Genomic DNA, 72,089 nt, shown 5'->3' on the forward strand with positions numbered 1-72,089 from the left:
ACTTGGTAGTATTACCCAACACTCAGAGTACAAGTACAGCTACATATTCTTTTGTGAACAAAGCTACTGAACTACAAAAGTCAGTAAAAACTAAGCTGGAAAAATCTAATTCAAAATATAAAGAAGATGCTGATAAACACAAGCGATTGAAGATTTTCAAAGAAGGTGAATTAGTTATGATCCATTTGCGAAAGGAACGATTTCCAGTGGGGACTTACAACAAAACCAAGATGAAAAAATATGGTCCTTTCAAGGTTTTAAAGAAGATCAGTGACAATGCGTATGTTATTGATTTACCAAGTGACTGGAATATTTCAAACACATTTAATGTGCAAGAGATTTTCACTTTTCATGGTGATAATGACCCATTGATTTGCACAGACAACTCGAGGACGAGTTTCATTCAATAAGGGGGTATTGATACAGGGCATATACATGCTCCAAAAGATTCCGCATAGAAGCTTCGCTTCTAAGTTTACTTAGTTATGTCTTTCCTAATTTTAGGACTCTTTTAGATTTCCTTTTTGTTTTACGTTTCCTAGTTTAGTTATTTGCTTAAGCTTATATAAAGGCTAGTCTTATTCTTGTGTAGAACACAACTTATTAATCGATTATTATTATCAAACTATCTTCTTCTTCATATACTTTTCTTTGTTTCTTCTTCTTCTTAACCAATTCTCCTCTTTCTTTGCCTTAGCAATCTCTGCATTGCTTTCTTTCTCTTATACCACATCAAAAAGTCTCCTTCCTATGGCGGTTATGGTGATATACGGGTTCGTGGATTTATAGAACGGGTATATGAAAGAATCGGAGAATTTTGTTGGTTGATCCATAAAACCCGAACCGGTTTATCCTATAGTCCAGCAGGAAAGATGTTTTAACCGTTGGTCCAAAAAAGTTTGAATATAAAAATTTACTTTATTGTCCATCACATGAACATGTGTATCATAAAACTACGGTGTTCATTCACGAAACCTACTTTGTTTTTCAAAACAAAAAAAAAACGAAAAATTACTTCTAAATCCAAATCGAAAACTTGAATACTGAAAATCAAAAACTGAAATCAAATTAGAAAAAAGAAAACCACAATTGGAAACAAATTTGTTTTATCAATAATTACCTAAAACTAAAAATTTAAAACCAAATTAGGACACCGAAACAAAACCTCTCTGAGATCTAGTGAAAAAGAAGATATTTGTTAGTCGCTAGAAACATTACATATCAATATGTATGATCTTGTACATATCGATATGCACTGAAAGAAAATATGTATTGACGAAAAAACTATTTGATCCCACAATACATATTTATCCAACAGTACATATTGATATGTATTGAAGAAAATAAGTACTAAAGGAAAAAGTGTATGATTCAATAGTACATATTAATCCAGCAATACATATTGATATGTACGCAAAGAAAATATGTACCGAAGAAAAAAAAATATATAATCCAACAGTACATATTGATATGTAGTGGAGAAAAATGTGTAATGAAGGAAAAATGTATGATCCCACAGTACATATTGATATGTACTGTATGACTATACAAAATCTACAAAAAATAAATAACGATTTTAAGAAAAATAAATGTAAACCAAATAAACATAGCATCATATCAATTAAACCATATCGTTTGAAGAGACAACTTTCGTCTTCTAATAATGAGAATCAGATCCAAATGAAAAAGAAGATTAAACAATATAAATAAAAACCCAAAATTAATGAACTTATCTCGTTTTTCTTCTTCTTCTTTATGGATATGATCTTCTCGATCTTCTTCTTCGCTTTATTATCTTCTTCACCATCACTTAATTGTTATAGAACATACCTGGATCTGATGGAGATGAATCTGATTACAGAGCAATAAAACGATCTTCAAACGAAAACCCTAAAAACACCAGCAGAAAAGAAAAACGGATCCTAAATTTTGGAAGATATAGCTGATTGAAGTAGTTTTTCTGGTTTTTATTCATCAATCTTCATCGCTAGACCTCTCCCCGTTAGAAAAGGAACTGAAAGCATAAAAATAGATCTGATTAGAAGGCGTTTAATGTTTCGTTAGAGAAAGGGTACTTCTGGATTTTTTTAAAAGTACATAGTAGCATTCGCACATGCATTGGACTAGTGAAGCAATAAAAGATATGGGTGGACTACACACTAACGGGTTTCTCTCAACTGGATTAACCAGTAATTCCTAGAAGAATACATGTTGGTTGAGCAAGTCTTCTAGTTCAAAAGAGTTCTAAATCAAAATTATTCTCTCGTAGAATTTAAGGAGTACTTTTGGAATATCAAATTTAATGGATGACCAATTCCACAGGAGTACGAGTCTCTGAAAATTTTGTTGACACGTTTGGAATTTTTTTTTTATATTTTGTTTGAAAAGGTATTTCTCGTAGAGTTCAAGGAGGAATTTTGGAATATCAAATTTAATGGATGACCAATTCCATAGGAGTACGAGTCTCTAAATATTTTATTGACACGTTTGGAAATTTTTTCATATTTCGTTTGAAAAGGTATTCAAATGTTAGACTATACATAACTGGTACAACAGTTGCCACAGCCGAAGGGATAATCGAAGAAGAATTTGAATATGGGGTTTGTCTGCGACTACTTTCGCTCCGTTTCAGAAAAAAAAAATATTTTCGTCCCGTTTCATAAAAAGTGATACTTTCACCTCGTTTTAGAAAAACTGATACTTTCTCCCCTTTTCGGGAAAAGTGATACTTTCGCTCCATTTCAGAAGATACTTTTTCTGAAACGGAGCGAAACTATCATTTTTCCTGAAACGGGGCGAAAGTATCACTCTACCCGAAACAGAGTGAAAGTATCATTTTTTATGAAACGGAATGTGAAAATATCACTTTTTTCTAAAACGAAAAAATAATCGATCCATACACCAAAATATGGTTGCATGATGTGTTATGCATCCTTTGTGGTGGTTTGCATAACGGCTATGCATTCAATTTTCGAGAATTGTGCCTATAGTGAAAGTATCACTTTTCTTGAAACGTAAGGAGTACGTTGTTTTATTAGTTTCAACGGAAAATTAGTTGATGCATAAACCAAAATATGGCTACATAAAGTATTATTTATCCTTTGTGGTGGTTTGCATAATGAATATACATTTAATTTTCAAAAATTGTGCCTAAAATGATAAATACCTCTGAATCTTTTCGTAAAAACTCTAAATTTAATATTGTTATTTGTACTCATTGCGTAGTTTATAACCTTTTCAATGAGGTAAAATTTGTAAAAATCGAAGGCACGTACTTTTAGATATGTTATATTAAAGTTCTATTTCCAATTATACCCCTAAAAATAGGATACACAAGGAGTCATAGTAATTGGACTAAAAGGGAGAGATAATTGTGTCAAGTGAAAATACGACCACCAAAATTCTTACACCAAATCTAATCGTGTCAATTGATCACTTACAATTTACAAAAAAATGGCCATATAAAGGTCCCCCCTCGCTTCGCTCGGTCGGCCTAAGTAAGATCTGAGAGGAGGATTTGTTCAATCCAAGATAGAACATTTACTGAACTATTGTACTCTTCCTTTTGTTCTGAACGCATAAAAAATTTAGCTAAAGAATGAGCCATATTATTATCATCTCGGTTTACACAAGTAAAATTATCTATTAGAACATTGATGAACCAAAGTCGTTTCCTAAGATGCACAAACATGTTAACTTGCATTGAGGTTATTGATAGACACATTTTTGTGTCTAATTTGATCTCAATATTATATATTGTTGACACTCGATTTTGTACTAATTTTGTTATTTTATGTATTTGTAGGTATTTTTCGGAAATAAATATTTTTGAAAAAAATCGGCTCGAAAAATTATGCGGAGCATCCCAGAGGACATTTGTTATTCGGACTCTCATTTTGGTTAAGGGGAAACCCAATTACTAAGGGGCATCTCAGTTGGGCATTTGCTATTTGCACTCCAGAGACGGATAGGGGGCAGTCTTCTTCAAAATTCAAATTTTGATTTTTGGCGGGGAAACTGTTCACAGTTTAGGAGATTTTCGATCGAAGAAATGAAGCAGTTATACGTGGATTCAATGGCTTAATTTTGGCATGGAGATGTGATATGGCATAGAGAACATGTTTTGAGCATCAAGTTTGATCAAATTTGGCTAGAATTCCTGGTTCGATTCATCAAACCAAAATAGAGCAACACGTACTGTAAGCAAGAATAATTGGAGTTAGAGCGTGCATGGGGGAGTTCTGCTAGCTCAGGAAGAGTGTTGAGGCGTGGAGAAGGCAATTGGGAGCGTGCAGGGAGAGAGTTGACGTGAAAATCTTCTAAAAATGGTAACTATCGTTTATTTTTGGACAACGGGTTTAATGAGAATTATGTCGAGTTATGGCGAGATTAAACGCGCCTGTTGGGTATAAAAGGACCCCTTGGGTTTAGTAGAGAAACTGTCGAGAGTTTGGGGAGGTTTGGAGGCGAGCAGAGAGGCGCAGGAGGAGTTGCAGAGAAGTTACCTGCTGCTGCTACTGCCATTAACACGCCTGAAGAACACGAAGAACGGACTCGCAGTAGCAGTCGTTCTTCAACAGTGAAATCGACTGTCGGTTGTGGGTCTTAGTTCTTCAACGACAACAGCACCTCAGCTCTGTCGTTGATTCTGGACGCCTTCTGTGAGTCGCAGAGTTCTGTTTTACATCAATTTCTTGTATTTCTCTTCATTGTAAAACACTTTTGAGCATCAATGAAATATTTTGAGAGCATTTTTACTATGATTAGTTAAACCCCAACATTGGGGCGACGGAGGAGGCCGAGCTTCATAAATGGGTAATTTTATTAATTCTTTTTAAGACTTTTGCATTAAAAATTAAGTGAAATATGATTTGATTAAATTGGGTGTTATTTGATTAGATGGGTCATGCTTAGCTTAGGTGATTTGATGTTCCATGCTAAACATTTACAACCAATGTTTTGAGAATCGACTTTGGCAAAATAAGAGTCCATATATGTTTTGAGCTATTATTGTTGAGAATAAATCATTAAGCCTTATGTTATGAAGATTGGACGAATCATTAGTCCCAGTACCTCTCTACCAATTTGTCAATATTTGTATATATATTTATTTTCTAAAAAATTATCCTTCACAAGTACGAGAGTTTGAACCTCATTACTACAACCACGGAAAATCTTTAATCAAAATGGCGCCGCCGACGCGGATTTGTGCTTAGGTAGAATTTTTAGGTTTTTTTTTTTATTATTTGTTCCTTTTTACTTTGTCTTTTTGTCTTTGATTTACAGGTTCGAAGTGGAGCACTAAGGACTTGGAGAGGAAAAAGCTTAAAGCGAAAAGCGAAAAGAGAAGAAAAAAGGACAATTTTAGGATTTAATTTTTAATTTTTAATTTTTTTTAGAGTGTGTGAGGAAAACTGTAATTTTTTTTTTTTATTTATTTTGGACTTTGGACTTTAAACAATTGGACTTTATTTTTTTAACCCTACGGAAGGGTATTATTAATAAAAAAAAATTATTATATAAACTGTGTGCAGGGAAGGACGACGATTACTATATCGTCTCGGCCCCTCGGGTTCGCACACCGCATAGGAGTCGTGGCCCGAGTCGACGACAACGGTTCATCGCCCGTCTGGTACGGGAGGTAAGTCCAATCGAAACACCCGCGAATCTCCTGCAAGCGGGTTACTGTCTGCCTTAAGGTGATAATTGTTTGAGGACGAACCAGACTGTCTTTATTTTCTTAGTAAAGGGCAAGGCCTGGCCTAAACAAGATAAGGGTTCGGATTTCATCACCGTTCTCTTCTTGCCCGCCTTAGGAAAACGAAACCGAACGCGAACCTAAGCTTAAAATTTGGAATAGAACGAGACCGATAGGGTAACGAGCTTAATAGGAAACTCGTTCGAAAAATATTGGTTGCTCTTTAAGCACACTCCAAAGTTCATGATGGTTTCTGTGAGTTGAATGCGTGACTTCGCCGCCTTGTGATAGCGGTGAGGCCTTGGGTATCAAAGCTATACTAAGCTTCCCTCGCCTCTATTCAACTTACTTTGACTCGGATTGATTCCAGAGGGGTTTGCTCAAATTGCAACGATTTCCCTTTCGAAAGATAGAAGATGGTCTAGAAACAATCTAAGTGGAGCCATCATGCTTTTTGTTTGCTAGAAATCTTTAGGTTTTTTTTGGTGGAGTCGAGTCGGCCTTGTTTGTGATTGTGTAAAATTCCCTTGCAATTAAGAATCTCGAACTGGTATGATAGAAGCCAATACAATGAGTATCGACCTGAATTTGAATATGGACATCATCAATTTTATGACCATGGTGGGAATAGTAGTTGGGAACGCCAACCTTTTCAAGGTTATGGTTCATACCATAGTGAGCTCAATTACTATCCACACACGAATTGGTCTTACGAGCAAGAAAATCAGGAATATTATAGTACTAGTCATGCGTTTTTGGAAAATTACTTAAAAACTAGTCCTGATTATGACATTTCTAAACATGTTCAATCTCTAGAAGAAACCTACCAACAAATTCGAAGGGAGTATGAACGTGCAGTTAGTTCAAGAGAAGAGAGTACACAACGGTCTAAGATATTCAATGAGACTTGTGAAAGTATAAGTGTTACACTCAGTGAAATTCAAGCACGTTTAGAGGCATAAAATGAACAGTTAGCTAATGCTGCTCGAAATAATCTAAATTTCCAAAATAGTGCTTCCAATCTTACCCTTGATGTAAATAGTGAATATTTGCCTAATTTAGAGGACGAGGTTAGAATAAAAGACACTACTTATTTAGATAAGGTTCAATCATTTTCGTACTATGATGATGAGGATAACAGTAATGAAGAATCTGAAATATGTAGGCATAGTGATCAGGAGTCTAGTAATCCAATTGAGTTGTATAATGATTATATTATTTCTAGTTCAAATCCAAATAATTTTTATGATTATTCACCTATTCAAAAGGACGAGGATTTGATTAGGGATACCACCGTTTTAGACGACGTAGTATTTCCTGTTTACGAAGCCGATAGTGGTTTAGAGGAACGGGTTCATTTCGAAAATACTGTTTTAGAGTCTAGCGACTTAGAAACAATAGTCTTGGAAGAAGAAGATAGACCCGTAGAGATGAGTAAAGATGCACTACCTGATAATAACTTAGAAGAATCTCTTGAATATTTTAAGGACTCTGAAGATAAGGAAATTCAAGAAATAATTAGAGGTCTATCTAGAGACACTGAAAACTCTAAGTTTGGGGGTGATTATCACTTCCCTAGTGCCTTACCTTTAACTCTCAGAAAGTCCCCACACTTAGGACTTGATATCTCTGCCTCGACCATTTTACAAGATTATCTTCATACACGTTTTCCCGAACCTAATGATGTCCAAAAAGGAGTTCAGTCGTTAGAAACCCATCCTCTGGTTGATATGGTTTTCCCAGGCTATGATCCCCAGATTGACTTTGTTTTCCCACCAAATAGTTTTCTTCCAACTGTGGGAACGTTTATGTGTCGAATATTAAGTTGTGAGACTAAACCTAAATGCTTTAGGAAATTAGAATCGACACATTTGCTTAAGAGTGACCACTACTCTCATTGTGGTCAACTATGTAAGTCATATCTGATTGACTTAGAGGATCCGCAATTATTTAGGTTATTACTTCGTGATTCTAAGTTCGTATTTGAGTTTTTACAGACTCTAAGACCTAGTGATTCGGATCCCATCTATGAAGAAACGCAGCTAATGAAAATATTCTATTTAGACCCTTTCATAGAACCTGAACCTGAACCGCAATTAGTGATAGTTTTCAGGAAACTAGGTAAGGGCATGCTATTCTTGTCCATTTTCTTGGTTCACTGCAGTTTCCTTTGGTCAGCTCTATTTGGTTTTGAAGACCCACAGTTATTTCGACTGTTACTTTATGGTTAGAGTTGACTAATCCTTTCCTAAGTCTGGCTGAAGACTTTAAACTTAGCACTTCTTGGGAGGTAACCCAATCTCACGCAACACGGTAATATCTTTCCTTAACTCTTTCGCTTCAAATGGTAACAGTTTCTCCTTGTTCATGCTTTTAGTTTCATCTTTAGAACATTGAGGACAATGTTAGATTTAAGTTTGGGGGTATGGGAGAAACTTTTTAGTTGCAATAAATAAACTCCAGAGCCTAGAAATTTATGCGTATTTAGGATAGCACTAACCAATCTAAGTGGATGGAAACATTTTTGTTTTAGGAGTTGAGGAACCAATCTGACTAGATGGAAACATCTATAGAGTCTATTCATAAAAGCACAGAGCTCAGGTGTTAGAAATAACATGATAGTTTCGCCATATCTTGTCGAGTCCTTTTCACTTTCTATTTTTAGTTTTCTTTTGTTTCAAGTGATTTGGTGTGGCACACGATTCAAGTTGTTACCTTTGCTAGGGTGAAATAGAGTGACTGAGTTACCTTTAAAAAAAAAAAAAAAAAAAAAAAGAGACCGGACCAGTTAGACCAATCGGAATAAGTATTAACACTTGGATAACAATATGCGTGTGTTCTCCCTGTTTCCGTCGCCTAAGCAAGCGTGGAATGCAGGACCCGTGGGAACTATCGTGTAATCTGCTGACAAGAAGCATGCGCTTGGATCAAAAAGATCTATTCATGCCGTTAAGTTAAAAAAAAATGGTTATGTGCAGTCAACTGCTGGTTCCCTTGTATTTGCCAGTTTGATGATCTAGATTTAAGTTATTGACTACTGGTTCCCTTGTATATGCCAGTGTGTTAATATTAGTCAGACCGGTATCTCAGTCATTTAGGTTAGGTTCATCTTGACAGAGGCCTTCAGACAGATATGGGAAACACCGTTCACTTTTCAACCATCTACCTTTTTCTTTTTCCATCTTCTTAATCTTTTCATGTGATTAGTCTGACTCCGAGTATGATGTCCATCGTGAAACTATCTTAGTAGAGCTCTGTCACTTATATGAATTTTAGTATGCTTGAGTGCAAACTCGTGTACAGCAATTGGAATTTCGCATCAGGGTTCTTCCTCTTAGAGTCAATAATTGTATGCCAACCAAGGAGGTTCTTTAGTGCTTTCCAAGGTTCTGCGTAGATAGCTAGGGTATGGAGTATTGGTTTTTGTGGGTACACCTCTGATAAACCCACCCGAGATTAACTCAGTCACTTTTCAAGAATAAATTTTGCTCGAGGACTAGCAAATAATAAGTTTGGGGGTATTTGATAGACACATTTTTGTGTCTAATTTGATCTCAATATTATATATTGTTGGCACTCGATTTTGTACTAATTTTGTTATTTTATGTATTTGTAGGTATTTTTCGGAAATAAATATTTTTGAAAAAAATCGGCTCGAAAAATTATGCGGAGCATCCCCAGAGGACATTTGTTATTCGGACTCTCATTTTGGTTAAGGGGCAACCCAATTACTAAGGGGCATCTCAGTTGGGCATTTGCTATTTGCACTCCAGAGACGGATAGGGGGCAGTCTTCTTCAAAATTCAAATTTTGATTTTTGGCGGGAAAATTGTTCACAGTTCAGGAGATTTTCGATCGAAGAAATGAAACAGTTATACGTCGATTCAATGGCTGAATTTTGGCATAGAGATGTGATATGGCATATAGAACATGTTTTGAGCATCAGGTTTGATCAAATTTGGCTAGAATTCCTGGTTCGATTCATCAAACCAAAACAGAGCAACACGCACTGTAAGCAAGAATAATTGGAGTTAGAGCGTGCATGGGGGGGTTATGCTAGCTCAGGAAGAGTGCTGAGGCGTGGAGAAGGCAATTGGGAGCGTGCAGGGAGAGAGTTGACTTGAAAATCTTCTAAAAATGGTAACTATCGTTTATTTTTGGACAACGGGTTTAATGAGAATTATGTCGAGTTATGGAGAGATTAAACGCGCCTGTTGGGTATAAAAGGACCCCTTGGGTTTAGTAGAGAAACTGTCGAGAGTTTGGGGAGGTTTGGAGGCGAGCAGAGAGGCGCAGGAGGAGTTGCAGAGAAGTTACCTGCTGCTGCTACTGCCATTAACACGCCTGAAGAACACGAAGAACGGACTCGCAGTAGCAGTCGTTCTTCAACAGTGAAATCGACTGTCGGTTGTGGGTCTTAGTTCTTCAACGACAACAGCACCTCAGCTCTGTCGTTGATTCTGGACGCCTTCTGTGGGTCGCAGAGTTCTGTTTTACATCAATTTCTTGTATTTCTCTTCATTGTAAAACACTTTTGAGCATCAACGAAATATTTTGAGAGCATTTTTACTATGATTAGTTAAACCCCAACACTGGGGCGACGGAGGAGGCCGAGCTTCATAAATGGGTAATTTTATTAATTCTTTTTAAGACTTTTGCATTAAAAATTAAGTGAAATATGATTTGATTAAATTGGGTGTTATTTGATTAGATGGGTCATGCTTAGCTTAGGTGATTTGATGTTCCCTGCTAAAAATTTACAACCAATGTTTTGAGAATCGACTTTGGCAAAATAAGAGTCCATATATGTTTTGAGCTATTATTGTTGAGAATAAATCATTAAGCCTTATGTTATGAAGATTGGCCGAATCATTAGTCCCAGTACCTCTCTACCAATTTGTCAATATTTGTATATATATTTATTTTCTAAAAAATTATCCTTCACAAGTCCGAGAGTTTGAACCTCATTACTACAACCACGGAAAATCTTTAATCAGTTATTTTCATGTTTTGAAGTTGTAGAAAATTCTTAGCTCACGTGAATTCTATGAAGAGAATTACTGCCAATGATAGACGCATTTATGTGTCTAATATAGCCCAATTGTATATATTGTTAGTACCCATTTTTGTACTTATTATGTTATTTTATTTATTTGTAGGTGTTTTTAGAAGAATAAGGTTTTGCGGCGAAATTGGCTGAAAATGCGGCGTTTGAACCTCCGTTGATAGAGTACCGGAATCACCTCAGAAATACCCCGGAGGAACCCCGAAAATGTCCCAGAAAACTCACTATACGGACCCTCAATTTTGGATAAAGGGTAACCTAATTACTAAGGGGTGACCCATTTCCAGGCAGCTGCTAAAGGGACATCGGAGTTGGATAGGGGGCATCTCTTCCTCACATTTCAAATGAAGTTTTGGCGGGAAAGTGAGTTTGTTAACTGGAAGTTTTTGATCGGAATTTTTGAAGGAGCTATAGTGCGATTAAAGGGCTGGAAATGTTTGGGCTTACTCTATGGACTTATAGGAAGCTAACAGGGGTGATTTTAAGGGCCAGAAGTGGCTGGAATGACCGGGAGAAGAAATCAAAGTCCAAACAGGACACGTATGTTGCTGTTCACGTTCAAATATTTTGTGAGAAATTTTTGGGAGACTTTCACGCTGGATATACATGTATTTGGTCCTGTTCAAGTCCTAAGAATAGTTTGGTTGCTATTTCATAGCTAACAGCACGCGTAGAGAGTCACAGGAGAGATTTTCTCTCAACTGCATGCGGAGAAGAATAAAAAGAATGGTCGCTGTTAGTAGAGATTTTTGGGGGATTTGAGGGCTATATAAGAGTGGGTTTACGTCGTAGAAAGGTTTAGAAAGTTTTAGAAGAGGTTTGGGGTCGAGCAGAGACCAGAGAGAGGCTAGAGGAGCGAAGAACGGGAGCTGCAGGAAGGAGGAGTTCTGCTGCTGCTGCTGCCATTAAAGAGCACGAAGAACACGAAGAAAAGACTCCAGAAGACAGTCGTTTATCAACAGTGACAACGACTTGCCTCTGTGGGTCTTAAAACAACATCGTCAACATCAGCAGTGAGTATCGTTATTTACAGCAGTGGTGTCTTATCGTTCTTCTTTGGACGCTTAAAGAGGGTCGTAGTTTTTCTGTATTATATTTATCACTCTTTTAATCATATTTTGAGCATCAAATATTTATTTTTAGAACATGATTATTATGAGTAGCTAAAACCCAATCCCAGGGGTGATGGAGGAAGCCATTCTTCCAAAAGTTATGTAGTAAAATTCATTTAAATTTATTTATGCAATCCTTTTATGATTAATTGCACCGAATGAAAATTGAATAAATGATTGTTATTAATTAATTGTGTTTTCTCTTGATGAAATATGCTTGGTTTATTGCTTTTGATATTTCATGCTTGCGATTAACAATGGATGTTTTGAAAATCTGATTTAGGCAATGATTAGAATCACAATTGTTTTTGATTTGAATTATAACGTCTAGAATTGCATGATAATATATTATTGAATCACATGAATTTTGGTGAATGGTGAAATCCTAACCCCTGGTCTTTCCATAATATTTACATCACCTTTGAATTTAATTTGTTTTATCTTTAATTTTTTATTAAGTCTAAAAATTGTTTTCTTTTCAAGTCCGAGCAACGAACATCGTATTTACCGCATTGAAACTACTACAACAGCCAAAGAAACTTCAAACTTTCAATAAAATAACTAGACTTTTCAACCAAAGGAATTAACTAAGAAATCACAACTCACAAATATGTAGAAACTTCGCCTTAATAATCAAAGAATAATGAATGAGCCCAGAGATATACAATTGTGGGTTAGGTCATTAAGATTTTAGGTCGATGAGCTCACGGTTGAGTTTTTTGGAACAATAAGAGGGAATTCAAGTACTAAATATTTGTAGGTTCGCGAATTCAAGGAATTAGGTTCACGAACTCAAATGAAAATAAGTTACAAGAGCATTCAACTTATTAGGTTCGCGAACAAAAATGCTCAAAAGTTGCGGTATTTGTTTCTCTTGAACTAGGATCTCGAACTCAAATGACATTAAAACTCAGGCTAAGTTTTTTTCATTAGGTTAGCAAGCTCACCCTTTTATGTTCGCAAACTCAAATGTTAAAAACATCTCAGAGAAAATTCTTTTCAGTAGGTTCGCAAACTCACCGTATTAAATCCGCGAAACTCAAGTGACTTATTAACTTTATTTTTGAGATCTATAAACTATAGGTTCACAAACTCAATTTTATGTCATTAACAAGAGTAAATTTCTAGTAGATTCATATGAGGTGATATCATAAAGATTTTAAGACATTGATGTAACAGAAATCCCCTCATCAAGTTTTAATTTAGAATTCTTTGATATTTTATTTTGCTTTAACTGGATCATTCTCAGGTTCTTCAATAACCATTTTAGATTCAAGTCTTATGGGTTGGATCGCACCAAATACAAATTGTTAGATATTTTCGTGTTTGCCTCCTCTGATACCAGTTGAAATGACGAGGGTACCAAGTGCACCACAATCTTTTCAATATCAACCTATATGTTGTATGATCTAATACAGATAGAGACTGTCAAGAAGATAGTAACCACAAGGTATACACTTAGTATATTGTACAAGTCCGGAACCGAACCTAACTGTAGGGATCAAACCAAGTGTTTTTATTAACTTACAAGTGAAAATACTTTATTATAACTAAACAATAATTATAATGCGGAAAGTAAAGTAAAAGCACACAACAAGACTTTCTTAACAAGGAAACCGCAAATGCAGAGAAACCCAGAGACCTAGTCTAGTTTTGAATACTCTCAGAATCAAGTCGCTATACAAAGACCACTACCAACTTCGTATAGTTTAGACCAAGTAATATACCCCTAGTTACCTAGTTTCCCTAGGATCCCTGTGACTAAAACCAATCTAGACAACACGCGTGAATCTAAAGATAGAGTCCACTATCTTAAGTTGCTTCACCAACCATGAAGACTTCTTGCACTCAACTCCTTTGGATCGCCTTCCGAAACAGTAAATGACTAATCTTTTTTTTGATAACTAATATTTCAATCTCACGAAGTAAATCAAAGATTTATGTGGAGTTAGGCTCTCCCGTTCAATCTAATAAGCTCCTTTGTTCAGTTAGATTAGCAAATATCTAGATTATCAAGATAACCAGATCTAAGTTTACAAACTATCAGATTCGGATACTGAAGAATACCACCAAATGATATATAGTTTTCCGATCTATTCGACTAGAAATCAATTGTTTATCAAAGATAAACAATACTTAGTCGGATCCCATCCGATCAAGTGTGTGCACGAAGTAAATCACAATGATTAGAAACCTGTAAGAAATCTTTTTGTCTTTAAATCTTCAATATCTTCAAAGTACCTGCACAAAAAAACTTGATTCCCTTGTGATCGATCACACACATAACAGAGTCTATTAACAATGAACAATCACGGGCCTATTGTCAGATCTAAAAACAGATATGAACTACCGTTAATCCTTGATCTAGTTTAAGTAACCTTATATCAGAAGAGAAAGTTCTTAGAATAAACAAACTAAGTGCAATCAAGATTTAACAATTGTTAGTCAATCAAATCAATAATCAAAAACTAAAATAACAATGTGAATTCTAGTTTCCCACCAACGGTACTATCTAGCAGCTTCTTGATCCCATAGAAGTATATAAATTAGCGGACGTAAGAGGTTTCTCCTAATTAGGTTACTTTCCTCTCCAATGTAGTATTAGTCAGATACATAAGTGACTACAAAAGGAAGTGCCTGGCTCAGGATGAGTTTGTAAGAAGAACAAACTTCATTATTTATAGACCAAGGTAGTTTAGACAACAAGGAATTTCCATGAACTAAAATATCTTAAGATTTATAATATATTCTCATTTTCGGTTTTCTAATTCCATCTAGTATCCAAATATAATACCGAAATCCATCTTGGATGATAACTCAATATACGCTGGTATACTTTACTAATATAAATTTCAGAGATATGTTTTACTTGCTGGAAAAATAAAACATACACATTCGAAAGTCTTAATAGAAGATTCTCAAACATTTCAGTTTGGATGTCACCTTGAGTATCAAGGAATATCTTTGAACAATAAAAGATAATATTTGTATACATGTTCAAATTACTAACAATGTCGACATCTTGAACTTTCTTATTTTGCAAACCCAACTTCCAAAATCATACAAACCTTAAAGCATACGTGATACCGGGAATCACTTTTTCCACGGGGATCGCGGTCCTACTATAAATCCCCAATAGGTAGGGATCGGTTCTGCTAGAGATCCCCAATAGGGATCGGTCATGCTATAGATTCTCAATAGGTATCGGTCCAAAAATCTAATTTATTTCTTTTAATTATGAAACAAGTTTCGTATGTCAACTTCCTTAAACTCATGTAATCAAGCATAGTATTCTAGGCATGAAATCCTAAGTTCGTTACATAATCTAGTAACAAATTACAAAGATTATGTTTATGTCGCAATTAAAAAGTTCAAAAGTTATGCGTTATACCTCGTAGTTCAATATACATAATTGTAAAATAATTTGTATATTCTTCCTTGACACTTTGATCATAATAAGATGTTCATGTCTATAATATTTGATTTTCATATATATAACTTTGCATGTTATGTTTTCAATCTAAACGACCTGAAAGGAACGTAGATAGAAATGGAAACAAGTCAAGTCATGTAATATTAACTCAAGTAGAAGGATGATGTGTTCGCTGATGTCGATACGTCTTCAGATTCTTCAGGTCTTCAGTAATACGTTTTCATATTTTAGTTTCACATTTTTAGACTTCCTAGTCTAACCTAACGAAGTTGACTCCAATAATCTAATCAAGCGACCTGGAGTTTGAAACTAAAATATGACAACCAACCTTGACATACCAACGGTTGGCGGATTCAACCGAGCGACGCCCTAACATTATATACATCGTTAAAATAGCAGGGAAACTACTTTTCCCATCTCAATATTATTTTTATGTATTTTATTTATTGATACAGTAGCGCGCTTAGTTTTCCTGCTTGAATATTATTCAGTAGGACGACTACTTTACTCGTCTCGACATTATATATACTATTGATTTTGGGGGAATCACTTGTGTGCATATTATACCTGATTGTCTAACTACTTGATCTTGATGGTAACATTTTGAATGATGATTTTGGATGGAGAAATTCATGCTAACGGGATTATAATTATTGACTATCGTCGTCTTCTCCAATAAGTAATGTGAGGTTAGGGTAACATTTTTTATTTCTTCTTAAATGCTTAAGTTTCTGAGTTCTTTAATTCATTATTATATCCTTACGTTGTTTGTATTTTAGAACAACGAAACATATTAGTGATCTCATTTCCATTTCAGTTTCAGTTATCAACCCACGTGAAGATATCCGTTTTCGTAACTCAAAGTTTTAACGAATTGAATATGTTCGTATATCTTTTTATATATTTATTCTTTCTTATTTTTAAAACAACACATTAATATATTCATATCACTTGAGAGAATTATTTTTTATGAAATATCAGAGAGCTTGGGTTTGTTTTGGGTTACTTTATATAATTAGGAATTTTATATCGATGATCTTGTTCTTTAAGACTCTTAATATAGACTCTAAGAAAGTAATATAATTGGGGTGTCACACAGATTATCTTATTTATTCCACCAAAACGCACGAGTAAAAGATCAATATATGTATACTAAAAATAATAAATGAAAAGTTAGTACTAATTTCAAATAAATAAATAAAATTAACACATATCATATATACATTAAGTGAATATTTTATGGCCACATTAGGACAATGCGAAATAACCTATGTCGTTATGGAGGGTCATTACAAGTAAACTTTGGGTTACTGCCTTCATTCTACACAAACTGGTCATAATTTTACTACATCAAATATTTCAACTTATAGAATATATATCATGAGTTGTGTGCTAGTCAGCTTTGTGTAGCGATCTCAAGTTGTCTTTTTACAGCCTTCTTGAGATTAAGGGAGGGTAATAGTGTGTGTGTTTTGTGTTGGTGAGATTTGTATGAAATGTGAATGTGTATGTGTCTGAACACGTGATAAGTAGAAGAGATATTTGAGTGCCAAGAGAATATAGCCTATATATTGTCGAGTTTGTCTTGTAATGAGTCAACCTTATTTTATCAATGAAGTTGATTAAATCTTTCGGTAGTGTTGATGGTGGTTTTTAGTTTAGGGAGAAAACTGTAAAGTCTGTCTACCTGACCCGACACCAGAAGTAGTAGACCTTGATATGTCTATATTCTGCAAGGAATTTGAAGAATATGTCAAAATCTGATGAGTGCCTATGCCTCTCTTCATATTGTATTGAAACTCAAGCTCCAAGATGAATTGTTCACCAGTATAGAGACTAATGAGTACTTAAGCTCCTAGCTGCATTATTCACTAATGCCAGAGCCTGATTCATAATAATCTTCTAGATTCATTATTCACTAATGTCGGATCATGTTGCATAATAAGCTCCTAGCTGCATTATTCACTAATGCCGGAGCCTGCTGCATAATAACATCCTAGCCGCATTATTCACTAATGTCGGAGCCTGCTGAGTATCTATTATATGCTATGTTCTTAGCCGAACTCCCAATTTTGACATGATATGACGATTAATATTCATTCTTAGCTGAGTGACATTAATTTCCCGAAGTGTCTAAATTGAGATATGCATGGAGGTACCTGATCAAAGTGCAAGCTGTGAGCTGCGCTTCTCGTAAGAGTAAAAAAAATAATAATTTTGTGTTAGTATATATAAAAAATAGTTATTTGGAAATACCGAGCAACTATCCGTAAGTTTAACCGCTCTACATATTAACTAGTGGAATAGGACCTCCCGGGAACTCCCATCTGATCGTAACTAAAGACAAAGCAATAGTAATATATCCTGCGTAGAGTTGGCTCAAATGCTTCGTTCGTGAAAAGTGGAGTATAACAAAATAATGGGATAATATATCGGCCCATGTGAAATAGATTTTAATTGACCAAGCCTTCTGGACGCCCCTCTCCCTATGCTCAAACTCCTCCTCTTGGTCTACTAGGTAAAAATGGGGTGACAAAGAGATGCTGCTTCACCTGGGTTGGGCTCCTAGCTCGTGGGAAATTAGATATTCTACGATCTTTGCTTCCCGGCATCTGCCCTGGGTAGCGATCTACTTATGTTAAAACTCCAATCGGAAAGTAAGAACGTAGTGCTAAGGTAGTTGTTCGTACTAAGCGCCAGTGATCAGGATCTATACGCACCTTAGTGATGTAACACCTTTCGGATCAATTCTTCTAGCAGCACGAGTCTCACTTTCTTTTTCTGTCGAAAGCTTTCCATGTAGGTCTGAAATAACCGTTTGTCAGGACGACTTCTCTTACAATGTTTCTGAGCATCCGAGCTAGTTGGTTTTCCATCATCCATTGATTTTGCATCTGTTTGCAAAATTTCAATTTTTAACCTAATTTTGTGTCAACCTGCAAAAAATTAGGGTTTTGCCCAAAACTGGAGCATGCCCGATATCCCAATCCCTATTGATCGAGACTAAACCTAGGCAAGCAAGGAAACCAGTTCATTATGGAGCTAGTAGGAGTAAATATTACTGAAAAAGCGGGGGTCTAGCAACACCACCCACTATTTTGCTTAGCAATCTGTATGGACAAACTCCAATATACTTTTTATGAGAATCAACTAGAAAGTTAGACTCAATCAATAAAAACATATATCAAAGAGTTTATATCTCAATCTCTCGATTTGATCTTTACTCAAGCAAATGGAAATCTGCGAGTCTTTATCAAAAAGAGATAACTTGGACGGTACCAAAGACCAATGTCCAAGGATCAATCAATATCAATCAACAACCAAAGGTTGGATTTCCAATTGATGATCTTTAACGCACAACCTGTATTATTTCAATTATATAAAAAATATAATGCGGAAAAGAAATAACACAGACACCAGAAGTTTTGTTAACGAGGAAACCGCAAATGCAGAAAAACCCCGGGACCTAGTCCAGATTGAATACACACTGTATTAAGCCGCTACAGACACTAGCCTACTCCAAGCTAACTTCGGACTGGACTATAGTTGAACCCCAATCAGTCTCCCACCGATTCAAGGTACAGTTGTACTCCTACGCCTCTGATCCCAGCAGGATACTGCGCACTTGATTCCCTTAGCTGATCTCACCCACAACTAAGAGTTGCTGCAACCCAAAATCGCAGACTTGATAATAAACAAATCTGTCTCACACAGAAAAGTCTATCAAAGGATAAATCTGTCTCCCACAGAAAAACCCTAGGTTTTGTTCCGTCTTAAGATATAAAATCAAGGTGAACAGGAACCAATTGATAATCCGGTCTTATATTCCCGAAGAACCCTAGATTAATCAATCACCTCTCAACAATCCTTCTTGACTACACAAGCGGTTTGTCGAGGAATCACAAACAGTGAGACGAAGATGTGTGTGACTTCTTTATCTTGCCTATCGGAGAACTCTCACGATCTCAAGCCAATCAATAGATTGTACTCGTACGATAGAAGATGCAAGATCAGATCACACAACTACGATAAAGTAGTATCGGTCTGGCTTCACAATCCCAATGAAGTCTTTAAGTCGTTAACCTGGTTTTAGAGAAGAAAACCAAAGGTTAAAGGAGAATCGACTCTAGCGAGCGCACTAGTATCACACAACGTGTGGGGATTAGTTTTGCACAATGCTAGATGTCTCCTTTATATAGCCTTCAAATCAGGGTTTTGCCTTAGTTACAAAGCAATCCATATTCACCGTTAGATGAAAACCTGATTTAGATTCAAGCTAATATTTCTCAACCGTTAGATCGAAAACTTAGCTTGTCACACACACTTGGGTAGACGTTTACTGGGTTTGTGAAAACCATGCCCAAACGTGTACGTGTATGTTGGTTCAACATAGTAACCCAAAAGGTTAACCATATGAGCATTCATATTAACCTAGTTCTTCTTCACCATAACTAGTTCAATTGACTCAAATGAACTAGTTAGAGAGTTGTTCAATTGCTATGAGATCTTATGTAACTACACAAGACACAATTGAAACAAAGATGATTCGATTCGATGAATCGGCTCATGAACTTTATAGCCACGGTTTGCATAAAGCATTCCTTAGTAATTTAAGTTTCATGTTCAGAGCACATCTTTAGATCATAACCACTTAAGCTCACAAACAAGTTCGCGGACTTAAGGCAACCGGCAGAGTTTTCCAAACTCAGCAGAAAATCTCGGCAAAGAGACTTCCGCCAGTTCGCGGACTAGGTTCGCGGACTAAACACAAACGAGTTTTTGGAAAATCCCAGCAGAAATTCTCGGCAAGAGAACTTCCGTCAGTTCGCGGACTGGTTCGCGGACTTGGCAAAGCCAATTCCTCCGGTTTCTCTCAATCAACAAAGTTCGAAAACTTCGGATTAAGGAATACATGGTTATGTAATCTAAACTCTCATTCCAATCATTGAGACATTCTCAGAGGACGTTATATAGCCGTTATTCACAGACCGTTTCACGTCAGAGCAATTCTCAAAGTAATTGAAACTTTTCATGACTTTCGTCACTAGGTGAAGATAAACTTGATCAAAGCGAAACGCTTTACCAACACACGATTTCGAGAAAAAGATAAGTAGTGAATACTCAGCTCGAAATGTCAAATGTGTATGATCCAGTCTATATAGCATACGACTTTTTGTCTCATAAGAAGTAGGAGATAAAATAGATAGACTTTTGAGTGATAAATAAGTTCAAGTATCCACATACCTTTTTGTTGATGAAGTTCCACAGTTCCTTGAGTAGATCTTCGTCGTTGTATGATGAATCGCCATGAAGTCCTTGAGCTCAACTACATTTTTCTATCCTAGTCCGAGACTTAGCTATAATAGACTATAAATCAAGACTCATAGTTTTGATCACTAACATTGACAAACATGCTTGAAATAGCAACGCATGCGAGGTCGACCGAGCTATGCTCTAACAATCTCCCCCTTTGTCAATTTTAGTGACGAAACTATTAATACATATGGAGTACAAAAAAGATAAACTTTAGTGGCTCATATTACATAGTCAATCTTCAACGTTCCTTGAAATCTTCGTCCTTCCAAGTACTCTAATGATCCGAAAGGTTGTAAGTTTAGCACCACCGTTGTTGAAGATCCGTAGCTATAACAATGAGAGAAATCGATATTCTCGATCATTATTATACAGTGTCATAGTATCATTATGTAACATCAAAGTCCAATTGCATCACGACTTTAACAACAATACTATGGTGATATGTATCACTCCCCCTTAGTCAATACTCCATCTCGATCATGGAAACCACTCACCCTTACACAATGATCCGAAAACCATATGTATTTGTAGTGTGAACTACATTATTTCTCCCCCTTTTTGTCAATAAAATTGGCAAAGGTAAAAGAACGGGATCATAATGAAATTTCCACAAGAGACATTTCATAGACTAAAAGAAAAAATACATACCAACTTAATTTAGATGCAATCATAAAGCCGAAGCTAAATGCATTCATCAAGGAGTTTTAAGATACAAGATAACCCCTATAAAATTCCACAGCCGCACACCCCGCAAGATATTACCATTAAGCACAAGTTCAAAAGAACTCTCCCCCATTTGATGTCATTCCCGAAAGAACAACAATAGCGACCTTAATTTTGAAAGAAAATAAGGATTTTTAATTGGACACCAAAAACCATGGAAATGATTTTCTATATCCAAAGCTCAACCAAATTAATCACAAGTAAACCCATGATTAATTTAATCGAAATACGCAACTAAATCAAACCACAAAAGTGATCAATTTAATTGATTGTTCTCAACATAAGAAAACTCACGGAGCTATGACTGAGATAACCACACGGAGATGACTACCTTAATCGTTCAAATACTCAACATATGGAACACCTTACGGAATATACGACTACACCAACCAATAGAACATGATTAGTATAGTCGTTCATATACTCAACACAAGAACTTGTGGAATATATGAAAAACTCAACTAGATTAATTACAAGAGAACCTATAATTAATATAATTGGAATACACAACCAAACTAATCACAGAAGCAATCAATTTAATTGTCAAAAGGTTTTGCTCGACAAAAGAAGAATTTTGGAGCAAATAACTAAATAACCAATCAAGATGATTAATTTAGTTCAAGAATGCTCAACATATAGCATCTCATGGAACAACCACCAAGGCCAATATTAATCGACATAGTTGTAAGGTGCTCAACATAAGATACACAATGGAGCCTTCACGGTAAAACATAACAAAATGGATCAATGAAGATCAATACCATGGATAACATACAAGGATCTATTCTATTTTCCATCACTATTTGCATAACGACATAATAGACTTTATCCTTGTCAAATAAAAGATTTCATCCTATTTTCCATCAAATAAATGACTGCATAGGCATAACTTTTGTAATTGTCAAAAGTCCATTCGTCCTTTCATCAATACAAATATCAATTTATGAACGACTTTACTTTTGACACAATATGGGACCTTCAAGTTCACGGACGCAAACAATACATATCCCATAAAAATATTGCAATACTTCAAAACAGATTAATACTGCAATAATATCATCCTCCAAATATTTTTAGAATTTAAAACCAATAAACTTAAAAAATAAACATAAGAAGATGAAAACAAAAATAACTATGTGTAGTCACAATCTTCTCTATTCAAAGCTCTAGTTATTCTTTCAACTAATTCAAAAAGAAGACATACTAGGCAACAATTCCTTTGAGAGATTCTTTATCATTCCCGAACTCCTTGTTATCGACAACTATCGGGACATAAGGTTCACAGAGATAAGTGTCAATACCCACGAACTGTCTTGGATGAAGAGGTCGAATTAGGGTCCTCTGAATTTCCAAAGATTTCGACACGAACGTCTTTATTTCATATATCTCCCTTCTTATTTCCTTTAACTCATCAAGAACATCGGAAAAATTCTGAGAGTTAGAAGGAACAACTCTGGGTTTTCTTGTATTCCTTTTTTTTTCTTTTCAGGGACTTAGAAACAAGAGATTTCTCTTTTTCCTTGATTAAAGACTTAACAATCATATTGACATCCTTTCCATCTAACGACATAGTGCTTTGAGAACAGTTATGAACAACTGGATTTGTGTGATGGAATCACTTAACTCAACAAGCAGTCTTATAAAGGATGTCAAAAGGAAAAAAGAATGTAGGGTTCGAAACCTATTGACAGGTTCGTATACGCCCAACTCTAAAACCCTACAAAGAGTAGAATTATCGATAATAACCCTTTCTTTTATTTGATAGACAAAAAATAACAAATCTAAGAAAAGAAGAAAAAACTTTTCTGAAGCCTGGATCAGCACTCAATTTTGTCTCTTTTCGAACAGGCACATGAAACAAGATTTTCCCAACAACACAATCAAGTTGTGTTGCGATGAACAACAATTTTCCCATCTTTTTCCTCATGGGAGGAATCCTCTGATCTCTGTCTATCAAAACGATTTGACCATATTTTCTTTTCAAATGGTATTATTCTATCCTTGGAAACCAACTTCTTAGATGAAGATAAGATCCTACATACCTCGGCGGTCTTCTGAGAAAGTTTCAGCTTCCTTGCTAATCGATCTGCTCTTCGTTGAAGTTTGCTGGCGTGCCTTATTTGGTGTTTTTATTTGTAACACCTTGATAGTTCGTGTCCCTTCATCGAACAAAACGAGCACGTCAATCTTGGATAGTATTCAGGCATCTGAAATGTGCAAGCAGCTAGACATACTGTTGATCCTGAAACATCACTGATAGGGTTTCCAGTTATCAGATTCAGTGAATCTTCCTGCTTGATTGGGTTTCCCTCTTCTCCGAACCCATTGAGGTTGATATACGTATTGCTACAAGTATCAAAATCGATATATTCACAAAGAATCCCTACACTTGATTTCCTATCTTCATCGGAATCATAGGTTTCAGACATTTCATCAAGTGTTACAGCTAGACCTTTGTTCCCAGTGTATTTTCTATGATTTGGGATTTCGTTAGCAAAATGGACAAAACCTTTACACTTAAAGCACTGAGGCATGTACTCGTCATCAGCCTCGTCAGCATCCCTATTTTTAGGAGGTACGCGACCGTGAGGTTTGTCTGATGACTTAGGTTTGTCTCTTGAAAACCGTTTACTTCTCTTCAACAGAAGATCCCTAAACTGTCTTGTGATCAAGGAGACTGATTTGTCAAGATCTTCATCCGAAAAATCATCCTCAGACTGATCATCCTCAGAGACATGAACACTCTTACCTTTGACAAGTAATTTAGTGTTCTTTTGTGCTTTAAAGGCAACATCCTTACCGACTTTGTATGTATGCTCATGGTCAAAGATCTTAAGCTTTCCAACCAAGGTGTTTCTGGAAAGATTATCGAGGTTATTCCCCTCAACGATGGCATGCTTCTTAGACTCGTATCTAGATGGCAGCGATCTGAGAATTTTCATCACAATGTCCTTTTCAGGAATAGTCTTACCCAATGCAAAAGATGCATTAACAATTTCAGACACTTTGTGATTAAACTCATCAAATGTTTCTTCATCTTCCATACGAAGGTTCTCCCAATCGGAATTAAGGTTTTGAAGCCTAGCATCCTTTTCACTGGAGTTGCCTTCAAATACAGTTTTTAAGATATCCCAAGCATCTTTAGATCTAGTGCATTTTGTCACATGATGCTGAAGATTTGGGGTAATGGCATGTATGATAGCATTCAAACCGTCAGAATTTTCTTTGCAACAGTTATCTCAAAAACGGTGTATTCACCAATAGGTTTGGGAACGTTTAAATCACCAACTGCCACAACAGGAGCTTGATAGCCATTAACCACATATACCCATGATTGAAAATCACGCGATTGAAGAAAATCTCATATAGCAATTTTCCACCATAAGTAATTGGAGCCATCGAAGACTGGTGGTACGTTAATAGGGATAACACCTTTGTCCATAGAGTCAGATCGCTACAAACACGTACTTGTTAGGTCTTAAACGTGTTTGCCTGCTCTGATACCAATTGAAAAAGCGGGGGTCTAGCAACACCACCCAATATTTCTCTTAGCAATCTGTATGGACAAACTCCAATATACTTTTTATGATAATCAACTAGACAGTTAGACTCAATCAATAAAAAGATATATCAAAGATTTTATATCTCAATCTCTCGATTTGATCTTTACTCAAGCAAATGGAAATTTGAGAGTCTTTATCAAAGAGAGATAACTTGGACGGTACCAAAGACTAATGTCCAAGGATCTATCAATATCAATCAACAACCAAAGGTTGGATTTCCAATTGATGATCTTTAACGCACAACCTGTATTATTTCAATTATATAAAAAATATAATACGGAAAAGAAATAACACAGACACCAAAATTTTTGTTAATGAGGAAACCGCAAATGCAGAAAAACCCCGGGACCTAGTCCAAAATGAATACACACTGTATTAAGCCGCTACAGACACTGTCCTACTCCAAGCTAACTTCGGAGTGGACTATAGTTGAACCCCAATCAGTCTCCCACCGATTCAAGGTACAATTGTATTCCTACGCCTATGATCTCAGCAGGATATTGCGCACTTGATTCCCTTAGTTGATCTCACCCACAACCAAGAGTTGCTGCAACCCAAAATCGCAGACCTTATAATAAACAAATCTGTCTCACACAGAAAAGTATATCAAAGGATAAATCTGTCTCTTACAGATAAACCCTAGGTTTTTTTCCGTTTTAAAATATGAAATCAAGGTGAACAGGAACCAATTGATAATTCAGTCTTATATTCCCGAAGAACAACCTAGATTAATCAATCGCCTCTCTACAATCCTTCCTGACTACACAGGCGATTTGTCGAGGAATCACAAACAGTGAGATGAAGATGTTTGTGACTTCTTTATCTTGCCTATCTGAGAACTCTCACGATCTCAATCCAATCAATAGATTGTACTCGTACGATAGAAGATGTAAGATCAGATCACACAACTACGATAAAAGTAGTATCGGTCTGGCTTCACAATCCCAATGAAGTCTTTAAGTCGTTAACCTGGTTTTAGAGAAGAAAACCAAAGGTTAAAGGAGAATCGACTCTAACGAGCGCACTAGTATCACACAGACGTGTGGGGATTAGTTTTGCACAATGCTAGATGTCTCCTATATATAGCCTTCAAAACAGGGTTTTGCCTTAGTTACAAAGCAATCCATATTCACCGTTAGATGAAAACCTGATTTAGATTTAAGCTAATATTTCTCAACCGTTAGATCGAAAACTTAGCTTGTCACACACACTTGGGTAGACGTTTACCGGGTTTGTGAAAACCGTGCCCAAACGTGTACGTGTATGTTGGTTCAACATCGTAACCCAAAAGGTTAACCATATGAGCATTTCATATTAACCTAGTTCTTCTTCACCATAACTAGTTCAATTGACTCAAATAAACTAGTTAGAGAGTTGTTCAATTGCAATGAGATCTTATGTAACTACACAAGACACAATTGAAACAAAGATGATTCGATTCGATGAATCGGCTCATGAACTTTATAGCCACGGTTTGCATAAAGCATTCCTTAGTAATTTAAGTTTCATGTTCAGAGCACATCTTTAGATCATAACCACTTAAGCTCACAAACAAGTTCGCGGACTTAACGCAACCGGCAGAGTTTTCCAAACTCAGCAGAAAATCTCGGAAAAGAGACTTCCGCCAGTTCGCGGACTAGGTTCGCTGATTAAACACGCAAACGAGTTTTTGGAAAATCCCAGCAGAAATTCTCGGCAAGAGAACTTCCGTCAGTTCGCGGACTGGGTTCGCGACTTGGGAAAGCCAATTCCTCCGGTTTATCTCAATCAACAAAGTTCGAAAACTTCGGATTAAGGAATACATGGTTATTTAATCTAAACTCTCATTTCAATCATTGAGACATTCTCAGAGGACGTTATATAGCCGTTATTCACAGACCGTTTCAGTCAGAGCAATTCTCAAAGTAATTGAAACTTTTCATGACTTTCATCACTAGGTGAAGATAAACTTGATCAAAGTGAAACGCTTTACCAAAACACGATTTCGAGAAAAAGATAAGTAGTGAATACTCAGCTCGAAATGTCAAATGTGTATGATCCAGTCTATATAGCATACGACTTTTTGTCTCATAAGAAGTAGGAGATAGAATAGATAGACTTTTGAGTGATAGATAAGTTCAAGTCTCCACATACCTTTTTGTTGATGAAGTTTCACTGTTCCTTGAGTAGATCTTCGTCGTTGTATGATGAATCTCCATGAAGTCCTTGAGCTCAACTACACTTTTCTATCCTAGTCCGAGACTTGGATATAATAGACTAGAAATCGAGACTCATAATTTCGATCACTAACATTGACATACATGCTTGATATAGCAACGCATGCGAGGTCGACCGATCTATGCTCTAACACCTACTAAAAGTGGAAAAATAGGAAGAAAAGAGAAATCGTGACTAATATGGACGATAGCAAGTCGCGCCACTTAGCCGGCCAATTTGCCCTAACTTGCGCCTCCCTACCGACCGGTCTTGCTCCAATTTGTTGTCTTTCGCCCTCTTTCCATCGGATAATCACATTGCTTCTAAGAAGCAAGCTCCATATTATCTACTGACGGGCCCTCTATATTTCAGCCAATTAGATCGCTTACATCCTACCTGCTCCACTCCGCCGATCAAACTAGTCTAGATCCTCCCATGACCGAACAAGCATGTCTCATGGTGCTCACATGTCACCCCTCTTCCATTTTGACCAATCATAACACTCGAAGCTGACCTGACAACTTGGATTCACACCGGCCAATCATATCTCTTCAACTTGGTTGGATGATATCCAAAAGGTCACCAAATATTGTACGAACATCTGGGAGAAATTGGTAAATAATATGAGTATAATTTATTAGCCAAAATTTTCGTATGGATGCCTAGTATAACATACTAAAAAATCACATAAATCGGATTAACGAGCTAAAAAATACAGCTTAAAAGGCGAGCTAGGTCATGGATGAAAACTGACAGAATTCCTCTTGAATTCTTCATGAGTTTTTACTGTCGGGACGCTTACACCTCGTAAACGAGCTCAAAAACTAAATATTTCCTCGTAGGAAGATAGGAAATTATTTTCTAATAAGAACAGAGGGAGGATCATCAAAATCCGAGTTCGTATGAGAATTCTACAGTAGTTTTAGTGAAGGGTCTCACAAATGAAATTTTTGACTACGAAATTTCACGAATTTCTTCATATATTAACATAAACTTCCATTCACTCTTCCATTCAAGAGGTGAGTTAATGTGATTATGAAACCATATGTCTTGATACATATGCATGACTATCCAACTTGGCCGGTTGAGTTAGCAGGTCTAAATTTATCCCGGCACAACCGAGCAAGTGCCAGGGCGTTGACCTGTCCACGTACTACCATTTCATCCATCCATAACGCGTGCAACATATCTACTTTGCCCTGGACCATCAACCAAAATGGCATGATCGAGTGTCATAGAGGCGTCTTAATTAGGTCAACGACAACCCTTGATTGTCGCAATCCGATCTCAACCACCCAACTTGGCTGGCCAATATTTTCGGTCTAGATTAAGACCTGGGCGAACAAGGAGTTCCCATGATTTCTACCCGTCGTACTTCTTTCTCATGGACCAATCACGTTGTCCATAATCGTCCTCTGCAGCCATCCACGGTCGATCAGAGGTGGTTGGTCAGCCTGCCTTAAAAGCGTGGAAATTGCACACGTGACTGACCATGTGGGTCGCATGTGCTAGGCATTTTTTCAAAACTAATTAAAATCTTCATGACTGAGCTTGGTAGATTAAATACAATGATGCCTTGCATGCGTCGAATGTTTTTGAGCTGCCTGCTCATAATCATTGTGTGTTATTTTTGAGTACCATTCGCGGCAAGTCCCATTCTTATGACTTGACTTAGTTGAGACATATGGGCCTCATTCAGGTAAATCAAATTATATGAGTATCCTTTTACCTGGCATCCTTAGTAATATAAATCATGTCAGTCATGACTAAGTGCCATTTTCTACCAAAATACTTGAGACATCAAACATGGCACAACTGGGGGATGTTCATTAGGGTATTGGTCTGGAGGTTTACCACATGCGGCGTACAACGCTCTCATTAAGAGAAAGTGTCTGGAATAGCGGACACGTGACGTGTAAAGGAGTAGTCGGAGCACAAACCGTCCAGTCTTTCGTAACCATAAGACACGGCTTTTCACCATTCACCCATGATCTCCACTACTTCACAACTCCCACTTCCTAAGAGATCAGGGTGATCGATCATGACTTGATATAAAAATAGATTTTCAATATATATTTTTGGACATAACACACAAGTATTCAGAGAATACAGAGAATATCGCTTTCCCCCGACAAGCAAGTTCCATTTTTATGAAATTCAGTCATAAACAATCACACCTTGCAGAGTTCATCATCCTGGTCTCAACACCTTCTCTGCTTCCCTTCTTAAGACCAACAACCCTTGCCTTCATTTTGTGACCGAAGCAAGACTGGAACGACAATATCTTGGTTTAGGCCAGAATTGTACAGATGGATCTCTCAAATCTAAAGTACTCATGTGCAGTACATTTTGCTTAGGGTTTAGATTCGTTTCTCATCGACACACCCAATTTACTACTTTCAGCAGAATCAGTTTTTACCAAACTACAAGTAGAAATGTTGATTTCTCTGAATCTAGCAGTAATTGCTAGTAAAAGATAATACTCTAGATTTTTTGGCTTAATTTCAAAAAGAAAAAAAAAATCTGAAAAAAACAAGACCTAATTTACTTGGATCTCCATTAATCGCGAAACGTTCATTTCATCGGTATGTTTGTTTCTGGATTCCAAAACTAGATTACTTGGATCTCCATTAATTTACTTGGATCTCCATTAGTCAAAACTAGACAAAAAGTCCATGACCAACCTTGAACCATCGTACTATTAATTAATTATAACAAACATTACATTTACCATAGGAAAATAAAATATAGTTTAAGTCATATATAGGGTAAATATTTGAAATATAGTTTAAGTCACTGGATGAACTCAATGGAATTTAAGAGTATAACCGAATTCAAAGTTGTGGGAACCTTAACTAATCAGTTCCCGAAAAAGAAGATGACGCAATCGAGAATTACAGTACATCACGTTATTAGGACCATTTTTGTATTATCAAAAAATTGACAAGTTACAACACCTATCAAAACCGAAATAGACAAGGAACGTTGAGTTGCAGATATAATCTTATTTCTTTTTCTTACAACTAACTAGGTAATTTTTGCTATTAAACATCTCCCAAAGTTTTACGTGGCGATAAAATGACATCCATTAAAACCTGATACAAAAACACAAGAAAAGTAAGTAAAGTTTGAGCGTGTGTAATTAAAATCCATATCAAGAATTAAGACCAAAAAACAAATATTTTAGGATAAAATTATAAATCGGAATCATTTAGTAAAACAAGGGGAGAGTAAAACTGTTGGTGCTTTACCATCCTAGAATTAAATTAATTTTTACGGTCCACGAGTTATAACCTCAGGGGTGTCACCATCCTTCCACAAAAAACTCATCAAAATAAAAGTAACACAAAAATCCCATCAAAACAAAATTAACACAAAACCCCCAAATTTAAATGTTGGTTTCATCAAATTTTATTTTGGTTTCATCAAATGTTATAATGAAACCAAAATAAAATTTTACGAAACCAACATTTAAATTTGAAGTTTTTGTATCAATTTTTAAAAATTTGGAGTTTTTGTATCAATTTTGTTTACGATGGAGTTTTAATGGATCCTAACATTTGAGTGGGATTTTTGTAACACAAGTTTGGTCACCTTTGATTTTTATGACTAGTTTTGTAATTTTTATAGTAATTTTTTTTTTTTTTATTCCATATATGATAACATGACTATTTCTCCCTGAAGGAGTGGTCAATTACAACAAACAAAAATTCATAATTGACCGTCCAAATGAATTCCGAAAAGCTAGCATCCTTGTAAACTATTTCATTTCTATGGTAGGTCTCATAGTTTTCGTATAAAATTTATGTTTTCTAAAAAAGGTTTTTATTTGTCTGGCTCAAGTATATGTTTTGAAATAGCTTGTACGTATAAATATACAAAGGTATCAAACACAATTTTAACTTACTAGGATCGATGGTAATAAGAATTGCCGTTCCTCCAAAATCACATGTTCCACCTGCAGCTTTTGTTCTTTGCCAATAGCTATTGAAAGCAAAAGAAGCATGAGCCAACAATGTTTCTGGATGGTAACATGTTCCTTGAGGTTGAATTGACCCACAATCCGCTCCGGATCCGCAAGCATAATTCATGGCTTCTTCGATGATAGGATCAGGCACCGAAGGTTTAGCAACACACCAAAGAGCTCTTTGTGGACCCTTGTATGGAGATGGTGGTCCCGTGGGTGGCGGGAACAAGACTGGAGGCTGAAAAACTGGTGCACCAGGTGTGATCCCGTAACCAGTTGGACTCGGTACATTTATAAATGGGCTTGGAGTATACCCAACATCAGGGCTTGGTGGATAACCAACATCTGGGCTCGGTACGTATCCACCAGATGGGCTGGGTACGTATGATGGTGGACTCTGCTCATATTCAGGTGGACCGGGAATATATACACTTGGACTCGGTATATTGTCCGGTGGACTAGGCACATATTCTGGAGGAGACGGAACGTAAGTAATTGGACTTGGTACATAATCCGGCGTACTTGGTGTAAGCGGCGAACTTCCAGGTGGGAATAGGTCACTAGATGGTGGACTTTGAGTTGGACTTGGTACGAAAATCGGTGCACTTGGCGTTAACGGCGAACTTTCTGGTGGGTTTTGGTCATTAAATGGGGGACTTTGATATGGGTTTTCGGATGGACTTTGTGGTGGGCTTTGGATGGGGAAAATGGGTGTCAGAATATAAGGTGCGGATGGTGATGGTGGAAGGGGTGCACTGATGATAGGAGTAGTAGGTGTTGGTGTGGATGCAGAAGGTGGCGGCGGAGCGGCATAGGGTGAATCTTCACAGTCTGGAGGGGTAGTTTCAGATAGAGATGTTGGTGGAAGGGAATCAAATGGAGGTAAACTAAAAGGAGAACTGATACCGTAAGATTTTGAGTTGGGAAGATCCAACGGTGGATCCATCAATCCCAAATGACTAAAGTGTTTGAAAATTTTATTTGTGGATTTGATGTTTGGAACTCTATAACTATCCAGATGTTGAAACTCCTTCATTTGCACCTTGGATATTCTTGCTTCTGCATAAAAACCACTCCGGTGGTGTCAAAATTCAGTCGATAAGAACAATTTTTGTTACCTTCTAACAACACAATGTGAAAATTTAACAGCCAATCAGTATATATATGAATATTTTACTAGAGAGTTTACCTGCATATTGAGATGTGAAAAGAGAGATAATAAGAAGAATGCAGACGATACTGATATCCATCTTTGGCACCATGAAGATAAACTTCATACCAATAATCAAGAGTACTAGTTATGAAGTTTATAAGAATATTGATAGAATATTTACAAATTTAACTCACTGCTAATATACACAACAACCATAACCTTCTAGCAACTACCTCTAAATGCAACTAGCTGGTGGTATGTATATCTTGCAGTAGCCAGACACAGTAGCTTGAGAGATTATCTATTTATCTATCTATATATATAGGGAGAGAGCAGAGAGATAAGTCTTGTTATGTGTGTGCGCTTGTAGAGCTTATAGTGTTATTATGTCCAAGTAGTTTGATTTGGTATATGATGCTTAGCTTGATATTGAGAAAAATAACAAAGTAAGGCCTTTTTAGCTTTCTCTTTTCATTACTTGCTTTCTACTCAAAGAAGACCTTCTATCTCACACTTTCAACTGTCTCACATCTGTGTCTTTTATGTCTTTAACTAACTAGGTTCTCTTTTTCTCTCTTTACTAGCTCCTCAAACAAATTCAGAAAAAATGCTCAAAAGCAGATCCTTACGACGCTTGTCCTTCATTATTTAGCTTTCAACATTCAATTTTTCTCGTCCTGCTGCTAGATTTACTCGCAAGTCCTTGCTTATTCTCTCCTTTCTTTTATAGCGAGCTCATCAGCCCCCTCTAGTTGATAAAATGGCGATCTTCTAAAACAACATCAGTAAGTACTCAGTAAATCTGTCTGAGGATGCAGAACCCTCCAAGGTGATGGTTTTTCCAGTCAAGGTCTTCACAAAGATCTGCATACCACCACGAAGACGCAAGACAAGGTGGAGGATGGATTCCTTCTAGATGCTGTACTCGGCAAGGGTATGCCCATCTTCCAATTGTTTCCCAGCAAAAATCAATCTCTGCTGATCTTGTCTTGTATTTTCTCCTTCACATTGGTCTTTCCGGTGAGGGTTTTTACAAAAATCTGCATACCATCTCTGAGACGAAGCACCAAATGGAGAGTATACTCCTTCTCTATATTGTAGTCAGCAAGGGTACACCCGTTGCTGGTCTGGAGGAATACCTTCCTTATCCTGAATTTTGGCTTTTATATTGTCAATGGTATCCGAACAGTGAACTCTCAACTTCTAAGGTGATGGTCTTGCCAGTAAGAGTTTTCACAAAGATCTGCATACCACCTCTAAGTCGTAGAACCAAGTGAAGGGTGGATTCCTTCTGGGTGTTGTAGTCTGCAAGGGTACGCCCATCTTCCAATTGCTTCCCAGCAAAAATTAACCTCTGCTTCCTTGTCTTGGATCTTGGCCTTGACATTACCTATAGTAACAGAACTCTCAACTTCCAAAGTAATGGTCTTGAATCTTAGTTTTTTTTTGCTGGGTATCAACTGTGTCTTGAATCGTAGAATTCCAAAGTAACAGAATTCCTTCCTTATCTCGATTCTTAGCCTTAACGTTATCAATTGTGTCTGAGCTCTCAACCTCAAGTGTAATGGCCTTGCCAGCGAGGGTTTTCACAAAAATATGCATCTGTAGATCAATTATAACAACAACGTCAACACATACATAATGTCCAAAATTAAACTACATAAATACCAAGACACACAATTTTCATCAGCTATTCAGAATATTCTCAAAAACTATATTTTTCAACATTTTATTACATTTTCTAGAAAGTCAAGATTGACCAAAAGCATATAATAAAGCAGAATTAGTTAGTTCAACATTGAGAATTACATACAAATCCAAAACACATGAGCATCCAATTGCCAATATTTCAAGCTCGAAATAGTTAGCAACATCAAACTTACAGCATACCAGTCTATCATACCATAAATTCTAGCAGCAGTAGAATCATAACAGATTAGCCCTTCTACCAAATTTCAAATCTGAACTTAGCTAACCTATAATCAAACAGGAATCCTAGCACTAACAAAGATCCATCTAATTCAAAACACACAATGCTTAATAGAATCAGATGCAAAGTAATCAACAATCCAGAAAAACATATCCTTATGAAATCCAATCAAATCAGTGCAACATGAAGAAAAATAATTCAAAATATACAACAACAACATCAAATTAATCCTTACTCTTCACGAACTAACTAAAAGAAAAAAAGAAAAAGAAAATCAGAATCAAAGTTTCTAGATTATATTACCTTCAGAGAGGAAGGTGTCGAAGGAATTTAGCTCAAATCGCCGAATAAGAATGTCTAGAATCTCAGATTGATTTTTTTCCCCGTGGAGAAGGCTATTTCGCTAAATACTAGAATCTTCGGGAATACCGATGAAAATGGAAAGGCGAGGAGGACTCGAGAGGTTCGCGGAGGGCATGGGTCTCAACTCTCACGACTTTAAAAGTCTCACACTCTTGAACAAGTCTCCTTCATATGGATCTTATGGCGATATAGGGGTTCCTGAATTTGTAATACGGGTACATGCATGTTGTTTGGGCAAGTCTTATGGTTCAGAAGAGTTCTAAGAGGGGTAGTCGAATCATATCTTTATAGATTTTTGTAAAAAATTTATTTGAGTGTTTTTTGGATTTTCGGAAAATCTAGCAATTTCTAGTGATTTTTGAAGTATTTGGAGAAAAAACAAGATGTGTGACGAGTTTTTGTGGTTTATTGTAAAACTGTGATAAATTAATAGACTTGGGATCAAAAGAAATTATTATTTTAGCGAAGTTATTAATCTATCGAGTTAAAATTTAGCTTATACAAACTATCTGGGACTAGAAATTTTTTATTATTTTATGGAAGTAATTAATTTATCGAAGACTATTTCATCGATGTTCTCTTGTATAGGACGAAAATTATACTCCCTCCGTCTCAAATTAACTGAGTTAATTGGTTTTAAATTTTGTCCCACAAATAATTGAGCCATCTCGCTAATCAAGGGGGTATTTCTAACACTACCCTTCTAATTGATTATTGTTACTATAAGAAATATGTATAAGTTGATAGTCATGTTTATATTCGTTGCATGGGTGTTTTAAAATGCTTTTCAACGGTATATATGTAAAGTTTACGAAATAAACGTGGTATAGTTTAAGAGATAAATCAAATCTAAGTTTTACTAGTCCATAAGAGTATAATTGTAAAAATACTTACACATACTACCTTTTTTTCCTTGCCATAATAATTGTGCAAAGTACAAATATCTCAATTAATTTGAGACGGAGGGAGTATAATATTTGACTAAAAATTTAAAACATCTTCCAATTTTTTTATTATGCACATTATAATGTTAATAAAAGTACCATGAATACTTATAGTAAAATACTTGTTCGTTGTCAGAATAAATCTCACTGTTGTCCTAGACCTAAGTTTTCAGTCATCCCACATTTTTTATTTGCTATCTCATCACTGGTTGGCATCTTTTCTTTGTTTTATCCGTAGAGATGTTCTTTGAAGTGGTAAAGAGAAAACTCGGTCTGTATACACAAGGGAAAAAAAAAGAAGAGAGATGAGATGTCCAATATATTCAGATGAGGTCAGTTGTATTACTACGCAAATGGCTCGTCCCTTGGTAAACATCTCAAACAAAAAAAAGAGAAAAAAATCCTACTCTCAAAAACAAATATTCCCTAAATTTCCAAGTCTACCGGAATATCACCTCTTGAGGAGAGATTTCTACCATGCCTATTTTCATAAAAAGTCTTCCCAAATCTCTAGAAATTTCAAAGCAATGACTATTACTTCTCATTCGAATAAAAAGGGTGTCGGAGTGACTCTTACGAAATCTTAATCCGATAACATGTAATTCCAGAGAATTTAAATGACTTAAAACAAATAACAAGACGTCTCTTCGGATAATAAAGTCTCCAACAAATAATAAATGACATTATGAGACTTTCCAAAATTCCGTGGGACTAACAGTAGATTTGAAAACTGTCTGAAAGTCATTTAAAATCTCAATTGATTACTTCCCTATAAATCTCAAAATTATTCTCTCATAGAGTTCAAGAAGTAATTTTGGTAGGACTGTCAATGGTTACGAGTCCTTCTGGGTATCACTATACCCAGATTCAGACCCTACTTATAAAAGCCGGGTTCAGGTTCCTAAATTTGTGGACCGGAAACTGACCTGTTTAGAATTTCGAGTACCATCGGGTCCAGGTTCCTAATTTTTTTTTTGCTTGAATCTAAATTATATTTTTATTAAACATTGTTATTATTTCTTTATTAATGATGTAAGGAAAAAATGAAAAAAAAAAATTTAAGCCGAAACTAGCAAAATACTTATAATTTTACTAAAAAGATAAACAAAAGATAGAATAACTGGGTAACCATTATCCACGGATACCCGACGGGTATTACCTGTTTGGACCCGTTAAGATTCGGGTTCAATCGGCTAATCGCACTTCGGTTCTTAAGTTGTTAATGGGTCCAACTTTAGGACCCGGAACCGGATCCAATTCTACCGGGTACGGTTTCGGGTAATGGGTACCCATCCACAATCCAAAATTTTAGAATATCAAATTCAATGGATGAGCATTTTCATTGAACTACCAATCTTTAAATTTTTTGTTGACACGTTTGAAAAATAATTTATATTTTTGTTTGAGAAAGTATTCAAATGTTAAACCAGATATAATTAGGATTTGATAGGAGGATTTGTGCAATCCAAGATGGAACATTAGCTAAACTACTACACTCTGCACTTTGTTATAAACTTATAAAAATTTAACAAATTGAATGATCCATATAATTGTCATCTCTTGGTTCACATAAGTAAACTAATCATTAAAACTACTATTTGAAAGTACCAGGACGCCTGAAATTAGACCATTTGTTGCCATTTCCCTGGTGTCATGTTGCCATTCACAGCTACAAGTACTTGAAAATGGGAGGGGTATCATGTTCACCATCAAATTTTTTAGTTGCATAAAAATGAAACCAAGGATGTGTTTTTAACAACTAAAGATAAACTTCAATAAACACATATAAGAATTTGGTTACCCAGGAAAATAATAAAAGCATAAAAACTCTGGGACCTTTTCCACTTTGAACACACATTGAATTAAGCTGGTACAAACACTAACGTACTATAAGAATTCGGTCTGGAATGTAGTTGAGACATAGTAAACCCTCTAATCTAATCATTTTTAGTTGTGCCCCTGTGTATCTTGATTCTCACAATAACCTACGCACGTGATTCCCCTAGATGACGTCGTTCGCATCCCTATGAGTTGTTGGTAGATCTTGCTAGACAAAGGAAGAGCTTTTATGAACTCAACTCTTATATTTTTTTGAACTTCTTGAGATGAGTAAAGTGGTTACCAAACAGATTAGTCCTTTATTGTTTAGAACATGATCAAAAGGAGTTGAGCTTGAAGTCTTCACAGCGGATGAAGAAACTTAAGATAGTGGAAATTATCTTAGGATTCACGGACATTGGACAGATTGGTTGTGGGTGCAGGGATATTGAGGGAACTAGGTAACTAGGGGTAGTTTAATTGGTCTCAACTATACGAAGTTGGTAGTGTTTTTTGTATCACGTCTTAATTCTGAGAGTATTCAAAACTTGACTAGGTCTTAGGGTTTTTATGCATTTGCGATTTCCTCGTTAACAAAATCTTGTTGTGTGATTTTACTTAGATTTCCACATTATAATTGTTCAAGATATATTTAAAGCAATTGCACTTGTACTTAATTCAAACACTTGGGTTGATGCCTATAGTTTAAGATTCAGTTTCGAACTTGTACTATATACCAAGTGTATACCTTGTGGTTTGAAATCTTGTTGACAGTCTCTGTCTATACACGCAAGGTATCGGACTTATAGGTTGATATCGAATAGATTGTGGTGTACTTGATACCCTCGATATTCCATATACACGAACCCTAAGATAGTAGACAAATTGGGAATGCACATTTGGTTATATAGGATCGGTCCTATTAGAGATCCATAGGACCGATCCTGAAAAAGCGGGGGTCTAACAACACCACCCAATATTTCGCTTAGCAATCTGTATGGACTAACTGCGAAATACTTTGCTAGAGAATCAACTAGACAATCAGACTCAATCTAGATAAAAGTATCTCAAGGAGTTAATATCTCTCTATTGTTTTTGATATTACTCGAGCTAATAGAAATCAGCGAGTCCTAATCAAACACAAGGAATACTTGGACGGTACCAAAGACCAATGTCCAAGGATCAATCAATATCAATCAACAACCAAAGGTTGGATTTCCAATTGATATCACGAACACACAACCTGTATTATTTAATTATATAACAAATATAATGCGGAAAAGAAATAACACACATACCAGAAGTTTTGTTAACGAGGAAACCGCAAATGCAGAAAAACCCCGGGACCTAGTCCAGATTGAATACACACTGTATTAAGACGCTACAGACACTAGCCTACTCCAAGCTAACTTCGGACTAGACTATAGTTGAGCCCCAATCATTCTTCCACCGATCCAAGGTACAGTTGTATTCCTACGCCTCTGATCCCAGCAGGATACTGCGCACTTGATTCCCTTAGTTGATCTCACCCACAACCAAGAGTTGCTGCAACCCAAAATCGCAGACTTTATAATAAACAAATCTGTCTCACACAGAAAAGTCTATCAAAGGATAAATCTGTCTCTTACAGATAAACTCTAGGTTTTGTTCCGTTTTAAAATATGAAATCAAGGTGAACATGAACCAATTGATAATTCGGTCTTATAATCCCGAAGAACAACCTAGATTAATCAATCGCCTCTCTACAATCCTTCCTGACTACACAGGCGATTTGTCGAGGAATCACAAACAGTGAAATGAAGATGTTTGTGACTTCTTTATCTTGCCTATCTGAGAACTCTCACGATCTCAAGCCAATCAATAGATTGTACTCGTACGATATAAGATGCAAGATCAGATCACACAACTACGATAAAAGTAGTATCGGTCTGGCTTCACAATCCCAATGAAGTCTTTAAGTCGTTAACCTGGTTTTAGAGAAGAAAACCAAAGGTTAAAGGAGAATCAACTCTAGCGAGAACACTAGTATCACACAGACGTGTGGGGATTATTTTCGCACAATGTTAGATGTCTCCTTTATATAGCCTTCAAATCAGGGTTTTGCCTTTGTTACAAAGAAATCCATATTCACCGTTAGATGAAAACCTGATTTAGATTCAAGATAATATTTCTCAACCGTTAGATCTAAAACTTAGCTTGTCACACACACTTGGATAGACGTTTACTGGGTTTGCGAAAACCATGCCCAAACGTGTACGTGTACAAAAGTTTAACCATATGAGCATTTCATATTAACCCTGTTATTCTTCACCATAACTAGTTCAATTGACTCAAACGAACTAGTTAAAGAGTTGTTCTATTGCTATGAGATCTTATGTAACTACACAAGACACAATTGAAACAACGATAATTCGATTCAATTGAATTGGCTCATGAACTTTATAGCCACGGTTTGCATAAAACATTCCTTAGTAATTTTAGTTTCATGTTCAGAGCACATCTTTAGATCATAACCACTTAAGCTGACAAACAAGTTCGCGGACTTAAGACAACCGGTGGAGTTTTCCAAACTCAGCAGAAAATCTCGGCAAAGATACTTTCGCCAGTTCGCGGACTAACACGCAAACGAGTTTTTGGAAAATCCTAGCAGAAATTCTCGGTACGAGAACTTCCGTCAGTTCGCGGACTTGGCAAAGCCAATTCCTCCGGTTTCTCTCAATCAACAAAGTTCGAAAACTTCGGATTAAGGAATATGTGGTTATGTAATCTAAACTCTCATTCCAATCATTGAGACATTCTCAGAGGACGTTATATAGCCGTTATTCACAGACCGTTTCGCGTCAGAGCAATTCTCAAAGTAGTTGAAACTTTTCATGACTTCCGTCACTAGGTGAAGATAAACTTGATCAAAGCGAAACACTTTACCAACACATTATTTTGAGATGTAGATAGGCGAGATATACTCGGATCGAAATTTCAAATGTGTATGATCCATTCTATATAGCATACGACTTTTGTCTCATAAGAAGTAGGAGATAGAAGAGATAGACTTCTGAGTGATAGATAAGTTCAAGTCTCCACATACCTTTTTGTTGATGAAGTTCCACGATTCCTTGAGTAGACCTTCGTCGTTGTACGATGAATCACCATGAAGTCCTTGAGCTCAACTACAATTTTCTATCCTAGTCCGAGACTTATCTATGTAGGCTAGAAATCAAGACTCATAGTTTTGATCACTAACATTGACAAACATGCTTGAGATAGCAACGCATGCGAGGTCAACCGAGCTATGCTCTAACAAGTCCTATTAGAGATCCTTGGGATTAGTCCTACTAGATATCCTCTGAATCACTGTTTCAATTACGAAACAAGTTTCGCAAGTCTATTTCCTTAAATTACATGATTAAACATAATTCCAAGGTGCATATTCAATCGGAAACTCAACAAACTAAATATTAACGAATTAACGATTAGTGTTATGTAAATTCTACGAAGTCAATAGATAAACTATACTTCGTAACTCCATATACAAAATCGTATGTAAAAACTAGTATATTTTTCCTTGAAACTTTGATTATAATAAAATGATCAAGTCGCTAATACTAGAAACAAGTAAACAAACTTCATATGTTATGTTTTCAACAAAAACTGACTCGAAAAAACGTAGATAAAAATGAAACAAGTCAAATCTGTGTTACTAACCACAAAATAAAGGATGATGTGTTCGTTCATGCCCATACGGCTTCAGGTTCTTCATGAGTATCAAGAGCGAGTTTCAACATTTTTATGTTCCTAGTATGACCAAACGAAGTTGACTCCAGTAATCAAATCAAGCAACTTTAAATTTTGGAACTAAAAAATATGACAACCAAATTTCACATACCAATGCTTGGTGGGATCAACCGAGCAATGCTCTAATCCTTTTGTCAATTTTATTTACAAAACTCTTTACCTATGGAGAATACAAGAATTAAAAGACAAATATATTACATTACACAACAATCTCTTAATTATATTTTTATATGCTTGTTTTCAAGTTTTAATAACAAAAATTCTATAAATATTCAAAAAATAAATGCCTACGTTGACGCATTTAAATAAAAAAAGTTTTACTCCCCCTATAGGTAATCTAGGAATATATTTTATCCGAACATATATGTTATTCATTCATGTAGTATGAAATACTACGTAGCATCATACATTTCTGCCCCTTGATCAATGCTTTACTCATTACGTTTAGATATATACTTTTGCACTTATATCATTTCTAAATGATGGTTAAATCACTATATACTGCATATATTTCTCCCTCTTTTTGTCATAAAAATAACAAAGGTACAAAAAATATAACAAGTATTTTGAAAGGACTCTCAAGTTCAAAAAACTCGATACAATCTATAAGAGTCTAAGTGAATCAGAGGTATAACATACCACTTTTGAGAAGCAACACTAAACCGAATTGAGCCTTTTACCAAGGAACAATTACCCGAAGTAATTTTCCTTTATTTCGATAAGTTAAACTAAGATCGGAATTAACTTAGTTACTTATCAGGATCCAATTATATTTATATAATTATACCTTATTTTGATAAGCCAAACTAGGTTAATTACCTAGTTTCTTATCAGGATCCAATTATACTATTAATTGTTCTTATTTTGATAAGCAAAAACTAAAATCAAAAAGTAACTTAGTTTTCTATGCAGGAAAGTGATTAACCAAAGTAATCGTTCCCTAACTTCAATTTGTTCCCTAACTTTAATTAGCCAAAACTAGAATGGACTCGATCTAGTTACTTCTCAAGAAAGAGATTATCCTAAATAATTCTTCATCTGCCACAAGAGAAAGACTAGAACCAAGACTACCCATATTATACTGAATATACAATTTATAGAACATAAATCGATACTTAGTATATATGTGTGACTCATATATTGATAGGTGTTTAAAACACCTCTCTAAGTATCGATTGATTATGCTTTCTTAGTTAGTTTTCTAGTAAAATTTTATTATTAGCTTTCTTTTATATTTTATGAGAATTTTGGAGCTTATTCCCGAAAAGAATAAGAACTCGTCCAATTTACCAAAAGAGACGGGAATTATCATTGTATGGGACCACTACCGGCAGTCGCGTGGGCGTTAAGAAGTAACCACCTGAAATCCATTATGAATTACTGGAGGTAGCCAAACAAGGCACCATTTGATTCTCAACGGATTTACTATAGGCACCCGCTCAAGTTACTCAGGGCCACCGTCTTCTACCATTTATACTCGAGCAGAACAGAACTTGGATGAGTTTCATCACCAGTTCTGGCCATTCTCGTGCTGCTGCATTATAACTAATTTCGATGCATGGAACTGGAGGGTAGATTATCAAGGGTGCTGCTGTTTATGTTGGTTGAGCTTGAGGTATTAGGAGGTCGAGATGAGCAGCATTTGGGGATCTGATGTTGTTTGTTATGACGATTAAGAAGTAGTTTCTGCTGACAAGAAGAAAGAAGGTGGTAGCTTAAGAATTGCAGGCCGAATTAGGTTCGAACCAAGGAAGTTAATGGTGCTGCTGTTGAGATTGAAGGATTGAATTGTCAATTGTGAATGTTGATTAATCTCTGTTGCTCTTCGAAATGATGGGTTGAATGAGTTTACTATGAATTCAAATTGCAGGGAGAATTGAAGCATGGAAGCGGCTAAGAACATCACAACTTACTCATTTCCTACACTACCAGGATTGTGCACACTGCATGTTTGATAAAAGGCCTCACTGAACTTTTCTTCACTACTTCAAGTTCTTTGCAGGGGTTATTGCTGCAATTGTTTGAATTGAATTCCTGTGCATGGATTCTGTGTGTGTGTGTGTGTGTGTGTGAAAGTGCAACAGCTGGTGATGGCAATTGCGGCTGGATTCGACAATGGAACTGGTGAGGAATCAACAGTGAAATCAGGGTTTGAAGATGTTGATTGTCATGGGTCTGTGATGTTCAAAGAAGAAGAAGGTTTGATCTGTTGTGGCTATGATGGTGGCACTGAGATTGCAGATGTGGTAGTGTTGATGCTGGTGGTTTCTGTCATGAAATGGGGGATGAAGTAATTCATATATGCGGCCAAGAACAAGAATGTGCTTCTACAGAAATGGAAACTACGGTCTCTGGTGGATTTGAATCTGTGTTCGAGATGATTAACAGATGGAGCTGTTAATGTTGTATTGCAATGCAGGTGGTACAAGTTGATAGTTATGGTGGTGACTGCTGCTGCTACCATGATAGCGAAGACGAGAAAGGGATTTGGCAGAGGTCGAGAGATGGACAGAGGAGAAACCAGTTGAGACCCTGGTTGTTGCAGAACTTCCATTGATGAGAATAATGCATGGGAGTCTCGTGATGATTGCTGGGTTCGAATAGAAGCAAATGGAGCTGCAGTTTGGTCTTAGTATAACAGGTTCGGGAAGTTGGCAGTGATGAGAAACTGATGTTGTTGCCGCAGTTGTGAATGCTCGGTGATAGTAAACTAATGATGCTGTTTGACCGTTTGTTAATGGTGAAGAGCAATTGCAGCTGGAGGTGAATAATGGTAGATGGCTAGGGGATCGAACTAAAGATGACATGGTAGTGATGCAGTTTGTTGTGATCGTGGTGATGGAAGAGAATAATGAGAAGAATTCGTCGGTGATATGTGGGGTTAGAGCTTGGCCCGAGTTCGTGGTATTTTGGGTTCTGTTGTGTTAATGGTGTTGCTGCCATAACCAATGAGTGGAAAGTGAGTTTCAGATTCAAGACAGTGGAGAAAGATGGGACAGTGGCGATGATCGGTGATTTGGTAAAAGAATGGCATGGCAGCGAATGTGATGCTGTGGTCTGTGAGTTATGGCTAACTGTCGAACAATAAAGAAGAAGTTGAGAGATGGAAGGTAGAGCTCGAGTTTTCGGCCATTAATGGAACTGCTAACGTTGATCGATGATGCTGGGAGTTTTCTGGTGATGTTGCCTAACCGGAGATGATCGCAGGTGAAGCTACGGTTGGGATATAAACTCAGGTTAGTTTACGGTGGAGAAACCACACCGTGGGCAAAGTCAGGAAGCCTTACGGTTGAAAACTCACCGTGGAGAGTGAGGAGAGATTGTGCTGTCAGTTTTGGCAGACTGACAAGCCATTGACTGTTAATTAAGGAATTGGGCTGTTTTTTTTCCAATTTTGACGCAAGCCCATTTGGATGGTTCTCTCGATTCTTTTTCCGGCCAAGACTTGGACGTGGACGGTATTTGGAATTTTGGCGAGTTTGGCAACCCTTTGGCACGGGATGCGATGCACGGGACACAATTCTTAAGGAGGTGCGCTTTCCTATCTTAGCTAGGTTTCCTAGTTTCTTCAAGAAGATGTTACAAAACTCTATATATAGGGAAGTTTAGATACAATTTGGGATATCTTCTTCTCACCGTTTTCCCCATCCCCCATCTCTTTTCTATATTCTTTTGATTGTTAAGGATGAATTCAAAGTTCTAATTGTGAAGCTCAATTATTTACAGGTTTATTTCGAGTTTTAAAGTTAATCATTGTGGATTGTTTTTACCATATTGAAGGTTTATGATTGATTCTTAGATTGATTTGGATGCGCAACTAGATTAGTTTATTAATCATTCGAATGCTAGTAGAGATTTGAACGATCCGTAATTGTCGTTTATTTCCTACACAAGTAGAAATCGCGAGACCTTATGGAGGGATTCTGTGGAGAAATTGCGAGTAAAGACAACACCAGTAAGTGGACCGAGCGTACCGAGTTTAACTGCTGGGATCAAACCTAAATTCACAAACCCTAAAGCATTTGATTGAGTTACACCTTGTAAGCGTACCTTAGGGGGGCTCAGTTGGATAGAAACTGGTAGTCGAGCGCTTCTGCGTCCAGTGACAGCAGGAATTTTGGGGATAGCTAAGCATACCTTCTATTCTACGGTTGGTGAAAATTGATTCTAAAAAGAGATAAACGGGTACACTATTGAGTTAACGATTAGTGACGGCGAAGGATTTCTTAATTATCATCATCTTTTTCTTGTTATCCTTTTTATTCTTCTTTATATCAACCAACTACCCTTATTTAATATTCTCGCGAATTTAGATAACATATCAATTGCATTACTCCTCGTGGGAACGATCCTTACTACCGCTTTATTACTTGTTAATTAGTGGGAAACATCTTATTATTTTGTTGAGTAAACGACGCTCATCACATATGAGTTAAATAACCACCATCTTCTTATGATTATTTGATAAAGCAACGCAAAAAGTTAGATATGAAATCCTCTAGATCAAAAAGTCAGAAAATCATAAAAACATAAGCCACTATGAGACCGAGCCTTAGTTAATCAGAACTGAAATTTATCCCATATTCAAGCAAAGAAGAAATATTAAATTGGAACAATCAATGCAATCACAACTATTAAAAGAATGACACGAGGATTTATAAATAAAAACTTATCATTCATATTTTATTGATAGTTTGAATATTTACAGAAATATTGACTATAATCGACAAACGATTAGTTTATTCAATAGATCGAGTCATCTCCTTAGAGATCATCTTCAAGATCCTCAAATATTTTAGGACATTTATCTATAGAAAATTAAAACTTGATTGGACGTTGAACATTCTAATTCCTTGTAAAATCGTTTATTAACATTTGAAATCATACACAATTCAATATGAAAAAAACTAAACATAAACATACAAAATGGCTAGCTGCGAATCATTCATGAGAGACGTTCTTCCGATTTTTTTTTTCAATTTTATCCTAAGCTAATTCAGGTGATAAAACGATTCAAAAGGATCTCAAACACTTTTAAGATTTAAAATATCGTAAATTTGACCAAATGCAGTTTTTATAAATAAAAAAAATAATAAAACAAACCTAAACCATGTATCTCTCCTAATTATTATCAAAACTAGGAAACTAATCAAGTCTTTAGTAGAATATCATATTTATTTATAAATTTTAAAATAAATAAAAATAAATACTTATCTATACTTTAGCATCAATATCTGGCTTGAAACAATAACCCCAAACTATTCTCAAGTTATCATCGTCAAAATCAGGTACAAGCTCAGACCAAGTATTCTTCTTGATGTTATATAACAATATTTGGTGGAAGATATTATCATGTGTGGAGTTGATACAAACCATTATATAATCGTCATGACCAGCACAAATGAGATGAGCTTCAATGTCGTACTCTTGACACATGTTTGATGGCATTGCTGAAGTATGCTTCCATTCTCTTGACTCATCGGCGAATTCCCAGATGCGTAATGTTCTTCTTGGAATTTCAACATGAGAAGTTGACGTAGATATGCCAACTAATGGTTCCATAAGTACCACAAGATAAACTTTCCCACAACATACAGCCATGTCTATTGCTACAAATTCTCGTCCTAGTAATCTTGGGTACTTACAAATTGTATATTTTAGGGTATCAAAACAAAGTATGATTCCCTTTAAGATGATGAAATAAACCAAAATTTGTCCTTCTTTACCCAAACTAGTCACACCTTTGAACTGTACAAGATCATTATCATCATTAAGAACTTCTCTTTGTAATAATGACATCGATTCATATACTTGTTTTAGGTTATTTAACGGTAATTGAATCCAGTTACCTTCCTTATCTTCTGATGAAAAAAAGTTCATACCCAAATCTGGCCATATGCCATGAACTATAAAAACCTTGTAATTAGAGCCTAGTGCATGAATTGCGATTCCTCTAACATATTCTTTTTTAGTCACACAAAATTTAGGTAAGCTTCTAACTAACCCACGAAATGGATTGCAAACAATCAAGTTTTCAATTTCACTTGGACCAAAAAAACATACTAATCCACCAGATGAAGCAAATGGATGGCCTAGTTTTCCACCAAGTTCAGTAGGTATCCGAAAATTATCAATGAAACATGGTCGGCGATAATCAGAAACTTCCATATCGTAAACAAGGCAATTGCTATTTGCTACATCAAATATTATAAACCATGGTGGCCGTTTCGAGACGATCGAAAAGGTTGGAGAATGAATTACTGAATTCCATCTCTTACTAACAAACTGACAATGAGCAAAGATTTCAGATATGGGAATCAGTAAAAATAGTCTTTCTACCATTGCATCATCTAATTTCTCCCAGGGATTAGACGAGGAGATAGTTTCTGCATCAACATGCATTACCTGTGGTTGTTTCATAAACATAATTAATAATTACTTTGCATAAAATAAATACAATATTCGAACTCTATTTTATATATACATTAGTTGATTATTTCATTTGCATTAATTGATAAGCGGAAAAAGTATAATAAAATTCACATTTTTTATTACATATATGGTTGATTCATTAACATTACTTATTTAACTCAAAATAAATATAACATCAAATTTTTTTATTACTTATACGTGTTGGATTTATTTTTCTTGAGTTTTAAGATTAATTATTAATAGAATATAAGTACCAATAAGAACATATATGTTTGTATTGTGTAAACTTTTAACAACGCAAATTTTGAGAAAGGAACGAGAATTTAAAATTTATGTGTACCATTATGTTGACATTTAAAATAATTTTCCGAATACATAAAGAGGTTATGCATCTATACTATCATATTTACAATGTATCGTTTTGTGACATGCCGAAAATTTCTTTTTATTTATAGTAATCTGATAGAAACATAAATAAATAAATATGTAAGTGGAAACTATGATAAATGACCACCAAAAACGGATAAAATCTATGATTTGAGTAGAAATCAGAAAAAAGAAAAAAGACAAATCATTTTATATGCGGAAAGTAATTACAAATTTATTTAAGTTTTCATGTATATATCAATTGACCAATGTTTAATTCATGTTTTGCAGGAGTCACATTTTTTGTGTAGTAATTTATTTTTCGCAATCAATAAATGTCTTTTCTGATTGAGTAAAAAAATAAAGAGACAAAGAAAAATATCAATTAACGACGTTTATTGTACTAACATATATGCATATACCTGTGAATCTTCGATCTCTGAGATAGAAACTTTAGACTCATTAGATTCTTCCTTATCGGTGATTGATAAATGTTCGTCCATCGCGGAAGAGAAGGCAATGAAAACCAGAATTTTTGAAGTCCTCGATAAGTCTAAACTCAAAATTTTATTAGATTTTGCAAGTTCTACCTTATTTGTCTGCGTAAGTGCTTGACTACAGAGTTTTGTTTAGATGAACTGATCATGATGACATGATCGCCGTAGACTTTTATAGGTAATCAGACGGTATTATTGAGGTAGCCAAACAAAATATCTAAAAGACTTTTATGAATGAATGACGGTTCTAACAAAAATGTCAGAAAGATGCCTGAGTGATTTAATCTGGAAAAGAAAGAGCGATTTTAACAAAGTAATCACACATGCAGAAGCTAGCGTGATAACTTTAGACTATTTATTAACACATATTTTATCCAGGAAATCCTTCCATAATATTCTCGATGGATGTAGAAGATCACTAATTCGGTTAAATATGATGCCGCAGTAGGCTTAACGGAACCAGGGTTGACAACGAGATTTTTTCTGCCTAAAAAGTATATCAGAATTTTTATCATGAATATGTATAAATTTTAATGATCCGACCTATAATGTTCCCACTTAGCCACCGCGGTCATCCGGTGATAGCTTTCCGAGTCATCTACCTGGATTACTCCAACCCGAGCACGCTTAACAACAAAGTTTTTTGTAACTTTGGAGCCAATTGTGTTGAAAAGGCCTCGATATTTATTTACGATATACCATTACTTGAATTCCACTCGGCCAACCACTGCCGAATGTTGAATGTTACATCTCACCCCCTGGATTGGAGTTGTTCTCGGTTTCCTGCTACTCATGAGACCAGTACCTGGACCAACCCATACCACGTAATCTCTCATCCCGACCACAGTGTAGAATTTTTAACGTTCACCGCTATGGTCATCCAACATCAGCTTCCGGGAGGTCACCCATCCCTGGACTATTCCAGTCCAAACAACTTAACTGTTGAGCTTTCTGCAATATTGGATCCAATTGTGCTGAAAAAGCCTACCTATTTGTTTAGGATATATCATTATTTATATTGCATTCGGCTAACATTGAATATTGGGAGTTACTTAAACGAACGCTACAACACAAATAAATAAATAAATTCCTGAAGAGTTTTGCTGCCTCTTTTGCCCATGCATGCAAGGATTTGTTATCTTGTTGGCTTTACCTCACGGTTGACGATCTCTTATTTTCTTTCACTTTTTTTTTTAGAATATGCAAAATGTACGTCTAAGTAATACAAAGGCTTGAGCATGCTTCAAAGAAAGAAAAGAAAAGCTTCCAAGTAAAATCTACAGGAAACCACTTTTTTGTTTTTTTTTTGATAAACTGAAATTTTATTGGAAATTAACTGAAATTGTGGTCCTTTGCTAAAAGACCACAATATAAGCTTCAATGTTTATTATTTTTTCTCTAGCAGTTTTAGTTAAAACATCAGATATCTGATTGTCATCTCGACTAACAAAAACAAACTCACAAAATGAAAATCCAGAGATTAAATGTTTTATCTCTTTTATTAAATTCATATTCTCCCATTGAATAAGTAGAGTGTTCCCATTGATGGACTGTGTGACAAGCTTCAACTTGAATTCAAGAATAATGTCTTTGTCTTACCTTAGCCCAATATATCGCTTCCCTTACTGCCAGGCATTCCACTGATTCAGGACTCAATGCTCCATCTCCACAGATTCCTTTGACTCCAAAGCAAGTACCTGTATTATCAAGCATAACCAAACCAGTGCCAAAACAATTAGTGTCATGATCAAAAGATCTATCTAAATTAATTTTAATGACTCCCTATCAAGGAGTCTTCCATCTTGAAATATTCGTACCAGTACTAACAACACTTAACTGAGAAGAAGAATCGTGCAAATGAGACGCTAAGTGGTAGTGTATCCTATGCACAGAGGAATGAGGGTTAAGGGATACTCCCTGAAAGGTTACATCACACCTATCTTTCCACAAAATCTAGGAACCAATCAAAAGATAAAATATCCATCTGTCTTCTTTATCATTGTCATCAGAAGAAAACCAGCTGATAACCCACTCTGAGACTAAGTTGTAATTTTCCTTGACTGCATCGATATTAATGTTAACACCTCTTCAGACTGATCTGACATGTCTGCGTATTCAAATATAATATGTTCCATTATTTCTTCAGCATGTCCACAAATATCATAATGAGTCTCTACCTCATTGGTCTATATGGCTCTCTTACTCTTTGTCATGTTGATACCTCTGATATATTTTCATGCAAACAACTTGATTCTGTGAGCCGCCTTACATCTCCATAATGCCTTCAAAACGTTGGAGTTAAGTGTAACCCCATTAACTTGCACCTCTCTGTTACTGAGTTAACATCTTGTAGGTACTTTTAACTGACAATTTTCCATCACCAATATGCATCCATATCATAATATCTTCTTTACTGTTATCTATGAAAAGAGTCTGAATTCTTGAAGAAGTGTTGGAATCAAATAGTTAAGTTAACAAATTTATATTCCAAAGATTTGAGTCATGAAGATATAATTCAGCAACATCTTCATAAAACCTGTGGAATTCATTAATAGGAATAGGTGGATGAAGCATACCAGTTATCAATTTATTATCCTTCCATATTTTAGTTCTTCTCCCATTATTGATATCCATGACCTAATTTTTTTGAACCATTTCAAGGCCCTTTGTAATCCATTCCAAGTGTAAGAAAAACTTTTAGCTGAAATATTCTGATGAATTAAGTCTCCACATTGAAATATTTGCTCCCCGATACTTGAGACATCAAACTGCTTGAATCATTATAAGTTTTCCAAGAAAGTTTAGTGAGTAAGGCTGAGTTGAGTTTCTATAGGTCCCTGAAAGCAAGACCTCCAAAGTCCTTGGACTTACAAACATTGAGCCAAGCAATAGGGTTAGCACCTTTATTATTATTATATCACTAGAAAAACTTCCTCTCCATTGTAGTCAGCTGCTGAATTAGGTTATTAGGTAGTTTATAATTTCCCATTTGATAAACATATACTGAGTTAAGTATATGTTTTATCATAGTACGTCTAACTGCTTGAGAAAGAGAAGTACTTGACCAAGAATAAAATCTATTTTCAAAGTTCTCTTTAATATATTTGAAATATTATTGTTTTGAATGTCAAGAACCCAAGGAGAGCCTAAATATTTCTCTAGAGATCATAGTTTTAATCCCAATGTTAAAGCATTGCTCGGTCGAACTCGCATGCGTTGCGATCTCAAGCATGTTTGTCAATGTTAGTGATCAAAACTATAAGTCTTGATTTCTAGTCTACTAAAGCTAAGTCTTGGAATAGGATAGTAAGGGTAGTTAAGCTCAAGGACTCCATGGCGGTTCATCATACAAGACGAAGATCTACTCAAGGAACCGGTGGAACTTCTCGACAAAAAGGTATGTGGAGACTTGAACTTATCTGTCACTCAAAAGTCTATCTATTCTATCTCCTACTCTTTGAGACAAAAAGTCGTATGTTATATATATAGACTATGATTACACACATTTGGTATTTCGAGCCGAGTATACCTCGCCTATCTATATATCGAAATATGTGTTAGTAAGCTTTTCGCTTCGACCAAGTTTATCTTTACCTAGTGACGAAAGTCATGATATGTTTCAATCACTTTGAAAATTGCTTTGACGATAAATGGTGTAACAATTATATAACGTCCTCTAAGAATGTTTCAATGATTGGACTGAGAGTTTAGATTACATAACTAATGGTGGGAATAAGCATTGTTGTGGAAACACAGTTATGTATAAGTCCTATTCCTTGAACCAAAGTTTTCGAACTTTGTTGATCAAGAGAACCGGAAGAATGGCAAGTGCCAAGTCCGCGAACTACCGAAGTTCTCAAACCTGAGAATTTCAGCTGGAGTTGACAAACTAGTGCGTGAATCTAAGTCCACAAACTCACCCCGCGAACCGGCGAAGTTCTCGTCCCGAGAATTTCTGCTGGAGTTTGTAAATTCTGTCCGGTATCTTAAGTCCGCGAACTTGAGAAGGTTATATATCTAAAGATGATTTCTAAACTTAAACTTAAAAAGACTAAGGAATTCTATTTGCAAATCGTGGCTATAAAAGTTCATGAACCGATTCGAGTGAATCAAATCATCTTTGCTTCAATTATGTCTTGTGTAGTTACATAATATTTCCTTGCAACTGAACAACTCTCTAACTAGTTCAATTGAGTCATTTGAACTAGTTATGGTGAAGAAGAACATGGTTGATATGAAATGCTCATATGGCTAACTTTTTGGTTGATTATTGTTGAACCAACAATGTACACGTTTGGGTACGGTTAACAAACCTAGAAGCGTGCATTTCATGTGTGTATAACAAGCTAAGTTTTCGATCTAACGGTTGAGAAATATTAGCTTGAATATAAATCAGGTTTCATCTAATGGTGGATATTTATTGCTTTGTTACCAAGGCAAAACCCTGATTTGAAAGACTATTGGTGGACCCGGGAAAGCGTATAAAATTGAAGCGTAATAAAAACGGGCCTACAGTAATACCGCAAGTGCACGGTCGTCAGTTGTAGCTCGTGCAAGTACGGGTCGATCCACAGAGACTGGGTGTGTTTTGTAGTTTCTAGCTATTTTGGGTTCTAAATTGCTATTGGGCTTTTGAGTTAAGGTGATAACAATGGGATATGGGCTTTGGTACCAATGAGTTTTGAGTACCAATGAAGTGAACTGATCCTTTGTACTCAAGTGGTCTGGGCTCAATATTCTTGAAGTGAACTGAGCCTTGGGCTCAGTTGGATGGGCCTCAGGTTAAGCTAGGCTTTTGGTTTACACCTGAACTTGGCCTTTTCTTGGAAATGAGATGAACTGAGCTTGGTAATGAAGTGGGATTTGGTTGACTCAACAGTGGACTGGGCCTTTGGCCTTACAATGAGCTGGTCCTTTGCAAAACAGAATGCAATTAGGAGACAATGGCCAAGGCAGGGCAGTAAGCTAACAATCCAAGAAAATGGCTCTAATGAGGCAAAGGAAGCTAGAGAAGACAATGCTATTTACAATGCAATGCTATTTACAGTGAAATGAAAACAGAAAAGAAAAAGCAGCCCAGTTGCAGCAGCAGCAGCAAGGAAAAGAAAGCAGCAGCACCAGCAGCAAGGAAAAGGCAGCAGGCCAAGGGGAAGAAAACAAGGCAGTAGCAAGTAGTAAAAGCAGTGAAGCAAAGGTAACAGTGACAGAACAATGGAACTAAACAAGAACAATGGAAGTAAACCAAGGCCTAAGCCAAGGGCAGGGGTGATGGTGAAGGTGAAATGGTGAAGGTGAGCCTAGGCATACTACTAGAGTGGGAAGAGAACTAGTTTGCTCACAGTCACTAGTGAGCACTAGTTTCTCCCCACTGCTCAATCAATCCAATGACTCAAAAGGCTTTAGCCTAACATTCACACAAAACAGTTATAAAAACAGCTATAAAAACAGTGATAAAAAGCCACAAAAACAGATAGATAACAAAGAAGAGCAGGAAAAAATGCTAGGCAGTGGCTGTTTTTGGTTAAATCCTTGTCCCTAATGGAGCTAGGTGGAGGTTCTAGCCTGCCTATGTTCCAGGGCATACATAAATGGAATAGAAGGAGAAGAAGCTTGCTAGTGAGCACTAAATTCCACCATTTCTCAATTAGCTCAATTTACAAGAATTATAACCTAAACTTCCACCACTAACAGTGAACATACTTAACATTAAACATTTACAGTGAACTAACATGGCACTAACATGACATTAAAATTAAACATAATTAAAACATTGCATGAGATCAAATATCCTAAACATCAGACAAAACAGGGGTATAAGCTAAATAGGGCATGAAACTGGAGTTGAGATTAAAATTAAACTAACATAAACCTAATTGCACTAACAGTTGAAAATTAAATCAAGATCAAACTTGCTAAACACAAAATTAAACCTAAACTGAACTGTTGAAATTGAAATTGACATTAAAACAAACTTAATTGTAACTGAAATAGAAAATTGATTTGGAATTTGAAATGAGAAATTAGAAGTGAACCTAACCCAAATTGGGTGGTTACTTGGCTAGTCCAAGAAAACCTTCTACACATAATACATATCCCCTATTTATACCCAGGACACCCAATTAGGGTTTACAAACCAAATCCCTAAATTTCCCCCCAAAACAGTAAAACTAGGGTTTTAAATTCATCTCACCAATCATGATGAAAGTTGTTTCTGACTTCGACCCACGTTGCTACATCTCCTTCTAGCCTTCCTGCACGCTGTCAATTGCCGTGTCTAGCTTGAATTGCTTCATCAACTCCACACCCTAGGGTTCAGTGGCGTGAGTGTGGGTTTGATGAAATAATTTTGGCTAGGTGAATAGGTTTTGCAGTATGGGATGATGGGTTTACTGAATTGGAGGTGGTTAGGTGGTTATGGAGTAGGTGGTGGCGATGGCAGTGGCGAGGTGGGTAGCAGGTGAGGTATGGTGGTGGTGGTAGTTTCTCTGCAGAGGGGAGGGGAGGAGGTCGATAGAATGGGAAGAAGGGGATGTTTGGCGATGGGTATAGGTGTTCGATACCTATGGTGTGTAGCGGGATCATCGAGTTCTATGTTTGGCGAATCTCGACCGTGGGATATGGAGATGAAAGATCAATCCGACGGTGAGATGAAGTGGATCCTGCAGCGACCGTTGGATTATATAATACAACAAAATTAACGACACCAGATGGAGTTAGGTGTTGTAGTGTTAAGCGGAAGTATCGAGGTTTGATGCGCAGGCAAAGAAGCGACCGTTGGATTCAATTACAATCTAATCTGAAGGCTTGGAATTTAGGCACTATGGTGTTTTGCAGGGACTTCAGATTTTGATGCACGATGAAGAAGCGACCATTGGATGATGAGATGGATCCAATCTAACGGTTGAGAATGGTGGCGGGTATGGATATAGAAAATGGGTTTGGGTAAGGGTTTTGGGCCTTGGGTATGCCAAGCCCATATCTTCTTTAAGAACAATTCTTCCTTCTTGAGCCCATTCCTAGCTTTTTGGACGTGCGCTCCATTCTTTGCGGCTTCCTTGCGTAATTTCTTCCGGCTTTTCACTACTCTTCAGCTCTTTTCTGCTCCGCAAGTCATCCAGACTTTATTTATTACCTAAAAATGCAAAATTAAGTAAGAAAAATATTTATTCTTGAAAACAATGAAAATGCAGAATATGGGATAAAATGTAGAATTACTGCACAAAAGATGAGTTAAATGCCAACAAAAAGGGATAAATATATGCATTATTTGGCACTATCAAATACCCCCAAACCTGAATTTTACTTGTCCTCAAGTAAAACAAAACCAAGGAAATCCTAACTATACCACTGTCGCTGGTCTCTCGAATGCATTTAGCGTATGCACTAAGCCTTTTAAACCACTAAGTGTCCCTAGTGGACGAGTTGAAGTCTCGTGAAGGTTTGCTTAGAACGTACCTACAAAGTTCTAGGTCAAAATATAAGCTCAGATTCCATCAAATGTGACATGTGCAAGTCAGTTAAGCTCACAGCAAAATGGAGATGTCAATCTAGCTATCGAAGGCACAATCCTAGCACTGATAACAAAAAAGACATGTGATAAGAGTGTAAAGTGTATCTACACATGTGTAAAGAAAGATCTGAAGTTATGACTACTAATCACCAAGAGATAGTTTCTCAGGCTAAGAACTGAGGTCGAAATCTAGCTAGCTGTCCGGACTTTACGAGAATTGTGAATGAGTTGGAGGTATTTCACAATTACTCGCGTTGTACATCAATGGCATACACCCTCCTTGCTTATTACAATGAAACAACAAAATGACTATTTACATGACTCTTATTTACATTGACTACTCTCTTTTATTTTTGGAACAAGAGAGGATGGAATTGATAAATACTTGATTGATTTTTTTTTTTTTGAAAAGAAACAACTTTTGATACAAATACAAAAGGAAACAAAAGATTACATGACACTTTGCAAGAGGTAGCCATTTTTGATGCACCCAGTTAAATTCGATGGTTGTTTTTCTTAATGTAACCTCCACCTTCTATCCCAACCAACCAAAGAACAAGCTAGTCAAGTTTCGTTCAGTATTCTAAAGTGATTGGCAATCGTAACTTCCTATCAAACACCTTGAAGATCGAGGCCATACATGTATTGGTAGATCGTGCGCGTGCAAATTTCTTATCACTATGTGAATTGTGCTAGAATCAGGGTGCCTAAATATCTAGACTAAGACTCCTAATAATTACATATTTGCACAAGAGTCAACATTTCAAGGTAAATGAGCTCCATTTTTTTTTTTTCAATTTTTAATTTTTTTTATTTTGATTTTTCAATTTTTTTGGAATTTTTCAATTTTTTCAAAAAGATGGAGTTTGATTTCAATTATAGCATATTATCGTGGTATCTACTCTATACCCCCAAACCTAAACTAAACATTGTCCTCAATGTTTAAAAATATGGAAAGAATTAGAATGCAACATATGGAAAGGGACATGCTGAGTAGAGTAAAAGGAGAGAGAATACCCGATTTCGGCGAAAGCAGAATTAAAACTCCGTTATCCAAGGCAAAACTCCAACATATTCGGAGTCATAATGGATGAGCACAAAATATATACAAAAGGAATTTAACTAACACATTATCTACAAGAAAATTTTGGTTTTTAATGGGATTGGACTTTTTGGGAAAAATTTGGTTTTGTCGGGAGACATTTGGCTTTGATGGGAAAAAGAAAAATTTTGGTTTTTAGGGAAACATTTGGAAAACTTTGGTTTTTATGGGAGAAATTTTTGGTTTTGAAATTGGGAGCAAGAGAAAATTTTGGTTTTTTTTTTTTTGAAACTAAGAAAATAAAATTTGGTTTTTGAATGGGAGAAAGTAATTTTTTTTTTTTAAATACTTTTTTAATTTTTTTTTTTTTTTTTTAGAAAAAGAAAATAAAATTTGGTTTTTGAATGGGAGCAAGCCCACTGTTTGTTTTGTGTTTGCTTTGGCTCAGCTAGGTTGAAAACTTTTGGTGGAACTGAGTCCAAAATCTCGGCCTAGAATTTGGGTACTCGGCCCACTAACGAGTTCAACTAGTGTGATCGGTTACAAGCTCAGCTGGGTTTAAACCCAGAATACAAGATACAAGTCCAATTTAAACAAGCTCACAAAAATTAAAAACACAAGCCCACAAATTAAACAAACAAGCCCACAAATAAATTATTACAAACCCAACAAAAAATAAGAAGCCCAAAAATTGGCTTTAATATTACAAGCCCACAATTAAAAATTGGAAGCCCACAATTCGGGTTCTCTTAAATGGGTTACCTTTTAAGCACAGCCCAGCTGCTCTGATATTGTTGCAAAAACCCAGTTGGGCTTTGGTTCTTTTCCTTGGTGGCGTCCCAGCAGAGGAAAAACAGGTTCAGAACAGCAGGTCCAACAGCAAATGAAGTGAAGCAGATGCAGATGCATATGCTATGCAGTGAAATGCAAAAATAGCTAATAAAACTACTAGAAAAACACAGCACCAGTCCCCGGCAGCGGCGCCAAAAACTTGGTGGGCCCGAAAATATTATATTTAAATGCAAAATGGTCCCCGGCAGCGGCGCCAAAAACTTGGTGGACCCGGGAAAGCGTATAAAATTGAAGCGTAATAAAAACGGGCCTACAGTAATACCGCAAGTGCACGGTCGTCAGTTATAGCTCGTGCAAGTACGGGTCGATCCACAGAGACTGGGTGTGTTTTGTAGTTTCTAGCTATTTTGGGTTCTAAATTGCTATTGGGCTTTTGAGTTAAGGTGATAACAAAGGGCTATGGGCTTTGGTACCAATGAGTTTTGAGTACCAATGAAGTGAACTGATCCTTTGTACTCAAGTGGTCTGGGCTCAATATTCTTGAAGTGAACTGAGCCTTGGGCTCAGTTGGATGGGTCTCAGGTTAAGCTAGGCTTTTGGTTTACACCTGAACTTGGCCTTTCCTTGGAAATGAGATGAACTGAGCTTGGTAATGAAGTGGGCTTTGGTTGATCAACAATGGACTGGGCCTTTGGCCTTACAATGAGCTGGTCCTTTGCAAAACAGAATGCAATTAGGAGACAATGGCCAAGGCAGGGCAGTAAGCTAACAAGCCAAGACAATGGCTCTAATGAGGCAAAGGAAGCTAGAGAAGACAATGCTATTTACAATGCAATGCTATTTACAGTGAAATGAAAACAGAAAAGAAAAGCAGCCCAGTTGCAGCAGCAGCAAGGAAAAGAAAGCAGCAGCAGCAGCAAGGAAAAGGCAGCAGGCCAAGGGGAAGAAAACAAGGCAGTAGCAAGTAGTAAAAGCAGTGAAGCAAAGGTAACAGTGACAGAACAATGGAACTAAACAAGAACAATGGAAGTAAATCAAGGCCTAAGCCAAGGGCAGGGGTGATGGTGAAGGTGAAATGGTGAAGGTGAGCCTAGGCATACTACTAGAGTGGGAAGAGAACTAGTTTGCTCACAGTCACTAGTGAGCACTAGTTTCTCCCCACTGCTCAATCAATCCAATGCCTCAAAAGGCTTTAGCCTAACATTCACACAAAACAGTTATAAAAACAGCTATAAAAACAGTGATAAGAAGCCACAAAAACAGATAGATAACAAAGAAGAGCAGGAAAAAATGCTAGGCAGTGGCTGTTTTTGGTTAAATCCTTGTCCCTAATGGAGCTAGGTGGAGGTTCTAGCCTGCCTATGTTCCAGGGCATACATAAATGGAATAGAAGGAGAAGAAGCTTGCTAGTGAGCACTAAATTCCTCCATTTCTCAATTAGCTCAATTTACAAGAATTATAACCTAAACTTCCACCACTAACAGTGAACATACTTAACATTAAACATTTACAGTGAACTAACATGGCACTAACATGACATTAAAATTAAACATAATTAAAACATTGCATGAGATCAAATATCCTAAACATCAGACAAAACAGGGGTATAAGCTAAATAGGGCATGGAACTGGAGTTGAGATTAAAATTAAACTAACATAAACCTAATTGCACTAACAGTTGAAAATTAAATCAAGATCAAACTTGCTAAACACAAATTAAACCTAAACTGACGTTGAAATGAAATTGACATATGACATTAAAACAAACTTAATTGTAACTGAAATAGAAATTGATTTGGAATTTGAAATGAGAAATTAGAAGTGAACCTAACCCAAATTGGGTGGTTACTTGGCTAGTCCAAGAAAACCTTCTACACATAATACATATCCCCTATTTATACCCAGGACACCCAATTAGGGTTTACAAACCAAATCCCTAAATTTCCCCCCAAAACAGTAAAACTAGGGTTTTAAATTCATCTCACCAATCATGATGAAAGTTGTTTCTGACTTCGACCCACGTTGCTACATCTCCTTCTAGCCTTCCTGCACGCTGTCAATTGCCGTGTCTAGCTTGAATTGCTTCATCAACTCCACACCCTAGGGTTCAGTGGCGTGAGTGTGGGTTTGATGAAATAATTTTGGCTAGGTGAATAGGTTTTGCAGTATGGGATGATGGGTTTACTGAATTGGAGGTGGTTAGGTGGTTATGGAGTAGGTGGTGGCGATGGCAGTGGCGAGGTGGTAGCAGGTGAGGTATGGTGGTGGTGGTAGTTTCTCTGCAGAGGGATGGAGAAGAAGGAGGAGGTCGATAGAATGGGAAGAAGGGATGTTTGGCGATGGGTATAGGTGTTCGATACCTATGGTGTGTAGCGGGATCATCGAGTTCTATGTTTGGCGAATCTCGACCGTGGGATATGGAGATGAAAGATCAATCCGACGGTGAGATGAAGTGGATCCTGCAGCGACCGTTGGATTATAATACAACAAAATTAACGACACCAGATGGAGTTAGTAGGTGTTGTAGTGTTAAGCGGAAGTATCGAGGTTTGATGCGCAGGCAAAGAAGCGACCGTTGGATTCAATTACAATCTAATCTGAAGGCTTGGAATTTAGGCACTATGGTGTTTTGCAGGGACTTCAGATTTTGATGCACGATGAAGAAGCGACCATTGGATGATGAGATGGATCCAATCTAACGGTTGAGAATGGTGGCGGGTATGGATATAGAAAATGGGTTTGGGTAAGGGTTTTGGGCCTTGGGTATGCCAAGCCCATATCTTCTTTAAGAACAATTCTTCCTTCTTGAGCCCATTCCTAGCTTTTTGGACGTGCGCTCCATTCTTTGCGGCTTCCTTGCGTAATTTCTTCCGGCTTTTCACTACTCTTCAGCTCTTTTTGCTCCGCAAGTCATCCAGACTTTATTTATTACCTAAAAATGCAAAATTAAGTAAGAAAAATATTTATTCTTGAAAACAATGAAAATGCAGAATATGGGATAAAATGTAGAATTACTGCACAAAAGATGAGTTAAATGCCAACAAAAAGGGATAAATATATGCATTATTTGGCACTATCAAATACCCCCAAACCTGAATTTTACTTGTCCTCAAGTAAAACAAAACAAGGAAATCCTAACTATACCACTGTCGCTGGTCTCTCGAATGCATTTAGCGTATGCACTAAGCCTTTTAAACCACTAAGTGTCCCTAGTGGACGAGTTGAAGTCTCGTGAAGGTTTGCTTAGAACGTACCTACAAAGTTCTAGGTCAAAATATAAGCTCAGATTCCATCAAATGTGACATGTGCAAGTCAGTTAAGCTCACAGCAAAATGGAGATGTCAATCTAGCTATCGAAGGCACAATCCTAGCACTGATAACAAAAAAGACATGTGATAAGAGTGTAAAGTGTATCTACACATGTGTAAAGAAAGATCTGAAGTTATGACTACTAATCACCAAGAGATAGTTTCTCAGGCTAAGAACTGAGGTCGAAATCTAGCTAGCTGTCCGGACTTTACGAGAATTGTGAATGAGTTGGAGGTATTTCACAATTACTCGCGTTGTACATCAATGGCATACACCCTCCTTGCTTATTACAATGAAACAACAAAATGACTATTTACATGACTCTTATTTACATTGACTACTCTCTTTTATTTTTGGAACAAGAGAGGATGGAATTGATAAATACTTGATTGATTTTTTTTTTTTTGAAAAGAACAACTTTTGATACAAATACAAAAGGAAACAAAAGATTACATGACACTTTGCAAGAGGTAGCCATTTTTGATGCACCCAGTTAAATTCGATGGTTGTTTTTCTTAATGTAACCTCCACCTTCTATCCCAACCAACCAAAGAACAAGCTAGTCAAGTTTCGTTCAGTATTCTAAAGTGATTGGCAATCGTAACTTCCTATCAAACACCTTGAAGATCGAGGCCATACATGTATTGGTAGATCGTGCGCGTGCAAATTTCTTATCACTATGTGAATTGTGCTAGAATCAGGGTGCCTAAATATCTAGACTAAGACTCCTAATAATTACATATTTGCACAAGAGTCAACATTTCAAGGTAAATGAGCTCCATTTTTTTTTTTCAATTTTTAATTTTTTTATTTTGATTTTTCAATTTTTTTGGAATTTTTCAATTTTTTCAAAAAGATGGAGGTTTGATTTCAATTATAGCATATTATCGTGGTATCTACTCTATACCCCCAAACCTAAACTAAACATTGTCCTCAATGTTTAAAAATATGGAAAGAATTAGAATGCAACATATGGAAAGGGACATGCTGAGTAGAGTAAAAGGAGAGAGAATACCCGATTTCGGCGAAAGCAGAATTAAAACTCCGTTATCCAAGGCAAAACTCCAACATATTCGGAGTCATAATGGATGAGCACAAAATATATACAAAAGGAATTTTAACTAACACATTATCTACAAGAAAATTTTGGTTTTTAATGGGATTGGACTTTTTGGGAAAAATTTGGTTTTGTCGGGAGACATTTGGCTTTGATGGGAAAAAGAAAAATTTTGGTTTTTCAGGGAAACATTTGGAAAACTTTGGTTTTTATGGGAGAAATTTTTGGTTTTTGAAATTGGGAGCAAGAGAAAATTTTGGTTTTTTTTTTTTTTGAAACTAAGAAAATAAAATTTGGTTTTTGAATGGGAGAAAAGTAATTTTTTTTTTTTAAATACTTTTTAATTTTTTTTTTTTTTTTTTAGAAAAAGAAAATAAAATTTGGTTTTTGAATGGGAGCAAGCCCACTGTTTGTTTTGTGTTTGCTTTGGCTCAGCTAGGTTGAAAACTTTTGGTGGAACTGAGTCCAAAATCTCGGCCTAGAATTTGGTACTCGGCCCACTAACGAGTTCAACTAGTGTGATCGGTTACAAGCTCAGCTGGGTTTAAACCCAGAATACAAGATACAAGTCCAATTTAAACAAGCTCACAAAAATTAAAAACACAAGCCCACAAATTAAACAAACAAGCCCACAAATAAATTATTACAAACCCAACAAAAATAAGAAGCCCAAAAATTGGCTTTAATATTACAAGCCCACAATTAAAAATTGGAAGCCCACAATTCGGGTTCTCTTAAATGGGTTACCTTTTAAGCACAGCCCAGCTGCTCTGATATTGTTGCAAAAACCCAGTTGGGCTTTGGTTCTTTTCCTTGGTGGCGTCCCAGCAGAGGAAAAACAGGTTCAGAACAGCAGGTCCAACAGCAAATGAAGTGAAGCAGATGCAGATGCATATGCTATGCAGTGAAATGCAAAAATAGCTAATAAAACTACTAGAAAAACACAGCACCAGTCCCCGGCAGCGGCGCCAAAAACTTGGTGGGCCCGAAAATATTATTTAAATGCAAAATGGTCCCCGGCAGCGGCGCCAAAAACTTGGTGGACCCGGGAAAGCGTATAAAATTGAAGCGTAATAAAAACGGGCCTACAGTAATACCGCAAGTGCACGGTCGTCAGTTATAGCTCGTGCAAGTACGGGTCGATCCACAGAGACTGGGTGTGTTTGTAGTTTCTAGCTATTTTGGGTTCTAAATTGCTATTGGGCTTTTGAGTTAAGGTGATAACAAAGGGCTATGGGCTTTGGTACCAATGAGTTTTGAGTACCAATGAAGTGAACTGATCCTTTGTACTCAAGTGGTCTGGGCTCAATATTCTTGAAGTGAACTGAGCCTTGGGCTCAGTTGGATGGGTCTCAGGTTAAGCTAGGCTTTTGGTTTACACCTGAACTTGGCCTTTCCTTGGAAATGAGATGAACTGAGCTTGGTAATGAAGTGGGCTTTGGTTGATCAACAATGGACTGGGCCTTTGGCCTTACAATGAGCTGGTCCTTTGCAAAACAGAATGCAATTAGGAGACAATGGCCAAGGCAGGGCAGTAAGCTAACAAGCCAAGACAATGGCTCTAATGAGGCAAAGGAAGCTAGAGAAGACAATGCTATTTACAATGCAATGCTATTTACAGTGAAATGAAAACAGAAAAGAAAAAGCAGCCCAGTTGCAGCAGCAGCAGCAAGGAAAAGAAAGCAGCAGCAGCAGCAAGGAAAAGGCAGCAGGCCAAGGGGAAGAAAACAAGGCAGTAGCAAGTAGTAAAAGCAGTGAAGCAAAGGTAACAGTGACAGAACAATGGAACTAAACAAGAACAATGGAAGTAAATCAAGGCCTAAGCCAAGGGCAGGGGTGATGGTGAAGGTGAAATGGTGAAGGTGAGCCTAGGCATACTACTAGAGTGGGAAGAGAACTAGTTTGCTCACAGTCACTAGTGAGCACTAGTTTCTCCCCACTGCTCAATCAATCCAATGCCTCAAAAGGCTTTAGCCTAACATTCACACAAAACAGTTATAAAAACAGCTATAAAAACAGTGATAAGAAGCCACAAAAACAGATAGATAACAAAGAAGAGCAGGAAAAAATGCTAGGCAGTGGCTGTTTTTGGTTAAATCCTTGTCCCTAATGGAGCTAGGTGGAGGTTCTAGCCTGCCTATGTTCCAGGGCATACATAAATGGAATAGAAGGAGAAGGCTTGCTAGTGAGCACTAAATTCCTCCATTTCTCAATTAGCTCAATTTACAAGAATTATAACCTAAACTTCCACCACTAACAGTGAACATACTTAACATTAAACATTTACAGTGAACTAACATGGCACTAACATGACATTAAAATTAAACATAATTAAAACATTGCATGAGATCAAATATCCTAAACATCAGACAAAACAGGGGTATAAGCTAAATAGGGCATGGAACTGGAGTTGAGATTAAAATTAAACTAACATAAACCTAATTGCACTAACAGTTGAAAATTAAATCAAGATCAAACTTGCTAAACACAAAATTAAACCTAAACTGAACTGTTGAAATTGAAATTGACATTAAAACAAACTTAATTGTAACTGAAATAGAAAATTGATTTGGAATTTGAAATTAGAAATTAGAAGTGAACCTAACCCAAATTGGGTGGTTACTTGGCTAGTCCAAGACACTACACATAATACATATCCCCTATTTATACCCAGGACACTCAATTAGGGTTTACAACCAAATCCCTAAATTTCCCCCAAAAACAGTAAAACTAGGGTTTTAAATTCATCTCACCAATCATGATGAAAGTTGTTTCTGACTTCGACCCACGTTGCTACATCTCCTTCTAGCCTTCCTGCACGCTGTCAATTGCCGTGTCTAGCTTGAATTGCTTCATCAACTCCACACCCTAGGGTTCAGTGGCGTGAGTGTGGGTTTGATGAAATAATTTTGGCTAGGTGAATAGGTTTTGCAGTATGGGATGATGGGTTTACTGAATTGGAGGTGGTTAGGTGGTTATGGAGTAGGTGGTGGCGATGGCAGTGGCGAGGTGGTAGCAGGTGAGGTATGGTGGTGGTGGTAGTTTCTCTGCAGAGGGATGGAGAAGAAGGAGGAGGTCGATAGAATGGGAAGAAGGGGCTGTTTGGCGATGGGTATAGGTGTTCGATACCTATGGTGTGTAGCGGGATCATCGAGTTCTATGTTTGGCGAATCTCGACCGTGGGATATGGAGATGAAAGATCAATCCGACGGTGAGATGAAGTGGATCCTGCAGCGACCGTTGGATTATATAATACAACAAAATTAACGACACCAGATGGAGTTAGGTGTTGTAGTGTTAAGCGGAAGTATCGAGGTTTGATGCGCAGGCAAAGAAGCGACCGTTGGATTCAATTACAATCTAATCTGAAGGCTTGGAATTTAGGCACTATGGTGTTTTGCAGGGACTTCAGATTTTGATGCACGATGAAGAAGCGACCATTGGATGATGAGATGGATCCAATCTAACGGTTGAGAATGGTGGCGGGTATGGATATAGAAAATGGGTTTGGGTAAGGGTTTTGGGCCTTGGGTATGCCAAGCCCATATCTTCTTTAAGAACAATTCTTCCTTCTTGAGCCCATTCCTAGCTTTTTGGACGTGCGCTCCATTCTTTGCGGCTTCCTTGCGTAATTTCTTCCGGCTTTTCACTACTCTTCAGCTCTTTTCTGCTCCGCAAGTCATCCAGACTTTATTTATTACCTAAAAATGCAAAATTAAGTAAGAAAAATATTTATTCTTGAAAACAATGAAAATGCAGAATATGGGATAAAATGTAGAATTACTGCACAAAAGATGAGTTAAATGCCAACAAAAAGGGATAAATATATGCATTATTTGGCACTTATCAAATACCCCCAAACCTGAATTTTACTTGTCCTCAAGTAAAACAAAACCAAGGAAATCCTAACTATACCACTGTCGCTGGTCTCTCGAATGCATTTAGCGTATGCACTAAGCCTTTTAAACCACTAAGTGTCCCTAGTGGACGAGTTGAAGTCTCGTGAAGGTTTGCTTAGAACGTACCTACAAAGTTCTAGGTCAAAATATAAGCTCAGATTCCATCAAATGTGACATGTGCAAGTCAGTTAAGCTCACAGCAAAATGGAGATGTCAATCTAGCTATCGAAGGCACAATCCTAGCACTGATAACAAAAAAGACATGTGATAAGAGTGTAAAGTGTATCTACACATGTGTAAAGAAAGATCTGAAGTTATGACTACTAATCACCAAGAGATAGTTTCTCAGGCTAAGAACTGAGGTCGAAATCTAGCTAGCTGTCCGGACTTTACGAGAATTGTGAATGAGTTGGAGGTATTTCACAATTACTCGCGTTGTACATCAATGGCATACACCCTCCTTGCTTATTACAATGAAACAAAAAATGACTATTTACATGACTCTTATTTACATTGACTACTCTCTTTTATTTTTGGAACAAGAGAGGATGGAATTGATAAATACTTGATTGATTTTTTTTTTTTTGAAAAGAAACACTTTTGATACAAATACAAAAGGAAACAAAAGATTACATGACACTTTGCAAGAGGTAGCCATTTTTGATGCACCCAGTTAAATTCGATGGTTGTTTTCTTAATGTAACCTCCACCTTCTATCCCAACCAACCAAAGAACAAGCTAGTCAAGTTTCGTTCAGTATTCTAAAGTGATTGGCAATCGTAACTTCCTATCAAACACCTTGAAGATCGAGGCCATACATGTATTGGTAGATCGTGCGCGTGCAAATTTCTTATCACTATGTGAATGTGCTAGAATCAGGGTGCCTAAATATCTAGACTAAGACTCCTAATAATTACATATTTGCACAAGAGTCAACATTTCAAGGTAAATGAGCTCCATTTTTTTTTTTCAATTTTTAATTTTTTTATTTTGATTTTTCAATTTTTTTGGAATTTTTCAATTTTTTCAAAAAGATGGAGTTTGATTTCAATTATAGCATATTATCGTGGTATCTACTCTATACCCCCAAACCTAAACTAAACATTGTCCTCAATGTTTAAAAATATGGAAAGAATTAGAATGCAACATATGGAAAGGGACATGCTGAGTAGAGTAAAAGGAGAGAGAATACCCGATTTCGGCGAAAGCAGAATTAAAACTCCGTTATCCAAGGCAAAACTCCAACATATTCGGAGTCATAATGGATGAGCACAAAATATATACAAAAGGAATTTTAACTAACACATTATCTACAAGAAAATTTTGGTTTTTAATGGGATTGGACTTTTTGGGAAAAATTTGGTTTTGTCGGGAGACATTTGGCTTTGATGGGAAAAAGAAAAATTTTGGTTTTTTAGGGAAACATTTGGAAAACTTTGGTTTTTATGGGAGAAATTTTTGGTTTTTGAAATTGGGAGCAAGAGAAAATTTTGGTTTTTTTTTTTTTTTTTTGAAACTAAGAAAATAAAATTTGGTTTTTTGATGGGAGAAAAGTAATTTTTTTTTTTTAAATATTTTTAAATATTTTTTTTTTTTTTTTAGAAAAAGAAAATAAAATTTGGTTTTTGAATGGGAGCAAGCCCACTGTTTGTTTTGTGTTTGCTTTGGCTCAGCTAGGTTGAAAACTTTTGGTGGAACTGAGTCCAAAATCTCGGCCTAGAATTTGGATACTCGGCCCACTAACGAGTTCAACTAGTGTGATCGGTTACAAGCTCAGTTGGGTTTAAACCCAGAATACAAGATACAAGTCCAATTTAAACAAGCTCACAAAAATTAAAAACACAAGCCCACAAATTAAACAAACAAGCCCACAAATAAATTATTACAAACCCAACAAAAAATAAGAAGCCCAAAAATTGGCTTTAATATTACAAGCCCACAATTAAAAATTGGAAGCCCACAATTCGGGTTCTCTTAAATGGGTTACCTTTTAAGCACAGCCCAGCTGCTCTGATATTGTTGCAAAAACCCAGTTGGGCTTTGGTTCTTTTCCTTGGTGGCGTCCCAGCAGAGGAAAAACAGGTTCAGAACAGCAGGTCCAACAACAAATGAAGTGAAGCAGATGCAGATGCATATGCTATGCAGTGAAATGAAAAAATAGCTAATAAAACTACTAGAAAAACACAGCACCAGTCCCCGGCAGCGGCGCCAAAAACTTGGTGGGCCCGAAAATATTATATTTAAATGCAAAATGGTCCCCGGCAGCGGCGCCAAAAACTTGGTGGACCCGGGAAAGCGTATAAAATTGAAGCGTAATAAAAACGGGCCTACAGTAATACCGCAAGTGCACGGTCATCAGTTGTAGCTCGTGCAAGTACGGGTCGATCCACAGAGACTGGGTGTGTTTTGTAGTTTCTAGATATTTTGGGTTCTAAATTGCTATTGGGCTTTTGAGTTAAGGTGATAACAAAGGGCTATGGGCTTTGGTACCAATGAGTTTTGAGTACCAATGAAGTGAACTGATCCTTTGTACTCAAGTGGTCTGGGCTCAATATTCTTGAAGTGAACTGAGCCTTGGGCTCAGTTGGATGGGCCTCAGGTTAAGCTAGGCTTTTGGTTTACACCTGAACTTGGCCTTTCCTTGGAAATGAGATGAACTGAGCTTGGTAATGAAGTGGGATTTGGTTGATCAACAATGGACTGGGCCTTTTGCCTTACAATGAGCTGGTCCTTTGCAAAACAGAATGCAATTAGGAGACAATGGCCAAGGCAGGGCAGTAAGCTAACAAGCCAAGACAATGGCTCTAATGAGGCAAAGGAAGTTAGAGAAGACAATGCTATTTACAATGCAATGCTATTTACAGTGAAATGAAAACAGAAAAGAAAAAGCAGCCCAGTTGCAGCAGCAGCAGCAAGGAAAAGAAAGCAGCAGCAGCAGCAAGGAAAAGGCAGCAGGCCAAGGGGAAGAAAACAAGGCAGTAGCAAGTAGTAAAAGCAGTGAAGCAAAGGTAACAGTGACAGAACAATGGAACTAAACAAGAACAATGGAAGTAAATCAAGGCCTAAGCCAAGGGCAGGGGTGATGGTGAAGGTGAAATGGTGAAGGTGAGCCTAGGCATACTACTAGAGTGGGAAGAGAACTAGTTTGCTCACAGTCACTAGTGAGCACTAGTTTCTCCCCACTGCTCAATCAATCCAATGCCTCAAAAGGCTTTAGCCTAACATTCACACAAAACAGTTATAAAAACAGCTATAAAACAGTGATAAAAAGCCACAAAAACAGATAGATAACAAAGAAGAGCAGGAAAAAATGCTAGGCAGTGGCTGTTTTTGGTTAAATCCTTGTCCCTAATGGAGCTAGGTGGAGGTTCTAGCCTGCTTATGTTCCAGGGCATACATAAATGGAATAGAAGGAGAAGAAGCTTGCTAGTGAGCACTAAATTCCTCCATTTCTCAATTAGCTCAATTTACAAGAATTATAACCTAAACTTCCACCACTAACAGTGAACATACTTAACATTAAACATTTACAGTGAACTAACACGACACTAACATGACATTAAAATTAAACATAATTAAAACATTGCATGAGATCAAATATCCTAAACATCAGACAAAACAGGGGTATAAGCTAAATAGGGCATGGAACTGGAGTTGAGATTAAAATTAAACTAACATAAACCTAATTGCACTAACAGTTGAAAATTAAATCAAGATCAAACTTGCTAAACACAAAATTAAACCTAAACTGAACTGTTGAAATTGAAATTGACATTAAAACAAACTTAATTGTAACTGAAATAGAAAATTGATTTGGAATTTGAAATTAGAAATTAGAAGTGAACCTAACCCAAATTGGGTGGTTACTTGGCTAGTCCAAGAACACCTTCTACACATAATACATATCCCCTATTTATACCCAGGACACCCAATTAGGGTTTACAACCAAATCCCTAAATTTCCCCCAAAAACAGTAAAACTAGGGTTTTAAATTCATCTCACCAATCATGATGAAAGTTGTTTCTGACTTCGACCCACGTTGCTACATCTCCTTCTAGCCTTCCTGCACGCTGTCAATTGCCGTGTCTAGCTTGAATTGCTTCATCAACTCCACACCCTAGGGTTCAGTGGCGTGAGTGTGGGTTTGATGAAATAATTTTGGCTAGGTGAATAGGTTTTGCAGTATGGGATGATGGGTTTACTGAATTGGAGGTGGTTAGGTGGTTATGGAGTAGGTGGTGGCGATGGCAGTGGCGAGGTGGTAGCAGGTGAGGTATGGTGGTGGTGGTAGTTTCTCTGCAGAGGGATGGAGAAGAAGGAGGAGGTCGATAGAATGGGAAGAAGGGGCTGTTTGGCGATGGGTATAGGTGTTCGATACCTATGGTGTGTAGCGGGATCATCGAGTTCTATGTTTGGCGAATCTCGAACGTGGGATATGGAGATGAAAGATCAATCCGACGGTGAGATGAAGTGGATCCTGCAGCGACCGTTGGATTATATAATACAACAAAATTAACGACACCAGATGGAGTTAGGTGTTGTAGTGTTAAGCGGAAGTATCGAGGTTTGATGCGCAGGCAAAGAAGCGACCGTTGGATTCAATTACAATCTAATCTGAAGGCTTGGAATTTAGGCACTATGGTGTTTTGCAGGGACTTCAGATTTTGATGCACGATGAAGAAGCGACCATTGGATGATGAGATGGATCCAATCTAACGGCTGAGAATGGAGGCGGGTATGGATATAGAAAATGGGTTTGGGTAAGGGTTTTGGGCCTTGGGTATTCCAAGCCCATATCTTCTTTAAGAACAATTCTTCCTTCTTGAGCCCATTCCTAGCTTTTTGGACGTGCGCTCCATTCTTTGCGGCTTCCTTGCGTAATTTCTTCCGGCTTTTCAATACTCTTCAGCTCTTTTTTGCTCCGCAAGTCATCCAGACTTTATTTATTACCTAAAAATTCAAAATTAAGTAAGAAAAATATTTATTCTTGAAAACAATGAAAATGCAGAATATGGGATAAAATGTAGAATTACTGCACAAAAGATGAGTTAAATGCCAACAAAAAGGGATAAATATATGTCTTCTGGAATGATAAAGAATTTTTCAAAGACATTGTTGCCTAGTATGTCTTCTTTTTGTCTTAGTTGGAAGAATAACTAGTGCTTTGAATAGCGATGATTGTGATTACACATAGATATTATTTTCATCTTCATGTTTTAGGTTTTTTGGTTTAAAATTCTAAATTTTTTTGGAGGATGATGTTTTGTAGTATTTAATCTTTATGATTTGTTATATTGCAATTTATTATGGGATCTTGGTGTTTACGTCCGTGAACTATGTTGTCCCATATTTTTTCAAAAGTAAAGTCGTTCATGATCGGTATTCATTTATTGATTAAGGAATAAATGGACTTTTGACATATACAAAAGTTAAGCCTATATTGTCAATTTTTGATGGAAGATAGGTTAAAATATTTTGTAATCAAGGATTATGTCTATTAATTATTGTTATGCATATAATGATTGAAGATAGAATGAATCCTTGTGTATTCCACAGTATTGATCTTCACTGAACCATATTTTATGTAATATTGTGAGGCTCCGTAATGTGTCTTATTTTGATCATGATACAACTAAGTTGATTAATTTTTGATTAGCTTTTGTTGGTTGTTCTGTAAGGTACTTTATGTTGAGCATTTAGAACTAAATTAATCATCTTGTTTGGTTATTTAGTTATTACTCCATAAGTTTCTCTTGTGTTGAGTATATGAACGATTAAGACAATCACTCTCTTGTATGGTTAACTTAGTCGTTGCTCCGTAAGTTTACTTATGTAGAGCACAATAAATTAAATTGATCACTTTTTGTGTTCAATTTGATTATTGTTTATTGGTGAAAACTGTTTCTGCTGGTTTTGGTAAATTTGGGTGTGTGTGGATGAGAAACGAATCTAAACCCTAAACAAATGCACTGCACGGGAGTGCTTTTGATTCGAGAGATCAATCTATACAATTCTGGCCTAAACCAAGAAATGGTCGTTTCATACTTGCTTCGGTCACAAAGTGAAAGAGATGGGGTTGATCTTAGGGAGGGAAGCGAAGAAGGTGTTGAGA

General features: G+C 36.6%; 2 protein-coding genes and 1 long non-coding RNA gene across 3 annotated transcripts; all 3 read right to left on the reverse strand.

The window, feature by feature from the left end:
• Positions 1 to 29,893: 29,893 nt before the first annotated feature.
• On the reverse strand, positions 29,894 to 33,402 carry LOC113290181 (extensin-like). The gene is made up of 3 exons (XM_026539734.1): positions 32,263 to 33,402; positions 31,014 to 32,132; positions 29,894 to 30,201 (listed from the first exon to the last, which is right to left on the reverse strand). The coding sequence occupies exons 1-3, from the start codon at positions 32,348 to 32,350 to the stop codon at positions 30,170 to 30,172; spliced, it is 1,239 nt and encodes a 412-aa protein (XP_026395519.1). The 5' UTR covers positions 32,351 to 33,402; the 3' UTR covers positions 29,894 to 30,169.
• A 263-nt stretch (positions 33,403 to 33,665) lies between these two features.
• On the reverse strand, positions 33,666 to 34,781 carry LOC113290183. The gene is made up of 2 exons (XR_003331451.1): positions 34,460 to 34,781; positions 33,666 to 33,828 (listed from the first exon to the last, which is right to left on the reverse strand). It is a non-coding gene; the product is annotated as an uncharacterized LOC113290183 (long non-coding RNA).
• Positions 34,782 to 46,287: 11,506 nt separating this feature from the next.
• LOC113291850 (F-box only protein 6-like) lies at positions 46,288 to 47,475 on the reverse strand. Its single transcript, XM_026541339.1, has one exon. It carries the CDS (start codon positions 47,473 to 47,475, stop codon positions 46,288 to 46,290), a length of 1,188 nt encoding a protein of 395 aa, XP_026397124.1.
• Positions 47,476 to 72,089: the final 24,614 nt, after the last annotated feature.

Source organism: Papaver somniferum, chromosome 6 (assembly GCF_003573695.1).
Source record: "Papaver somniferum cultivar HN1 chromosome 6, ASM357369v1, whole genome shotgun sequence".
Lineage (NCBI taxonomy): Eukaryota > Viridiplantae > Streptophyta > Magnoliopsida > Ranunculales > Papaveraceae > Papaver > Papaver somniferum.

Coding starts and splice junctions, on each gene's coding strand:
- LOC113290181 (XM_026539734.1), bottom strand. CDS start 32,350: ATGAAGTTTATCTTCATGGTGCCAAAGATGGATATCAGTATCGTCTGC. Junction 32,133..32,262: donor TTTCACATCTCAATATGCAG/GTAAACTCTCTA, acceptor GTTTTTATGCAG/AAGCAAGAATATCCAAGGTG. Junction 30,202..31,013: donor TCTTATTACCATCGATCCTA/GTAAGTTAAAAT, acceptor TTTTTGTATCAG/GTTTTAATGGATGTCATTTT.
- LOC113291850 (XM_026541339.1), bottom strand. CDS start 47,475: ATGCATGTTGATGCAGAAACTATCTCCTCGTCTAATCCCTGGGAGAAA.